This window comes from Musca autumnalis, unplaced genomic scaffold (assembly GCF_047663935.1).
Source record: "Musca autumnalis isolate F117 unplaced genomic scaffold, ASM4766393v1 scaffold_1, whole genome shotgun sequence".
Lineage (NCBI taxonomy): Eukaryota > Metazoa > Arthropoda > Insecta > Diptera > Muscidae > Musca > Musca autumnalis.
Genome location: NW_027411644.1, coordinates 189359290 through 189431378, shown reverse-complemented (window position 1 = coordinate 189431378; position 72089 = coordinate 189359290). Strand labels below are relative to the sequence as shown.

The window sequence follows — 72089 nt, the reverse complement described above, 5'->3', positions numbered from 1 at the left end:
GTACCATTATATGGGGACCCAATCAACACTAGGGATACGGATAGCCAAATTTCAGCCAATTTCATTGAAAGATGTGGTCAAGACCCCCAAAATGCCAGAAATCAGGGGGCACCGTTATATGGGGGCTATACATAAAGTTGGACCTATGTTGAATTTTTTTGCTCTTTTTTATTTGTGTTGCTAAACTAGCCTTTACTGAAAATTTCGTATTGATATCTGCACAGGAAGTATTTTTGGCCGCTCTTCCCATACAAGTTCGACCACAGTGCTACGCCAACCTCATTATAAACATCAGAATTTCTTCTTTAACAGCCAGGCTTTGCTTTTGGAAAGTCCCCAAGCAAAGCTGGGTTTTATTGGCGACTATTCTGATATCTTCGTTATTTGACCACCTACGACAACCTACTTTACATCATTAAAAAGATAATGTTTTTTACTTTCATTGTCAGTTTTTGCTTTTGGTATACATCTTATAGAAGCTGAGATATTCGCTTTGGAAAAACCAATAACTTTTTCTCACTGTTTAGTACGAGGGCGGTTCGGAAACTTCTTAGCCTATCAATGAAAGAGAATAGTTAGTTCTTCAAAAATATTTTTATTTTTCAATATAATCTCCTGAAACTTTAATGCACTTAGTCCAACGCTTTTCTAGCAATTCTATCCCTTGATTAAAATAGTTTTCGTCAAGGTCTTCAAAATAGTGGTTTACAACTGTAATTGCATCTTCATTTGAGGTAAAATGCTTGCCAGCAAGGCATTTTTTTAGATTTGGGAACAAGTAAAAGTCACTGGGAGCTAAATCAGGAGAATAAGGTGGGTGGTCAAGCACCTCGTACTTTAATTCGTTGATTTTAGCCATTGTTAAAACACTCTTGTGCGCTGGTGCGTTGTCTTGATGAAAAATTGTTTTTTTGTGTTGTAAGCCAGGACGTTTTTCTCGAATTTGTACATTTAATTGATCCAAAAGGTTGCAATAGTACTCTGAATTTATTGTTTTACCCTTTTGCAGATAGTCAATCAATAAAATACCTTTGAAGTCCCAAAAAACCGTTGCCATAACCTTACCAGCCGATTGAATTGTTTTTGCCTTCTTTTGGGGCACTTCCTCCAGCTTCAGTCCATTGTTTGGATTGTTCTTTTGTCTCTGGAGTATAGTGGTGGATCCATGTCTCATCAACAGTTATGAAACGACGCTTAAAATCCATTTTATTTCCCTTAAAACGATCCAAATAAGCTTGAGAAATGTTCATTCTTATGCGTTTTTGATCGACTGTTAACAAATGCGGCACCCATCTTGCAGAAAGCTTTTTCATCTGTAGTTCTTCATGCAAAATTAAATGGACTCGATCATTTGAGATGCCCATGATATTAGCAATTTCACGCACTTTTATTCGTCGATCATTTAATACCATATCATGCACTTTGGCTACAATTTCTGTTGTTGTTGCTGTTTTTGGACGTCCACTACGTGGTTCATCTTCAATGCTTGTACGACCACGTTTAAAATCAGCAACCCAATTTTTTACTGTTGCATATGAAGGAGCACTTTCACCTAACACATTCACCAAATCATTATGAATTTCTTGTCCCGACAAATTTTTTTTATGTAAATATTTAATGACAGCACGCATTTCTAATTTTTCCATTGTAATAAAAAAAATGGGGATGCGTCTGTTTTGACACCTGTTTCCATATGAAGGAGTTGCCAGATCGAAACAAAATTTAACATGTGTTCATAAAAGAGATGGAAGTTTCCAAAACAATTAACTTTTTTCTGTTTATACCGCGCTTTTTGTGCTAGGCTAAGAAGTTTCCGAACTGCCCTCGTATTATTTAATACTTCTAGTGTACTTATTGTACGACCACCTCTAACAGTGAAACTGACAAATAACACTGGTCAACAGGACTTTTGTTTCAACCGAAGTTGCAGTTGTTTCTAGATGAAATCGGCGAGTTATTTTCAAATCCGGCCCCGGTTTTTCTCCATCAGCTCTTGTTTTTGAGATATAGCTCAAAATCGGTTTTTACGAGTTTAACCCAGACTTTCGTTATTTTCGGATACAAACAAATTTTTTCCACATTATTATATTAAGGAGATGTTGTACGCTCGATACAAATCGTTTTTGACATAGTTATGGTGAGTATATATCAAATAAATATAGAATTTATACGAAGGACCTTGTAAAAATTGCATAATTTGAGTACTTTAAGCTGTAATTACGTCATCGGGGGAAGTCATAGGATTTTCATATGGTACCCCGGATATGCTTAGGGTGTCTACTATATAATCCAGTATTCAAATGTATAATATAAAGTTCATAGCCGCCATGATTCGGCCATAACCTAAAAATCGCCATGAAGACTGCTAAAGGGAAATCATTTGCCAGTGATATCATTACCGCATAAGCCATTTACTTTTCAATGGCAGTCTTCATGATGATTTTTAGGTTATGGCCGAATCAAGGGCGCTATGAACTTTATATTATATATTTGAATACTGGACTATATAGTAGACACCCTAAAAATATCCGCATTGCCATATGAAGATCCTATGACTTCCCCCGATGACGTAATTACAGCTTAAAGTACTCAAAATAAGCAATTTTTACAAGGTCCGTCGTATATTTTCTATATTTTTTTGATATATACTCACCATAACTATTTCAAAACCGATTTGTATCGAGCGTACAACATCTCCTTAATATATAAATGTCGAAAAGCCCACAAAAAATATTTGTTTGTATCCGAAAATAACGAAAGTCTGGGTTAAACTCGTAAAAACCGATTTTGAGCTATATCTCAAAACAAAAAACAAGAGCTGATGGAGAAAAACCGGGACCGGATTTGAAAATAACTCGCCGATTTCATCTAGAAACAACTGCAACATCGTCTGAAACATTCAACTTTTTCAATTTTGTTGAGCAGTGTAATTAATAAATCAGAATTCCACCTCTATTCATTACCCCAATACCAAATTTATTGCACTTTGGTACTTTTCGCACACTAATTATATATTTTCAGCTTCATTACTACACCCAACACCAAATTTAGACCCTAATAAAAAAATTCGAAATTCCAGCTATATCCTTTTATGCAATACCAAAACAGTACTAAATTAGGTAATTATAATAGGTATAATTTTTAAAAAATTATATCCCAATATCCACACTTTGTCGATACTCATTTACAGCTCTATATGTTCCCCCAAAACCACTCTAAATGCCAATTGCTATCCTAATATCGAATTTCACATCTCTACGACTTTACGCAGAAATAATTTGGACCAAATTCTGTGCCATTTAGTACTTTTCATTCATATAAGTATTCATTTCGTGAATGTTATTTTTGCCTCCATTCTACATATCAACTGTCAGCTTAATACCAACATTTATAATTCCAGTTTTAGGAAATACCAAAATGTAACAAATTTCTACGATTTAGCAATTTTGGTTCACATAAGTAAGAATTTCTAGAACTAGTTTGATATGTCAATTCCACATTGATTCTAATTTTCAGAAATGCATTTCTATGCGTTCACCCAAATCCAAATTGTGTCATTTATTACTTTTCGTAAACATAGCTAATGACTTGTAAAATAATTAAAAAAAAATTCCAAAAACTCAACTCCAACAGACATCTTAATAACAAATTTCAGGATTTCAGCTCAATCCGTTCACCCAAATCCAACTTGTAGCAAGTTTAGTGTCATTTAGCACTTTTCGTACACACAAATACGAATTTTCAAAAATACCTCGATCCTCCATTCTAACTGTAATCTTCATTCCAAATTTCAGGAGTCTAGCCCTATCCGTTCACCCAAATCGTACACATACATAAGTACGAATTTCCAAAACTACCTCCATATCGCAATGCTACACTCCAACAGTAATCATAATTTTAAATTTCAGGATTCCGAATTGATCAGCTCACAACTTGTACCAAATATAGTACTGTTCGTACACATAAGTACGAATTTCCAAAAATACCTCGAACTTCCACTTGGATTCCAGTTCTATTCGTTTACAAAGATCCAATTTTTACCAAATTATTTCCAGTTGGTACACATAAGTAGAATTTACAAAACTACCTTCGTATCGGAATCCTCCACACCAAACTTAATTCTGAATTTTAGGATTCCACCTTTATCCATTTACCCAAGTGCAAATTGTACCATATTTAGTACCATTTAGTAACTATCTCAATCCTACACTCCAACAGTAATCGAAATTCTAAATTTCAGGGTTCCAGCTTTATCCGTTCGCCGAAATCCACATTGTGCCAAATTTAGTACCATTTAGTACTTTTCGTGCACATAAGTACGAATTTCAAAAACTATCTCAATCCTTCACTCCAACAGTAACCTTAATTCAAGATTTTATGATTCCAGCTCTATCCGTTCACCCAAATCCAAATTGTATCAAATTTAGTACCATTAATACTTTTAGTACACATAAATACCAATTTCCAAAGCTATCTCAATCCTTCACGATAACAGTAACCTTAATTCAAGATTTTATGATTCCAGCTCTATCAATTCACCCAAATCCAAACTGTACCATTTAGTACTTTTTGTACACATAAGTACGAATTTCCAAAACTATCTCAATTATTCACTCCTTAATTCAAGATTTTATGATTTCAGCTCTATCCGTTCACCCACATCCAAATTGTACCAAATTTAGTACCATTTAATACTTTTCGTCCTAATGGGAACGAATCAAATACAATTTGTACCAAATTTAGTACTTTTTGAATACATAAGTACGAAGTTCTAAAAGTACCTCCATATCTGAATCCTTCACTCAAAGAGTAATCTTTATTCCAAATTTCAGGATTCCTGCTCTGTCCGATCACCCAATACCATTTAATACTTTTTGTGCCTTAACATGTCAATCCTGTTGGATAATCATAATTCCAAATTTTAGGATTCCAGCTCTATTCGTTCTCCAAGATCGAATTTGTACAAAATTTAGTACCATTTAGTACTTTTCATACACATAAGTACGAATTTCCAAAACAACCTCCATTCGTCTATCCTACACGCAAAAACAACGGCCTCTCTAACATATGTCCCAAACATATTTTGCAGCAAACATATATATGTTTGCAACAATCCCAAACATAATATATGTTTGGGTCTGCAAACAAATATATGTTTGGGTGCAAACATATATATGTTTGGGTGCAAAGATATATATGTTTGGGTGCAAAGATATATGTGTTTGGGTGCAAACAAAGATATGTTTGGGTGGAAACAATTTTATGTTTGAGTGCAAACATTTTATATGTTTGGGTGCAAAAAAATACAAACCCAAAAGGCACAAAAAAAAAAACAAACACATGCACCAGTGGGCGCTTACTGAGAGCAAGGGAGCGTAAAATTCAATGTAAAACACTTTGAAATGTGTGCTCACTTGCTCTCAGTAAGAACTCACTGGCTATCTCTATAGTATACACACAAATGTTGAGGTTGTTTATTAAAAGGCAAAAGAACAACAAACACATAGGTACATACAAAATTCCAAAGAAATACATAACACACTTTAATAAAAGAAAAACTGATTGAAATAATTTGTAAATAGTCACACTTTTAAAAAGGAAAAATATATAGAAACGTAGTTGAACGCTTCTCCTTAGTTGTAAAATAAAGCAAATTGTCCTCATAGTTGAAATCATCAGCGGGGAATCGGCATCTAGAAACAAATGATTATGTAATGTAATAAATAAATATGGATATGTCATATTTCAAATATACATAAGTATGTATGTAATTACCAATATTAAATGCGATTTCTTCCTTGTCCAATAAAATAATTCCATTCAACTTTCCGATTCAATTATAAAATGTATTGGGCATTTAATTTACTAAAAAGCACAATTTCTTTAAGAAAACACAAAACACTGATTTATTCACTCACTTTACCGTCTTGACTCTACAAAGGCATCTAAAACACTGAAGAAAGAAAAAAATATAATTCATATCATTTCTTCTTTTCTTCTTCGCTGCTAAGTTGGTTAACAACAACAAAGCAAGAAACACACGAGTTTGTCGCATACATGCCACCAAAGCCCCCTTCTTCGCTTCTACGTCTTCTATTATACAATACACACAACTCTTCATTATAAAACAGCATTCCACAGCCGCGAGAGCACTGTTATTAGTTTCGATGACAAACATCCTCTCTCCACGCATGAAAAAAATGTTGTAACATAAAAAAATATGTTTTACCCAAACATATCAAATTGTGATATGTTACAAAATGTTGCAAACATATATTTGTTTGCAACCAGTCCCAAACATATATTTGTTTGGATCCAAACATATTTCTAACATAAATTTTTCTGCGTGTACACTCCAACAGCAATCTTAATTCCAAACTTCAGGTTTCCAGCTCTATCCGTTCACCCAAATTATACCAAATTTAGTAGCATTTAGTACTTTTTTTTTTTTTTTTTTTTTTTACTTCATTTATTTATTTCAATTTGTTTTTGTGAAGCCTCAGCGCCAATATGGCATTTTTGAGGCAGTTGGCAATACTTAAACTATATTACAATACATTATATAAAATTTTTTTATTAAGTATTATGTAAAATAATAAAATTATGTGCAATAAAATGAATTTATTTACAATAGAAGTGTTTCCTTCATGCTACACAAGTATTTTTTACAAGCTCTTTTAAAGATTGAAACATTGGGTAGAGATTTTATATAATCTGGTAACTCATTATACATTTTTGTCCCAGTGTAATCAATTCTTTGCTTCGTTTTCTCCAACCTACATCTTGCTACTCTCAGGTTGTTGCGGTTTCGAGTATGAAAATTATTTTGATTTTGTTGTAATAAGAGCGTTTGATGACCAATCTTGTTAATATTTTTGAAAACATACACTAATGTTTGATAACAGTGCAAACCATGGATGGGTAAGACTTTTGGTTCAATATCTCTGAACAATGAAATAGTGGAATATGTTAATGGTAATTTATGAATCGTTTTTAATGCTTTATTTTGCATGCACTGTAGCGACTTTAGAGACGTATTACGTTTGTTTTGAGCATACACTATCGCCAGGTAGTTTAAATGCGATTGTATAAGCGACTCAAACATCATTAACTTAACTGCAATATTTAATTTATTTTGCATCTTGTATAGAATTCCGATGGCAGGAGATATTTTCTTTTTTATATTATTTGTATGAATGTCCCAGCAAAGGTTACTTTGAAGTGTAATTCCTAAGTACTTAATCGAATATACTTCACTCACAGTATTGCCATCCACAAATATACTGAAGTTTTCTGCTTCAGGTCTTGACGTTCGAGGTCTAAATCTAACAACCTTAGTTTTGTTAGGATTTAACAACAGTCGGTTTAACCTTGCAAATTCTACAACCAATGCAGCATCACGCTCCATGCGAACTTTCAACTCCAAGGTACTTTTATAGGGATAGATTAAGCAGATGTCATCTGCAAACATTATTAGTTTTCCAAAGAGGCAGAGGTTCTGTAAATCGTTCAAATATATTGAAAACAAAAGGGGACCTAATCCACTTCCCTGAGGCACCCAAATCTTACTGTCCCCATAGAGCTCTTTGCATCATTGATTTGCACAAATTGCTTTCTATCTTTTAAATAACTTTGAAATAACAATAGTTCCTTTCCCTGAATACCATAATATCCCATTTTCTGAATCAAAATGTCATGATCGACAAGATCAAAGGCCTTCGTGAGATCAAAGAAGATTGCAGCTACACTATTAAAGCCGGTATCAAGTCCACTACAGATCGTTTGCGTCACGTTTAACACAGCATCCACTACCCCACACCCCTTTCTGAACCCAAACTGACATTTATACAACAAATCAGTGCTTTCTAAGTACGCTTGCAACTTATCAAATATAATTTTTTCTATTATTTTGTCAATTGCCGATAAAACAGCAACTGGCCTATACTTGTCCAATGACGTTACGTTTTTCTCTTTTTGAATTGGTATAATTTTGTGTATTTTTAAATTATTTGGGTAAATAGACGACACATTTATTTTATTAAACAGGCAGGCTAATGCGGGAGCTAATTCCTGTGCACAACTTTTTACAAACTTAGGAGATATTTCATCATATCCTGAACTTTTACTGCTATCCATTTCTGAAATAATTGCTAAAACATCGTCGATTTTAAATCTAAAATTCACTCTTGACAGCGTACGTAAGTAAGAATTTAAAGATCTACCACAATCCTCTACTCCAACAGTAATCTTAATTCCAAAATCTAGGAGGATTCGTTCACCCAAATCCAATTTGCACCACATTTAGTACCATTTAGTATTTTTCGAACACATAAGTACGAACTTCTAAAAGTACGTCCATATCTGAATCTTTCACTCCAAGAGTAATCTTCAAAAACAACCTCCATACATCTATCCTACACTGAGGTTTCCACGTCTATCCCGTCACCCAAATCCAAATTGTACCAAATTTAATACAATTTAGTACTTTTCGTACTAATGAGTACGAATTTCCAGAACTACCTGAATCATCCACTCAAACAGTAATCTTAATTCCAAAATCCAGGAGGATTCGTTCACCCAATTCCAATTTGGTCCAAATTTAGTACCACTAAGTACTTTTCTAACACATACATAAGTACGAACTTCTAAATGTACATCAATATCTAAATCCTTCACTCCAAGAGTAATCTTTACTCCGAATTTCAGGATTCCAGCTCTATCCGATCACCTAATACCAAATGTTACCAAATTTAGTACCATTTAATATTTTTTGTACACATTAGTACGAATTTCCAAACCTGGCCTCACACGTCAATCCTGTTGGATCCCAGCTCTATTCGTACACAAATATCCAATTACTTCCAAAACGACCTCCATACGTCTATCCTACACTCCAACAGCAATCATAATTACAAATTTCAGGTTTCCAGCTCTATCCGTTCACCCAAATGCAAATTGCACCAAATTCCGTACCATTTAGTACATAAGTCGGAATTTCCAAAACTATTTCCTTATATCAAAGCCAATTCCCAACCTTGATTCCCATACCAAATTTCCAGATTCTAGCTATATCCGTTCAAAATATACAACTGGTACTAAATTTAAAACTTTTAATACTTTTCATACAATTTGAGGTCGAATTTCCAAAAATCCTGTGGTACATCTCCATCAGTGACCCTAATTCCAAATTTCAGAATTCTGGCTAGTTTGCCTAATACAAAGGGTACCCTATTTAGTACCTGTTAGTACCCCTCTAGTTCGAATTTCCAAAACACCAGCTTTATCTCATCCCAACACACCCGCACTCAAAATTTTAAGCTGCTAGCTTTAGCCGTTTCGCCTGGGCGTTGATGAATCAGTCCAGTCAGTCAGTGAGTCACTCACATCACTGCTCTTTTATATTTATAAATAAACGATATTAGAAGAACTATCCCATTGAATGATACCCCAATTCAAAACATCAAAAACGTTTTTTAAATTAAATTTCAACAATTTATTAACCTAAAACAAATCAACAATAAGAGATATCACTACACATATCAGTCGGAGGATATGTAACTATATGCGTTCCTTCTTAATGACGACGAAAGACTGAAGCTGGTAAGTAAGCAGCGCCAGGAGCAGAAGTAGCGGGGGCAACAGCAACGGGAGCTTGGGAAGCAAAGTTGATGACTGGAGCAACACCACCGTTGATGCTGTGAGATGGACCGCCCAAGGCATCGTATTGACCTTGGATAGCACGTTGAGCGTTGGCAGCATCTTCAGGAGTACGGTATTTGACAAAGTGAACTTCGGGTTTGTTGTTGTTGCCGGTGTTGATGTTGTTAAGTTTGTTGGCCAAACCAGCGAGATCGGCTTGTTTGTTGAGAACATAGATGGCGGTTTCTTGTTGAGCAGCTTGTTTAGCCAAAGCCAAAGCAGCATCTTCCAAACCACTGTTTTCGGGGCCCTTGATGAATATGACACGTAGACCTTGTTTCAAAGAGTTGGCATATTGGTCAGAGCTGGCGCCATCATTGAAATCAGCATCGTTGGCAGAGAAAGTGTAGAATTCCTTTTCGAGTTCAGCTTGTGGGGCAACCGAGCCAACACCGCTAGAACCTTGACCTTCGAAACCGCCATCATAGCTGGGAGCAACATTGCTGACACCACCAGTACCTGGTGTGAAAGACAATCCGGATGAAGAGTGACCAACTGGTTGATAATTGTAACCCAATTTATCGGCACAGGCAACAGCCACCAAACACAAAACGATGAAGGCACGCATTGTTGATTCTTTGTAGTTAATTGAAGATGTTTTCGTTTGAATATGACCTGTTATCGCCGACAGCGGCTTCTTTTATATGATCAAAGCTGTGGATGAACGGTAAACATTAAATTGTCCGGAATATGAATTTATTAATAAATATACAAAACGTATTTCGGAAGTTCACATTAAAATATATATTTATTACCTTCTGAATTTACTGATTAAAAATTATGCAAATTTCAAATCGTTGTTCAGCTTAGCCGCTTAGAATGGAATGTTGTTTATGTTTTATTTTGCAGTTGATATTGAAATTAATTTTGTAAGAAGTAGTTATATTTTTGGTTACCATGGCTACCATTCTGAAGTTTATTACATACAAACATACATGGTATCTGAAATTTGGCAGTCTGGTTGTGACTTCTCGACGTAATTGTTTTTTAACCAACAGAGGTTGAATTATTATTTTGGATTGTTGTGTCCATAGGTCCACCTATTATAAGCTTTGGAACATACTGAAGAAGTTCCAAACGTTGTGAAGAATGTGCTGAAGACTTTTTCTTTATTTCCTTGAAATCAAAATTTGGTTTAGAATTTTGTATTACACCTAGAACGTTTGGTATTGAAAATTAGTTATTGGTTTGCATAGCACCATAATATGTAGGGTATAATTAAACTTGCAATTACGTTTGTAACACATCAAAATATTCAACGGAGACCCTATAAATTGAAATCAAAATACAGGTCGCAATTTTTAAGATAGAGCTTTGTGATTTGGTATATATTGCTCCTAGGATGGTTCCTATTGCAAATGGGCAATGGGTCCACGTTTTGATACAGACTGACCCCACTGGAACGGTACCACACGATTTTCGGTATTTTGAAGGTTTTAATTTCATTATAACACCAACAAGGCTGAAATTTGGTACTTAGTCTTCACTGGGGGTATAAAACTTTCCCGCAGAATTTTGTCGGTATAGGTCCACGCCTTCATATTACCCCCATATAATGGTACCTCCCGATTTCCAGGTATTTTGAACGTTGTGTGCACAATAATCCACCAAAAGGGCTGAAATTTAGTATTTAGTCTTCACTTGATATAAAACTTTCCCCCAGAAACTTGTCGGTATAGGTCCACACCTCCATATAGCCCCCATAGAAAGGTACCTCTCGATTTTCGGTATTTTTAAGGTTTTGTCCACAATAATCCACCGAAATGGCTGATATTTGGTATTCAGTCTTCATTTAAAGTATAAAACTTTGCCCCAGAATTTTGTCGGTATAGGTCTAGACCATCATATTGCCCCATAGAACGGTACCTCCCGATTTTCGGTATTTTGAAGGTTTTGGCCTCAATATTCCTCCGAAATGGTTAAAATTTGGTACTTAGGCTTCATTGGGGAAATACAACTTTCTCCCAGAAATTTGTCGTACAGGTCCACGCCTTAATACAGCGCCCATAGAACGGTACCTCCCGATTTTTGGTATTTTGAAGGTTGTGGCCTCAATATCCCATCGAAATTGCTGAAAATTGTTTATTTCGTCTTCCATGTCGGTATAAAATAGTCCATATTTTCTTATATCCCCCATAGAATGGGAACCTGCCGAATTTCGTTTTCTGAAGGTTTTACCCACATTATCTTACTGAAATGTCTGAATTTTTGTAGTACTGGTTTTGACATTGAAAAGTTTTACGATACGATTAGTCTACTGTAGTGACTGTAACATAGTATTTCGGATTCTCTATGTGAAAAAAGCTTCACGAAGGAAATGATCATATATGTTCATGTTTTAGTATATTTTCTAGATGAAGATACCTCCAGATTTTAAGAACTTTGAAGGTTCAACACGCACTGGCACATTTGAATGACTGCAGCGTGGTGTTTCGGTATTAAACCTTTTTCCTCCCATAGTGTAGCGGAATAGCTTCTTAAAACTTTCATAAAAGAATGGAAACTAATTGCTCCATTTTATTTCAATGCATCTCATGGTGGAGGGTATAAAAAGTTCGGCCGTTGTAAAAGACATTACTGATAAACGGACCTCAGTATCCTGTTTCCTTATCCCACCGAAGTTACTACCCGCTTTAATGTAGGGTTCCGATGAGTTGGTATGAATATGCTTTAAAAAATATCTTCTTATGATCTGCCAATATGCGCGGACGTTGATCATCGACATGGTATGAATGACTTGTGGCACCGCTAATACAACGACAATGACATAGTAAAAATATCGAGTTAAACGTTTGCGTAGGCTAGAGCATATCATGAGAATAAAATAGCGTTTAAAACCCGGTGTTATCAACTAGTTAAATTATGTTATAATACATCAAATTCGAAGTTAAGAAGAAGCAAGATATCGGAATGAGCAAAAATATATCCTTTTGGGGATATACATATATGTAATCACTTTCTGAGTCGATTTTTGCTTATTTCTCCTATCAAGTACGGACAGTCAATTAAGCCGCGTAACAGTTTAATAAAAAATAGCGATCTTAGTGTAAATCTTCTTTTTTCAAGAGTAGGAAGATCAATTAACATTAAACGACTTTCATAAGGTGGAGGTGGCGCGGTCGTGTCCCAGTGCAGACTACGCAGGGCAAACAGTAGGAATTGGATTTGAACCGACTCAATCTTATCAGAGTATGATTTGTAATAAGGGCTCCATAGAATGCAACCATATTCCAGAACTGGGCGGACAAGGCTAACAAACAAACGTTTCGTAACGTATGGGTCATCAAATTCTATAGACCAACGTTTTATAAAACCCAATAACGATTTAGCTTTATTAACACAAGAATCAATGTGCAAATTGAAGCGCAATTTATGATCTAGTAAAACACCTAGATCTAGGAAAGAGTCAACACTTTCCAATTGATGTGAACCAATATAATAATTGGAGAAAAACGGAAGTGATCTAAATAAGGACAATTTTTTACACCTTTTAAGATTCAAAGTCATCCCATTTGCGTAACACCAATTAGTAAGAGAGTGCAGATAATATTGTAGATATATTGAATTACTTAATGAATTCTGTTGAAAGAATAGCTTTACATCATCAGCATACATTAAAATTTTTCAGTAACGTATAGCTGAAGGAAGATGTTAATATATAGTACAAATAAAAGTGGGCCCAAGTGGCTACCTTGCGGCACACCGGAACAAACGAACAAGTCCTTGGAAAATGACTCGTTAAATAAAACTTTTTGGGTGCGTCCACTTAAATAAGAGGAAATCCAATTGAATAAAGATTGTGGAAATCCCATGATATCAAGTTTATAAAGCAAATGTTTGTGCACTACGGTATCAAAGGCTTTACTAAAATCGGTATAAATAACGTCTGTCTGTTGTTTATAAGAAAACCCTTTATAGACATGAGTTACAAACTCCGTGAGATTAGTAATTGTAGATCTGCCTTTCATAAATCCATGTTGAAAAGGTAAAATTATAGATTTAACAAAGTGAGATAGTCTTCGAGAAACTAAAAGTTCAAAAAGTTTTGGGATAGCACTAAGTTTTGCTATACACCTATAATTTTCAACAAAGCATCTATTACCAGATTTGTGAAGTGGAATAATGAAGCTCGATCTCCAGAAAGTTGGAAAGTAATCATTATTTAAGGAATAATTAAAGATTTTTGTAAGAGGTTGATAAATTTCATTGGCGCAAGATTTAAGAATATAAGTAGGAACACCACCTGACCGGGTATGTTTGAAGAACGAAGCGACTTTAAGCCTACAAGGACTTCTTCTTCAGACAATACAATATGAGGTAGATGATTTAGCTTGTCAATACTATAGTTATATTGTTCATTTAGCATTTTAGAAGAGTAGGAAGACTGAAAGAAGTCAGCAAACATATTAGAGATTTCGGATTCATCCGAACATTCTCTGCTACCAAATTTCATACAGCTTGGGAAATTATTAGCCTTTCTTTTAGAATTAACAAATTTAAAGAAGCTTTTCGGGTTATTTTTGAAATTCCTACTTATTTTATCAAGATAATGCCGATAAAAATAAGAATTGGCAGAATTATATTTATTTCGGGCTACAATATAGCTAGAGTAATTCACTGTGGAGTTAATTTTTTTAAATTTTTTGAAGCATCTACTTTTTATGTTACATAAGCTCCTTAACGTCGATGTGAACCAAGGAGGGCCATGATCAGAAACTTTTGGAGTTGTTTTAGCGAAGGCAGAGTTAAGGTGGTTATAGAAATTAGGAACGCTTAAATCTATCGTATCATTAATAACAAATCTTGTATTTAATAAAATTGATTTTAGCCGATTAATATCTGTTTTTCCAAAATTAAATTTAGGATTAATATTTTTCTTAGACCTAGAGGTCAGTCTAGAAATTTGTAGTTGAAGGTTAACTGAACGTGTAGGATGGTAAACATCTTCTGGCATTACAATAGGTAGGCATCTATCCAATGCAACATTGAGTGTAGATGAAAAGACTAGATCTAAAGCCCGATCCTTTATGTTTAAAACATTGTTAACTTGGTAAAGACATTGACTAAAAATTAAATCCCAAAAATCGTCAATTCCAGTGATAGTTGCAGGTATAAAATCTATTATATTGTCCCCAGGGACCCATGAGATATGAGGAAGATTAAAATCACCCATACAAATTAATTCGGAGGTAGTAAGCATTAAAGAAGAAACACTTTGAATTAAATTGGCATGTCTTAGATAAATGTCATTGCCGAGTTTGGTGCAATATAAGAAACAGTTACAAAGATTATATTCCCAAGGTAATTCCGTTTTACACAAAGAAACTCATCAGAAGTTGCCACTGGTGTTACAACTAATTCAGATGAAATAGAATTGTGAACTGCAATTAAAACACCACCATCAACCTTGTTTAATCTATCTTTCCTATAAACTTGAAAATTTTCGCAAAAGATTTCAGTATCACTTATTTCAGGCTTTAACCATGTTTCAGTAAACACTACGAATTTATAATCAAAATAAAAACTTTTTAAATATAAGCTACTGAGTTTAGTTTTCAAACCTCTAACATTTTGATATAAAAATGGCAATGACTTTAGTTTTTTGGAAGAACAATCGGATTTATCGGAGTAGATCTTTCCTTGTAGATGAATTCTTTCACTGTAAGTCCCTCGGGCCATATATATATTTTCGCCCGATTTCACGTATTTGCTGCACCAAACACCAATTTTTATGAAACTTGGAATGTGTGACGGAATTTTGTCTAGTAATAAGTGTACCATATTATATAGAAAACAGCTCAAATTCATATATATATCACCTATATACATTTTACATATTCACAGTGGTGTAGGGTATCATATAGTCGGCCCCGCCCGACTATGATCCTTTCCTTACTGGTTTTTAGTTAAATAATAAAAAATCCTTTTTACTAAATAAGTGAATACGTATTTTTATACCCTCTACCATAGGATGGAGTTTGTAATATATCATAAGATCCTTATAGATATGTCTGGCCAGCAGTTCTTCGGTCCGTCCGTCTATTTATATCACTCTAGCATCCAAACGAATTGCAATAGGACGCTATGCCTCTTGTTTTGCAGACATATCACTTTTTGATATAGACACAGTGGTAAAATACTTCTTCGCATTTTAGACAGCCCAAATTTGTCAGAACCCCCTATTTTAGGTATTTTCAAGGATTTAGTTAAATTTCTGACCGAATTAGCTGCAATGTCAGAAATTTTGACCACAGGTTTTCAATGTGACATAACCCTGATATACCGATAAGACCCAATTAAATGTATTTTGTAAGGAAGAGAATAGTAAACATATTTACCATGAACTGTCAATATAGGCACATTTAAACGCCTTCACTCCTATGTAATTTCCTATACCACACAAAATGAATGAAATATGCACAACTTTTAGAATTGTTCCTATGTTGCTGTTGTCTGTTGGTTTTGCCCAATGGTGTTGCTTAGAAAGAACATTCGTTTTAGTATAATACTTAACCACAGAACTGCGATGATTTTACTGAAGGATGAGGATGCCAGCAAAAATTGGGGGCCAAATGAAACGAATAACGAACTAAAAACAATGTAAACAAGGTACCTCCTGCATTAGCAACAGAGTCAAAAATAATGGGTTATTTCATACTTACTTTACTCATTACTAAGTAATGGTTACGATGCCACAGAGGGTGGGTGTCTGTCTACAAAACCCGTGAGTTGTGTGCTAAATGAGTTTGTGAGTGTGGCACAGTATGTAGTGTGTTTGGCTACAAATCAGAAGATAACTTGTGCACTTCCTGCCGAGGGAAAAATAAAAATGTGGAATGTGCTGCAAATGAACATAAATTCAGTTAAATTGGGCTAACGAGGATTATAAACTTTGATATTAGCAGCATTTATGCTAACGTGGGTATATACACTTTCATACGGGCAAAATGTGCCTCATCGAAATAATGGTTTTTACACCCCAAGTATATTTGGACGAAATCTGTTTCAGACAATTTGGAGTTGATTTAGCCATGTCCGTCTGTCTGTCTGACTGGCTGGAGCACACGATAACTCTCAAGCGGATTAACCGATTCGGTCCAAAATTTGCCTTTCGTAATATTTTGTCCAAACTTAGTTTAAGTTCGTAGATGGGTTGTATCGGTCCACTTCTTCCGGTACCTCCCCACAAAAGTTCGAAAATGTTCGAAAATTTGTGCGTACGACTACTCTTGAAGGGAGTAACCGATTTGGTCCATACTTTGCACATCGTGAAATGTCTACCAGACTTAGATGAGGTTCCAATATGGACTCAACCGGTCCACTCCTTCGGGTATCTCCCACACAAAATTTCCGATATGTTCAGTTTAGGACCTACTCTCGAATCGCTTTGATTTTTGTTGTAACAACTTGTATTCACGGCCCCCATTCGGCGGTACAAGTTTCATCAGGAAAGATTAAAAAGACCCTATGACACCGTGTGTAGTGGTTCGAGCGCAAGATAACTCTGGAACGTATCTGCCGATTCGGTCCAAAATTTGGACTTGGTAATATTTTGTTCAAACTTAGTTTCAGTTCGAAGATATGCCCTATCTGCCTTGTGCGCAAAATTGGGCACACGATAACTCTTGAAGGGAGAGACCGATTTGGTCCATACTGTACACATCCTAATATATCTACCAGATATAGATCAGGTTCAAATATGGTCTATATTTGTCCACTTCTTCATGTACCTCCCACACAAAATTTCGGATAAGTTCCCTTTAAGACCTGCTCTCGTATCTCTGTGATTTATATTGAAGCAACTTGCGTTCGCCGCCTCAATTACGACGGTAAAAGTTTTTCCAGAAAACAGCCCGAAAGAGCACAATAACTCTGAAACTGCTCAATCGATTTGGTTCAAAATTTGCCTTCTTCATATTTTGTCCAAACTTAGTTCCAGTTCGAAGATTGCCAATACCGGCCCACAACTTCTGGTACTTCCCCCCCAATTATTAAAAAATTTCACTAAAATAGTATGCACGATATCTCTTGAACGGGACAACCAATTTTGTCCAAAGTTTGGATCTCCCAATATCTTGTCTAAATTTAGTTTATATCGGCCCGCATCGGTCCTCTCCTTAGGGTACCTCCCCTACAAAAGTTAAACATTTGTGTCTAAGTGCAGTTTAGGGTCTGTTCGACCCAAAAGTTATACGATGACCCACTGAAATGACTAGTGGTCCACTTCCAAAAAAGACAAAATTCAGAAAAGACTCCAAATACATTCGATCTGCCCGTAGATGAAAGTTTCAATTCACATAATCTGAGGGTATATCCCTGTCGGCAAAGCTGACTGATACCTTTTTACTTGTTATATGTATATTTAGGCGAAATCCGTTTCAGACAATAACGAGTCGATTTAGCTTTGTTCATCCAACTATCCATCTGTGGTTCTGTTTGTTTGGTTGATTCTTGCGCAGTATAATCCTGGAACGGATAACTTGATTTGGTTCAAACTTTGCATCTCGTAATATTTCATCGATTTATAGATCAGATCCACTACTCAAAAGTAAAATGCAAGTGCATGCCTCGGATAGCACATTCATCAGTTAGACCTTACGTCTCGAACAGAGTATACGATTTGCACATCGTGCAGTGATATGCAAACTAGCCTTGCATTCACAAAATCTGCGGTTCGATTCCCAGGTCAGGCAACATCAACTTTTCAACGATGGAAAAAACCCATATTTCAGACATGTAAAACGTCGGTGTCGTAAGACACACCCAAATCAAAACATCAAAAACTTTTTAAAAATTTAATTTCAACAATTTATTAACCTAAAACAAATCAACAATAATAGTTATCACTAAACATATCAGTCTGAGGATATGTAACTATATGCGTTCCTTCTTAATGACGACGGAAGACTGAAGCTGGCAAGTAAGCAGCGCCAGGAGCAGAAGTAGCGGGGGCAACAGCAACGGGAGCTTGGGAAGCAAAGTTGATGACTGGAGCAACACCACCGTTAATGCTGTGAGATGGACCGCCCAAGGCATCGTATTGACCTTGGATAGCACGTTGAGCGTTGGCAGCATCTTCAGGAGTACGGTATTTGACAAAGTGAACTTCGGGTTTGTTGTTGTTGCCGGTATTGATGTTGTTAAGTTTGTTGGCCAAACCAGCGAGATCGGCTTGTTTGTTGAGAACATAGATGGCGGTTTCTTGTTGAGCAGCTTGTTTAGCCAAAGCCAAAGCAGCATCTTCTAAACCACTGTTTTCGGGGCCCTTGATGAATATGACACGGAGACCTTGTTTCAAAGAGTTGGCATATTGGTCAGAGCTAGCGCCATCATTGAAATCAGCATCGTTGGCAGAGAACGTGTAGAATTCCTTTTCGAGTACAGCTTGTGGGGCAACCGAGCCAACTCCGCTAGAACCTTGACCTTCGAAACCGCCATCATAGCTGGGAGCAACATTGCTGGCACCACCAGTACCAGGTGTGAAAGACAATCCGGATGAAGAGTGACCAACTGGTTGATAATTGTAACCCAATTTATCGGCACAGGCAACAGCCACCAAACACAAAACGATGAAGGCACGCATTGTTGATTCTTTGTAGTTGATTGAAAATGTTTTCGTTTGAATATGACCTGTTATCGCCGACAGCGGCTTCTTTTATATGATTAACAGAACAAGCGTTGGAATGGAATGCATAAAATTATCACTTTATGAATATATCAAATCATAATCAATTTATTGTACTTACTCCGATCAGCCTATCAAAACCGGAAGCCTAGTTAATATGCTACTTTTTTATATGAATTAAATATTAATAAATGCTATATTTATAATGTTTATTACTTGTTTAGTACATTTTGGTTTGCTAAATCTATTTCGGTTGGTTAAATTTTACGATTCAACAAATAATACTAATCTGTATTTTATGGACGTAATTATTAACTGTTGTTTTAGCTTATTTGTGAGATGACATGTCTTCAGTCAAATCAAATGAGGATTGTTTTCGTAGAGCATTTCGACCTTCTAACTCGCTTACTTCAATGTCCTTTTCGTCGCTTATTTTAGGAACCACTATAAAAGTACCAGCTTCGAAATGATCTGCAGAAATGTCGCTCAGAAAATTTTAGGTACGGCTCTCATTTTTGTTCAGAAAAGACTATAGTTTGGTTTATGTACATTCGCACGGTGCGCCTTAACTAAATTTAAATAAAAGGTACTTACACCTCGGACGTTTTTGGGGTTTCTGAAACTTCAATGTTTATAGATGAGAAAAATCAAAAAAAATCGCTATAGGGATTTTCAAATAAATCGCGGTCAAAGTCCACATTTTTAGGGCTTTTTTAGGTTTTCACGATTTTCCTTGGAAAATTCTCTACAAGATTGACCTCAATGTAATTTTCGTAGGTTTTACCATTTTTGAGATATAGAATTTCAATTTGGGACAATGTACTAACTGTATGGCCCCCTATTAATCAATGTAATGCATGGTACACCCTAACTAACTTTGAATGAAAACAGCTTAGAACTGGGAAGTTTTCACGGATTTAAAAACAGCAATATTCATAGATGAGAAAAATCCAAAAACAAGAAAAAATCGCTAGAGTAATTTTTAAATAAATCGCGGTCAAAGATCACATTTTTAGTTTTATTTTAGGTTTTCGCAATTTTGCTTAGAAACCACAAGTCCTATCGAAATGGGGCTAAAAAATTTTGTAGCTGTGAAAATTCTCCAGATGATTGGCCGTTATGATTTGTTCCTAGATTTTACCATATTTGAGATATAGAAGTTCAGACCACATTTTTAGGTTTCTTTTGTTTTTAACGATTTTGCTTGGAAACCGCAAGCCCTATCGAAATGATATTTAAGAAAATGTAGTAGCAGTTAAAATTCTCTACAAGATTGAGATCAATGTTATTTTCGTTAGTTTTACCATTTTTGAGATTTAGAAGTTCAACCACCTTAACCACCCTACAACTAAACTAACTTTGAATGAAACCCTCTAACATCTGGGAAGTTTTCCCGGATTCTGAAACAGCAATGTTCATAGATGAGAAAATTCCAAAAACAAGAATACATCGCTGGAGGGATTTTTAAATAAATCGTGGTCAATGTTAACATTTTTAGGTTAATTTTAGGTTTTTTGCGATTTTGCTTGGAAACCGCAAGTCCTACCGAAATGGGACTAAAGAAAATGTTATAGCTGTGAAAATTCTCTAGGGGATTGACCTTCATTTGATTTGAGATATAGAAGTTCAGGTCACATTTTTAGGTTTTTTTGTTAGGTTTTCACGATTTGCAATGTGACTAGAGAAAATCTTATAGCTGTGAAAATTGTCTACAAGATTGGTTTTCAAAATTTTTTCCTACGTTGTACCATTTTTGAGATATATAAGTTTAAGTTGGGAAATTGCTGTCATAACCTTTTTTTATAAGGAGACGATACAGTCAGTAAATTGTCAAAATTTGAACTTCTATATCTCAAAAATGGTAATACCCACGAAAACAGCATAAAAACCATCTTGTAGAAAATTTTCACTGCTACAACCCTTTCTTTACTTTCATTTCGATAGGGCTTGCGGTTTCCAAGCAAAATCGTGAAAACCTAAAAAACCCCTAAAAATTTGAACTTTGATCGCAATTTATTTGAAATTCCCTGCGGCGATTTTTTTGTTTTTTTATTTTTCTCATCTATGAACATTGTAGTTTGAGAAACCACAAAAACTTCACAGGTGTTAGCACCTTTCATTTAAATTTAGTTAAGGCGCACCGTGTTCGTAATTTATTGGTTGTTCGAATATACAGAATATACAAAAACACAGAACATAGTTTTTTGTGAGCCAAAAACAGGGTAAGTTTAAACAAGTAAGAACGGCGTTAAGTTTGGCCGGGCCGAACTTGTTATACCCTCCACCACAAGTTGTATTGAAGTAAAATGGAATAATTAGTTTCCTTTCGTGTATGAAGAAGACTTAATACTAAATTTCAGCAATTTCGGTAAAACATTGTGAGGCACCATTCTATGGTGGCTATTTCAAAACGTCGATCTATACCGACAAATTTCTGACGGAAAGTTTTTAGGCTCAAAGAAGACTAAATACCAAATTTCCTATATTTCGGTAAGAGAATGTGGCTAAAACTTAAAAAATACCGAAAATCAAGAAGTACGCTTCTATGGGGATATAGGAAGACGTGGACCTATATTGATAATACTCTTCTGGAATATTTTATAACTCTTGGAAGACGAAATAACGAATTTCAGCCATTTCGGTTGGATATTGACGTCACAATCTTCAGTATTACGAAAATCGGGAGGTGCCGTTCTATGGGGGCTATATCGAAACGTGGACCTATACCTATAAATTTTAGTTAGAGATGGGGCAATATGAAAGCGTGGACCTGTGCAGACAAATTTAAAGGGAATATTTGAATACCCCAACGAAGTCTAAATACCAAATTTCAGCCATTTCGGTGGAATATTGAGGGCACAACGTTCAAAATACCGAAAATCGGGAGGTACCGTTCTATGGGGGCTATATGAAGGCATGGACCAATACCGACAAAGTTCTGGGGGAAAGTTTTATACCACCAACGTAGACTAAGTTCCAAGTTTCAACCATTTTGGTAGGATAATGAAGCTAAAACCTTCAAAATACCGAAAATCGGGAGGTACCGTTCTATGGGGGCTATATGAAGTTGTGGACCGATACCGACAAAATTCTGGGGCAAAGTTTTATACCCCTAAAGAAGACTACGTACCAAATTTCAGCCATTTTGGTAGGATAATGAAGCTAAAACCTTAAAAATACCGAAAATCGGAAGGTACCGTTCTATGGGGGCTATATGAAGGTGTGAACCGATACCGACCAAATTCTGGGGGAAAGTTTTATACCACGAAGGAAGACTTTGTACCAAATTTCAGCCATTTTGGTAGTATAATGAAGCTAAAACCTTAAAAATACCGAAAATCGGAAGGTACCGTTCTATGGGGGCTATATGAACATGTGGACCGATACCGACCAAATTCTGGGGGAAAGTTTTATACCCCGAAGGAAGACCTTGTACCAAATTTCAGCCATTTTGGATAATGAAGCTAAAACCTTAAAAATACCGAAAATCGGGAGGTACCGTTCTATGGGGGCTATATAAAAACGTGGACCGATATATCCCATTTTCAATACCAACCATCCTGCAAGTAATAAAAACTTCTGTACCAATTTTTGACTCTCTATCTTTAAAATTGCGAGCTGTATCTTGATTTCAACAGACAGACGGACGGACTGACGGACGGACGGACGGACGGACGGACAGACGGACATGGTCAAATCGACATAGAATTTTATGCTAATCAATAATATATATACTTTATAGGGTCTCCGACGAATATTTCGATGTGTTACAAACGGAATGACAAATTTAATTATACCCTCCATATGGTGGAGGGTATAAAAATGACCATAAAAACGCTACAAAATCGATTAGTTGTCAATCAGAGTTATGCCTACAATTTTCTGAGCGACATTTTTGCAGAACATTTCGAAGCTGAAAAACGTCACCTTGTGGTACTTTTGTAGCGGTTCTTAAAATAAGAACGAAAAGGACATTGAAGGAAGCGAGTTAGAAGGTCGAAATGTTCCACGAAAATAATCCTCATTCGATTTGACTGAAGACATGTCATCTGAAAAATAAATAAATAATAAAAAATAAAATAATAAAACAACAGTTAACAATGTTGGGAGTAGTAGATCACTTTTAGGATCAGGGATGATAAAACAACTTGGACTTCCTGTAGTACATAGTAGCTGATGATAACTGTAGTTTTTAGTGGCGATATATGGGGGTGCTAATGGTGGTGCAATGGTATGCATACCCGCCTTGCACGCTGAAGGTCGTGGGTTCGATTCCCAGGACAGGCAACATCAACAATTTCAACAGTGGCAAAATACCCCTCAGTAACGTTGGCGACATTTCCTGAGTATTTCAGCCATGTACAACTTCTCTACAAGTGGTGTCTTAAGACTCGCCGTTCGGGTTCGGCAATAAACAGTAGGTCCCATATAAGTGAGCTAATATGAATCGGGGTGCACTCATTGATATGAGAGAAGTCTCCCTTGTCCGGTATGGGATGTTTGTGGAACAATTATATATGTGGGTAGTGTCCACCTTGGTTTGGAGACATCACTCTCAGAAATTAAATTTAAAATTTAAATATTTTTTTAATTGAATTTGTATTCAAATTTTATAACAACATTAAAAAATGATTTTAATTTCATATCCAGTTCTCATTTTGAAATACAATTTGTATATAATTGAAAAATCTTTATGAAAAATAAGTAAATCGTAGACAGTACAAATTCAATTATATTCAACATTTGCCTTCAAACACATTCGCGCGATATTTTAGAATGAATGAAAATTAAAATTTGTAGTAAAAATATGCAGTTACGATTTTAAAAAAGCATAAAACGTTAAAAACTTGATTGGCGTTGGGCTAGTAGCCCACACTGTCAAAAGACCGCCTACTATGAAAAAAAAAACAAAGAAAAAGAAGAAGAACAATCCCCTCTGAAGTTGACGACCCCCGCAAGAGTTTTAAGGATAAAGACCTGCGAATTTGCGCCTGGAATGTCAGGACTCTCTACAGAGAAAAGGCAGTTTGCTCACTGGCGGATTTACTTGGTAAGTACAGAGCTGATATTATCACCTTGGAGGAAGTGCGATTGAATCGGGCAGATGTAAAGATCACAAACGATTACGCACTGTATTATAGCTGCCATGAAACGAAACATAAGTTAGGTGTTCGATTTACGGTAAATCGGAGGCTAAAAATCTCGTCTCCAGCTTCACTCCGGTTGATGAGAGATTTGCCACAATGCCTATATAGAAACGTTTTTTACCATCTGTCTCATCTGACCAAGGGTATATTCTACAAACGCCTAGAGAGAGAATATTCACGCTGCCCTGACCATGACATTAAGTTGTTCTAGGAGATTTTAATGCTAAAATTGGAAGAGAACATATTTTTGGTCCCATGAACGACAAGTTGAGACTTCATGAGGTAACATTCGACAACGGAATGAGCCTGATGGATTTTGCAGCGGCGAAAACATGGTAGTTAGCAGTAACGAGTTTCTAACACCTCGACATACACAAGGTACGTGGATCTCCCCAGATGGAAAAACAAGAAACCAGATGTGATAGACGGAAGACACTCGTCCTGTGTGTTATATGTCCGATGGATTCGTGCAAACAGATATCATAACAGAGCCACATAGTGGAAGATAGCACTCCTTGTCCCGATAATGAAACGCAGTGGCCACTCACTTCAAACTGCCACAAAATCTGTACTTGAGTACCAAAAATCACCACTACTACGATGAGGAGTGTCGTAAGGCTGCTGAAGAAAATAACGCGGCATATAGAACAACGAAGCGCAAAAGAGAAATATCGGGAGAAGAGGAGCAATGAGAAGCATATTTTCAGGAAAAAAAAGAAGGAACAAGATAAACGCGATCGTGAGAAACTCGAGATGTTCAGGAGTCAGAATGAAGTCCGAAAATTTTACCAGAGTATAAAACACCAGACTGAAAGGTATGGTGCAGGCACATTTCTGCAAAGATAATGAAGGGAATCTGGTAACTGACACAGAAAACGTACTGAAGATCTGGAAGGAACATTTCATGAAGCTCTTAATAACGAATATGTACGGCGATGAAGATACCCGACGTTGAATGTCTACCATCTAGCCAAAGCGAGGTCATGACAGTAATTAATTGTCTGAAAAACAATAAAGTAGCAGGAGCTGATAGGCTGGCAAGCGTACTGTGTGAACGTCTAAAACTTATGGTCAATGAAATGTGGTTTTAGACCTGGTAAATCAACGTTTGACCAAATCTTCACACTGTGCCAAATACTGAAGAAGACCCACGAAAGACATATCGACACCTCCCACCTGTTCGTCGAATATTAGGCCGCTTTGGACAGCCCATTTAGGTCGAATGTGTTCCAAGCCATGTCTGAGTTTGGCATCCCTGCAAAATTATTAGACTGTCCAGTAGACTGGGACCAACTGTGGACTTTCAGAACTACATTTTTGAGGTAGTTAATGACTTCATTTACCTCGGCACCGCCATAAAGAAAACTAAAAACGTCAGTTTTGAAATAAAAAGAACAATAGTATTGGCCAACAGATGTTATGTACTTTGTTACCGAATAGGAGACACTTGACGATAGGTTAAAACACCGATGAAAATGAAATAAAGCAGGAGATCGGTGCGTTTGGGAATCTATTATTAATTCGGCTCATGGAACCAGACGTTCTGTTTAGTATAAAAGCCATCTAAGTAAGTATGTCTGCAAAGCAAAGTGGACATAACGGCCAAAATCATTTTAGGAATTATGTCCGGGTTCCATAAGTACATATACATATATGAGAATCATTCTTTAAGTGGTATAAGGAAAAGTGCGAATTTTAGATTCGGTGTGATGGGGTAAATAGAGTAGGTTTCATTACTCGAGAGCTAATGTACCTACCGCGATGACACTTCAGCCAGTCATATTCAAGAGATTTTAAACAGAATGGTCGGAGATTGACTTATCAATGTTCGATGCAGGCTTGAATGTAGAGAATATCAAAAGTAGAATTAGAGAATATCAAAGAAGAACTGCAAAGAAATCTAAGAAAAGAAAATACTACAAAAAGTTGTTACATTATATCTTGGCCATCTTGACCAGTATACCATGCCAAATTTAGGCTGACAACCCGAGGACAAGAGACCGTAAAAGCTATTTTTGTTGTCATCGTAAACCTTTTTAAACTTAAACAGAAATTTTGAACTTTGTGAGGGAGGTATCCTAAGAGTGGACCGAATAGGGCCAAAATTTAAAATTAAACTAAGTTTGGGCAAAATATTATTAATTCCAAAGTGGGGGAGGTAACCGAAAGGGTGGACACTTATAGCCCATCTTCGAACTTAAATTAAATTTGGACAAAATATTAAGAAGGATAAATTTTGGAACGAATCGCTTGATCCGTTCGAATGTTATCGTGGGCACCAGCCAGATATAAAGAAGGACGGACATACCTAAATCGACTCCAAATTATCTGAAACAGATTTCGTCCAAACGTACTTTTTTTAATTTTTTTCAAATGGAATTGTAAAGGAAATTTGGTTTTTACCATATATGGTAAAATCCAAATTTCGTGGGTAAAAAAATTTGCGAGCACATCTCCGATTTCTGGTACAGAGGTTAAGGGAAAATGCCGGTTTCAAATCTGTCCGCGTTCACAATATTTGTCGATGCGTGCAAAAGTTATAGCTGTTTTTAAGCTCTTTCAAGAACAAATATTTTAAAATATCAGTAACAGCATTTGATATCATCCGTAGGTGCAAGACAATTTCTAAAATTTGTTTTTCGCGGAAAATAAAAAAATATCGGAAAATCTAAATTATAGAACCCCAGAGCCTGTATAAACCTCTAGACAGCGCGTACAAGAATATGAAAAGTTATGTATAATGATTGGGTTTATAATATGCTTATTACAGCAACAATGAAAGGGGACCACTTATTGATACAAATATATTTTTTTGGTTTGATTAGAAAAATTAGAAAAAAATATTTGAGAGTTCTCCAACTATTTCGCTAAAATCTCATACAATAATTAATGTATTCTGTTAAAATTTCTTCAAGAAATAAGGTTTACCATTAGTTACTTACGGCGATAACTTGGACACAAAGAATCAATCTTTTTCAATATCTATGTAATGTTCATCCGATTTCAGTAGCACCCATCAAAATACGTGAAATAGATTCGTCAAGAACAGCGGATGTGCCTCCACATTTTGGGTAAAACACCCATATTTCTCGCGTATCTCTGTTTTCGCAAATACTATAATCGAGTTTATAGAATTCCATTTATGTACAAAGGTTGATAGAAATTCGCGATTTAGTCCGCGGATTTGTCAAAATATGCTTTTGCACATTCTCCTATATTCAAGATATCCATATCCACCGTTTTAGTGGATGGATTCGAACGCAGAAGGGCTCATTAGATCAGTCGCATAAAAGAACTAAAGTGATGCGGGGTTCAAGGGTACCTGCATGACAGCTGTAAATTTTTAACCAAAAAATAGTTTTCTTGAAAATTTAACGTACCAAATGTTTGACTTTGGACTCCTATTACCAGGATGCTGTACAGAGCACTCTCATAAGATATACGTCAAACAACGTTGAATCACGAGTTCTACAATCTTTAAATTATCTAATCTATAACAAGTGAACAAAGCTTATTGTCGGGACGGGGCCGACTATGCAGAATGGCAGGCCAAGGAATAGATGGCCCAAACAAGTGGATGAAGAGATGTAAAGGAGACGTCTTCCAGAAAGCGTGCAATAAACAGAGAGAAATGGAGATCTATTCTTAGTTCGGCCTATGGAACAAATGTTCTGTAATGGGCCAGCTAAGGAAGGAAGGAATTTGACTACTGTCGTCATCTACTTAGTACTGATTGAAAGCTTTGCTGGTCTTTTTGTTTAGCATTTAACATGTCTTTTATACCCTAGACAGACGGCAGCGTTAATTTACATTAACTGACTTAATTCAAATTAATTCGAGCATTATCCACATTCTTAATGCACAAAATCAAAGGGAATTTAAACTGAATTTAGGTATTTCAATATGGCAATGCTGTAAAAGAGAGCCCATATTCATGTAGGAGAGAGAGCATATTCATGCTCTGAGACATAATTTACATTGCAAACAACAACAAAACAGTTGTTTACCAGCATACAGCTGTTTCGTAAATGCAGAAACTGTCGTCTGTCAGGTTAAAATTAAATGTCCATCTTAATGCAAATTAACGTTGCCGTCTGTCTAGGGTATAATACACCAAATAGAAGCAGAGGTATTTGTCATTAAAGTAAAAACGTCAAAATATTGAAATTGTGATAGCTTAGCGCCTTTTGCAATAACTCTGATATTTTATCGTAAATGCCACATTTTGTATTAATTTAAATCTCAGGTGGTTTAGTTTCATTATCAAGCACCCTCCTTGAAATATGTCCACCAGAAACAGAAATATTTGGGATATCCCAGACGTTTTTACTTTAATGACAAATACCTCTGCTTCTATTTGGTGTATTAAAGACATGTTAAATGCTTATCAAATAGACCAACAAAGCCTTCAATCAGTACTACCATTGACCACTACCCCTGTGCATAAGCTTTTAAATGGTAAAGTTTAAGGAATATTATCCGACTATCACAAAATTCAGTATGCTTCTTCCTCTCTGGGACCACTTTAGGCCACCAAAGTAGCGCAATTACAAAAAAATGTGATATCTCCCTTGTTTGACCACCTCCATTGATAAGTTGTGCCGTTGGAATACCCCAGTAGAAGCGGAGATATTCGCAAAAGAATAATACTTTGATTATTTCTCCACATGAAATTTTGCCCTTTCCGACCCCTGAATATTATCCGACCATCACCAATAGGTTTCTTTTTCTGTGACACTTGCATCAACTCCAAAAATTTCCTGACCATTGACAAATGCGATGTATTACCGACTATTGTGATATCTGCGTTATTTGGCCACCTACGGCAACCTACTTTGCATCATTGTAAAGATGGGATTTTCTAATTTTATAGTCAGTCTTTGTGTTTGGAAAGTTCCCACCAAAGCTGTGATATTCGTCATTATAATTAAAATCGCAAAAATGAAAAGTTGGGTTTTATTTGCGACTATTGAAATACATATGTTCGTTGTTTGATCGCATACGACCTACTTTTCATCGTTAAAAAGGTGATACTTTTTACTTTCATAGTCAGGTTTTATTTTTGGTATACCCATTATAGAAGCTGAGATATTTGCTTTGGAAGAAAACGTTGACTTTTTCTCCAAATAAGTTTTTTGTCCATTCCGACCCCTAAATATTATCCGACCATCACCAAAATCTATAGGCTTTTTCCCTTCCGGGACCCCCATCAACACACAAAATTTCGTGACGATCCGATCAAAATTGCGGCCTGTAGCGTGATTACAAGATTTAGATGGACAGGCATACGGATGGAGGGACGGACACACATAGCCTTAACGACTCAACTGATAGATACAATCTTTTTGGTATATATAAGTATGGGTCTACGACCATTATTTCGATGCGTTACAAACTTTTTGGCCAAAACCAACTTATAATACCCGGCCCACATAGTGGTGTAGGGTATAATTAAACGGACAAATCGGGGCGGTTACAAAAGTTTATGTGGGCTGTAAGGGGACACTGTCCACTAAAGTTGGAATTTCCGTCAAATTTCGTACCTATTGAAAAATAAAATATCTCGCTTCGTATAAACGCTAAGGTAAACACTTAAACAAAAATGCTGAACTTTTGTGAGGGAGGTACCTTAAGAGTGGAGCCTCCATCATAATATGAAGGGTATAATTATATTTGTCATTCCGTTTTTAACACATCGAAACATTCGTCGGGAGACCCTGTAAAGTGTTTTTATTCTCGATCCTTATTATTATCACATCGAAATGGCTGAAATTTAGTAGTCTTCGTTGGGGGTTTAAAGCTTTCAACCTGAAATTCGTCAGTATAGGATCACGTCTTCATGAAGACCCCATTGAGCGGTACCTGCCAATTTGTCGGTATGGGTCCACGCCTTCGTTTATCCCCTATAAAACGGTACCTCCTGATTTTCGGAATTTTGAAGGGTTAAGCCTCATTATTCCATCGAAATGACTGAAATTTGACATTTAGTCATTGGGGGTATAAAAGTTTACACTTGAAGTTTGTCGCTATAGGCCCACGCCTTCATATAGCCCCCAAGACCCGTAACCCCGATTTTCGTTATATTGAAAGTTCTAGCCACATTATTCAACCGGAATAACTAAAATTTAGTATTAAGTCGTCGCTAAAGACACCTTCCAATATTTCGGGCTAATTTTTTGGTTTCCTTAGTTTAAATATTAGTAATAATATCGAATTCCATATACACGCAGAGAAACAATATTTTTTTAACTGGTGCACAGTGTGGCCAAATTCAATATTTTGTGCCAAAAATGCCAAAAAATTTTTTTTTTTTAAATTTACAAAAATTTTACATGGAGGGATAGAAAACATTCTAGCTATGAGAGAAAATTAAAAATTTCGTTGGTTGTACCGCTATTTTTGATGTAACGGTATCTATAACATGGACTTTTTTTACGGCAAACGAATACTCAAAAACACAGTGAAATTTGTCGATTTTGTGTGGACCATAATGTCGCGAGTTATTGAAAAATTTTAATGGTTCTTTTTTCTAAACTATAGTACGAAATCTGACGTATTAAAATATGTTTAAAAGTAATTGCATTTGAGTAACACTTCTGTAGAAAACCCGGATTTGTTTTGGAACCTTTTCTACGTGTATATCTTATATTGGTCTTTTTAAATGGGATATAACTAAAAAGCCCCGCGGTTATCCGCAGTTCTAATAGTACACAAATTTAGAGGAGCTGTTGAGCTATCAATTTCTCAATAAATTAGCTGCGACCACGTGCGACGCCGGGATATAGACCCCCTATAACTGTACCTCCCGATTTTATATATTTTCAGGATTTTACTTACAACAATTATCCGATTTAGTTAAAAATTGAAATATAAGGTTATTTACGAGTACACTATCTCCCTACCAAAAATTGTCAAAGTGGGTCCATTTTTTAATATAGACCCCATACAACGGTACCGCCCATTTGAAGAGTTTTTGGTGTTTCTGGCCACATTTGCCAACCAAATTGGCTGAAATTTTATATTTTGGGTTCTCTGCAAGTGAGAATCATTTATTATAAAAGCTGTCAGTGTATGTCCACGTTTTAATATAGTCCCCATATAACGGTTCTGCCCCATATTAAGGGTTTTAAACGTTGTGAACACAGTTCCTAACCGAAAGTTGAAATTTCGATTGTTTAGCTGCCCGCTACTTTAAAACTTCAAGTTATCATTTGCTATTTATTATCCATTTCCACTTTTTGTATTACCATGTCTCTTAAAGTTCCACACAATATTTTATTTGATATATGGCTAAAAACGCCTCGACATAATAAAGTGAGAAGCATTCAGGAGTACATTACTAACAATATTCCAACTTCATCAAATGCAGTTATCGATGAAACCTTGATAAAAAAACATGTCATCACGTTTTTGCGCCAAGTTAATATCATCTGATCCATTTATTTGTAGTTTAAGAAAGAATTCAAAAACTAAAAAACATTACTTAAACAGTGAAATATTACCATTTTTACGTTAATTAAATAGTATTATATGAGTTTATTTGTAGTATTTTTGTTACAGTATACTTTTTACTTGAACTATTTTAAGTTGTTTTTATTAGAGAAAATTCTGTTTTATGTTTTTATTTCTTTAAATCTTTATTTTAAATAACACTTAAAAATTATAAATTCTGATTTAAATACACAAACTTAAAAATTATGAAAAAAAAATTTTATTCAATAAAATTCTGTAGAAGGCGTTGACCGAATATCACGTAACTACATGGAATATAAGTCCACTGTCTGATAAACATCTCCTCCAAATTTCATAGCTCTATCTTTTACCGTTTAGAAAATACAGATTTTTGGCACAAAAATCCCATTTTGGCCACACTGTGTGGTGGTGGGCAAAATTTTATTTTGTCTGGCACCAAATAATTTTTGTGGCGTACATATTATTTTAAAGGAGATAATGCATGTTGCAAATTTTGATTCTGTTCACCATATAAAACAACAACAAATAACAAAATTTCGACATATGGTAATATTTTCATAATTATCTGATGTTCAATCCAACCACATTCTGCTTAACTTGACATATGAAGTGTCAAAAACTAGGAAATTGTCCGATGTACCGCAACAGCTGTTCACTGCCAAAAGCAAATGTTCTCTCATTAGTTGTTCTGTCGCTGAGCAAAAGGTTGTACATTTTGTTTACTTTCCATTTAAATGAATGGTATAAAGTTAGTAAAAACAGCATTCCAAAAAAGAATAAAAGAGTTCGAGTGTTTTTTGACGGTATTAATGACTACAATTTATTTGTGAATGAAGATATGAAAATGTTTAGAAAGAAAAATCAAAAAGTGACAAAAAGATATCAGTGCCTGAGTTGTGTTTAATTTTTTAAGTAACAGACACTTCTTAAATAAAAAGAATCTCCGAATATTTCTTGCAAATTTTGCGCATTATTTCGTTTTAATAATTAATAGAAATCGTATCCAAGTGATCGAAATAACAAACAAAAGAATGAATGTACATATGTATATATAACCTAAACATCTGTTGCTGTTTCATAGTGTTCTCCAACATAGACATCCCGCTTGGGCGATGGGTTAGTTCGGCATCGGAAACTCGTCGATTCTCAGCGCTACAGTAACTAGTTCCACTTCTGACCCCTCACAGTGCAATCAACTGTAAACTTTAACATGGGGATGTCATAGGAGGTAACCAATTGGCACTCTATGCATTACCTGTAGGTGGTATTGTACCAGTTCCAGGTTTACAGTCATATACCAGTTTATTTATAAAAAAAATGAAAATGGTGGGAAATAGTCACAACTGATGCTTCGTCGTTTACTTGGGGATATATAGGTGTCAATTGGTTCCCTTCGCATTACTTATGGGTCAATTGTGAATTAGTACCACTTACCTCTACTTTAGGACTATTTAAATTGCGACAATTGGAATTGCTAACGGGTAGAGAGAAGAAGAGGGCGATTTGCATATTTCCTTCGTATTCCTTTTTTATACCAGAACAATATGAATAATTCCAATTCCAATTCCAGTATAATTCCAATAAAAATACTCCTTATTAGAGGCAACCACAGCATGTTTCTCCTGTTACCGCAACATTTTAAAGTATTTCAAAAATTGTATTATTAGAATATGATAGAGGTTACCATATATTTATAATATATATTTTTCTTTCAAATATGGTTGCATGAACCATATTTTTTTCTGCGTGTAAAAATTAACAACCGTTGATGACAAAAATTGGGCTTTTGGCCACGAAAATCGATTTCTGAACCATTGTACCTCGTTAGCCTAAAGGTTCTGCACCGCTTTTATAGCTTTGGGAACAAAGGAGGATCTAATCTTTATCTGAACACTGTATTGTACGGAAATGATTTTTGAAGTATCCAGGGAAAATAAAAACATTAAAACTACAAAAAACACTTCTTTCCGATTAAAATTACACGAAAACAATAAGCGTTTTTGCGCATATTTTAAATAGTAAAATACATAAAATATCGAAAATCGATTTCGTAAAAAATCATCTGCAACAAAAGTGCAACTTTTAAATGATCTTTTAAGTCATTTCGTGGAGTAAATTGCCAAACCTAGTATGGACAATGGATATGGATAAAGCATTCGTCAAGTAATCGCACTATATAATCAGGTTTTAGCTATCGATAACATTCTTAATTCCGCTGCAATGTTTTATACAGTCAGTAGTGTGATTATCTTGGTAATATGAGATGGATTGCGTACATCATGAACGATTTGTGAGTTATCACATGGTCGACAAAGTCCCATTCACCATTCTCCTTTGTTTTTAAAAAGGTTGACGTTATGAAGGTTATTTAAATCGGATGAACTATTAAGCTAAGAATACAGCTTTTATTTTGTCGACTGTAAGTCTTAACCCCCTCTTCCAGAAACATCTGTTAACAATCTTTATCTGATAACAATCTTCAGATTAATCTGCTATTGATGTTTTGGAAAGTTGTACAATAAATCTAAGAACTAAGAACAAACTAATTTGTCGTATGATAAATCTGAAATTTACGTCAGATAAATTGTACAACTAACTAAATTGTCGCATGATAAATTGGAAACTGACGTCAGATTTGTTGCACATAAATCTGAAACACTACTTCACGTAAATTATACAACAAGCTAGTTCGTCGTACGATAAATCTGAAACATTACTTCAGATAAGTAGTTTGTAACAAAAAATAACTATAAACTGTGCCTTTTAGAAATAAGGCTTAAACTCCACATAGGCTTTGACTATATCCGTTTCAGCATTTGTCTGTTTGGGTGGAGCTAATTTTGGATCTTGTAATATTTTGTCCTAACTTTGTTCATGTCACATCAGTCCATATCTTCAGAAAAATCCCCACAAAACTGTTTCGCTTAAATGCGCATAATAACTCTCGAAGGACTCGGCCAAAATCGAATTTTTCCAGACATAGATTACGTTCAAATACGGTTTATATCGGTTCACACCTTCAGCTACCTGCTACGCAAAATTTCAAATATCCGATTTGACCGAAACTTTGCACATCGTAAAATTACTTGCAGGGAAGCGCCTGCGGAGACGACACGGTGCGCCTTAACTAACTTTAAACGAAAGGTGCTTACACCTGGGAAGTTTTTGCGGATACCGAAACTACAATGTTCACAGATGAGAAAAATAAAAAAAAAAAACAATAAAACGCCGTAGGGATTCTGATTAAATCGAGGTCTAAGTTCACTTTTTTAAAAAAATTAGGGATTTTCACTTGCCGCTTCCAAGCTAAGTCCCGAAAACCTAAAGTAAAACAAAAATTGTGAATTTTGACCGCGATTTTTTTTAAATCCGTCCCTTATCTATGAACATTGCTGTTTCAGAATCCGAAAAAATTTCCCAGGTGTAAGCGGTTTTCATTTAAAGTTAGTTAAGGCGTCCATGCATGGCAATGTTTTATAAGGAGGCTATACAGTCAATGCATTGTCCCAATTTGAACTCCTATTTCTCAAAAATGGTAAAACCTAGGAAAAGGTCATAGAGGTCAACCTCATAGAAAATTTTCACTGCTACAACATTTGTTTTAATCTCAATACGATAGGACTGGCGGTTTCCATGAAAAATCGTGAAAACCTAGAAAACCCCCAAAGATGTTAACTTTGTCCGCGAATAGTTTGAAAATCCCTCCGGCGATTTTTTGTCTTTGATTTTTCTCATCTATGAAAATTGTAGTTTCAGAATCCACAAAAACTTCCTATGTGTAATCACCTTCAAAAAAACAACCACACATTTAAAATACAAATTAAAAATCAACAATTTATTAACCTAAAAATATATCAACAATAAAAGTTATAAAGATACATATCTGTCTATTGATATGCAACTATAACATCCTCTTCTTAATGACGGAAGATGGAAGCAGGCAAGTAGCTAGCACCAGGAGCAGAAGCAGCGGGGGCAGCAGCAACAGGAGCTTGAGAAGCAAAGTTGATGACTGGAGCAACACCACCATTGATACTGTGAGATGGACCACCCAAAGCATCGTATTGACCTTGGATAGCACGTTGAGCGTTGGCAGCATCTTCAGGAGTACGATATTTGACAAAGTGAACTTCGGGTTTGTTGTTGTTGCCGGTGTTAATGTTGCTAAGTTTGTTGGCCAAATCACCGAGATCAGCTTGTTTGTTGAGGACATAGATGGCGGTTTCTTGTTGACCAGCTTGTTTAGCCAAAGCCAAAGCAGCATCTTCCAAACCACTGTTTTCGGGGCCCTTAATGAAGATAACACGGAGACCCTTCTTCAAAGCGCTGGCGTATTGGTCGGAGCTGGCGGGTTCATTGAAATCAGCATCATTGGCAGAGAAAGTGTAGAATTCCTTTTCGAGTTCAGCTTGTGGGGCAACCGAGCCAACACCACTGGAACCTTGACCTTCGTAACCTCCATCATAGGTTGGAGCTACATTGCTGGCTGCAGAACCAGGTGTGAAAGATAATCCGGAGGAGGAGTGTCCAACTGGTTGATAGTTATAACCCAACTTATCGGCACAGGCAACAGCCACTAAACACAGTACAATAAAGGCACGCATTTTTTTCTAACTTTGCTCTTTGGTGGTAGCTTGATGGAATGTTCGTTTGTTTATGATACAAATTCGTGAAATGTATAACTTTTATAATAAGCTAGCCGAGTCAAAAAATCTAAAAAAAAAACAGAAAACCAAGATTTGCATATTTGTTATTGTATGCCGTATAAAAACTATGCGATAGAAACAGATTACGAATTTTATTTTCTGCAATAGATTTTTTCTGTTTGCAAACAGATGTACGAATTTGAATATTAAGTAGTGCAGTAATGCAAAATTGTTACTTTGTTTGAAATATTATTTAAATTTATGCTATAACAAAGTTATTCGCAATATTTTTGGTATTAAATTAATTTATGTTTTCGTAATAGATTTATTGGGGCCTCAATGTGATTATTTGTAATGACTTCAGATATTTGCGACACATCCAAACTTTGGCTAGTATGAACAAAGAAATGTTTTACAATTACCCAGTACAAAAAAATTGAACTTTTTTTTTTAATTACAAGAAACCCCGCGCAGATTATGAAAGTGGACCGAAAAAAAGAAGGCACATGTATCGGCGTTTTGTAAGTTTACGTCGGGAAGTAACCTAAATAGGCGTGACAAGTTCCGCCCATTTCTACAGGTCTTGAAATATTCGAAATCAGATTCCTTGGAATCCTTGCACAAAGTGTCTTTGGCAATATTACTGACAACAATGCGGGGTATCTTTTTATGAAAAAAAATTAACCCTCATGCGAGTCACTAAACGGGTTACTTTTGTCCCCTTTTTTAAAAAACGTTTAAAAACTTTACTGTAGGTTCCCAAATACACCAAAACTCTAAATCTTACCTAAACGCCAGGAATCTGCCAAAATTAAAATCATGTTTTAGGGTTAATGTTGTACTTTATCTGAGTTTATTAAATTTTGTTTTATTAAACTTCATTCTAGATATAAGACGTCAAAGACAAAAATATCCTCCATCAAATTTCAATATAAGTCGACGAATAAATGAAATATGTATTTACAATATACAGTATCGGCCAAAACTAAAGCACCCCCTCAGTAAATTTTTTTGAAATGATAATTTTTTTATGAAAACTAAATTATAAATTTATATTTTATTTTTCTTTTTATTTATTTATATCTTTATAATTGGAAAATACAAAAATAAGGAATTCAGAATTTAATAAACAAAAGTTAAAATTCAAAAAATGTTTTAGGTCGAAAATATAGGCGGACAAAACTAAAGCACCCCCCAATTTGAGGTACAACAAAAACTATTGTAATCAATATTTCGTTGCGTATCCTCTATTTTGGATGACACAATCACATCTTTTAGGCATAAAGGATACTAAATTATTTATTACTGCAGCCGAAATAATTGATTTTTGGAAAATTTAGCTTAAATCCTCAAAATACTGAAAATCGGAAGGTACCGTTATATGGAGGCTATACCCAAACGTGGACCCAGGTCCACGAGTTTTGGTGGATATGTTTTGTGACCACTAAGAACCCTAAGTACCAAATTACAGCTAATTTAGTAGGAAAATGTGGCTTAAATATCCGAAATACCGAAGATCGGAAGGTACCGCTATAAGGGGGCTATACCAAAACATTAGCCAATATTGTTCAAATTCATCCAAAAATAATGATACAGCATCCACTAGTCAAATACAATACGCTAACGTTTAAAAATTAGCAAATTGCAGAAGAACGATAGACGCCGGCTTATTCAGTCGACGACCAGCAAAAAAAACCTTTCATATCGACTAAAAATGAAGGAGCCAGATTGGCATTCGCCAAGATCCATTTGAAATGTTTTCCGATGAATCTATGTTTAATTTAAAGCATTCAGATGGTAAAAGGCTTGGACCAAATGGGCAACCGTTAAATCCTAAATATTGCAAAGACGCTGTAAAACATGATAGCGGAAGGTTTTTTGCTGGTCGTCGACTGAATAAGCCGGCGTCTACCGTTCTTTTACAATTCGTTCTTTTGCTAATTTTTAAACGTTAGCGTATTGTATTTGACTAGTGGATGCTGTAGCATCATTTTTGGATGAATTTGAACAATATTGGCTAATGTTTTGGTATAGCCCCCTTATAGCGGTACCTTCCGATCTTCGGTATTTCGGATATTTAAGCCACATTTTCCTACTAAATTAGCTGTAATTTGGTACTTAGGGTTCTTAGTGGTCACAAAACATATCCACCAAAACTCGTGGACCTGGGTCCACATTTGGGTATATCCTCCATATAACGGTACCTTCCGATTTTCAGTATTTTGAGGATTTAAGCTAAATTTTCCGAAAATCAATTATTTCGCCTGCAGTAATTAATAATTTAGTATCCTTTATGCCTAAAAGATGTGATTGTGTCATCCAGAATAGAGGATAAGCAACGAAATATTGATTTCAATAGTTTTTGCTGTACCTCAAATGGGGGGGTGCTTTAGTTTTGTCCGCTTATATTTGCGACCTAAAATGTTTTTTGAATTTTAACTTTTGTTTATTAAATTATGATCTCCTTATTTTTGTATTTTTCAATTATAAAGATATAAATAAATAAAAAGAAAAATAAAAAATAAATTTATTATTTAGTTTTCATAAAAAAAATATCATTTCAAACAATTTACTAAGGGGTGCTTTAGTTTTGGCCGATACTGTACATCAAGAAAATACATACATCAATTTGCCAACAAAACACCCAAATATTTTTTGAATAAATTTGTTTTGTTCTCTTTTCGAGTTGATGCATGAAAGTAACATGAAATTTAGTTTTAGACGAAAGATGTGGTAAGAAGAAATTTTCTACACAAAATTTCACTATAAGTCTCAGAACAATCTATATATCTAAATAAAATACTTTCTTAAGAAAATTACGTTACAAAATTAGATATTATAGGTAGAAATTATTTGTTAAACTTTTAGACTCTTAATTAAAATTTATTCCATACTGAGTCAAAATCTCCTAAAATGCTCCACTTTTTGGGGATTGTGTCAAAAGAAGGAATGTTCCAAATATAATTTCATTACGAGTCTCTGAACAAAAGAAATTTGTAGCTATCATATTTAACATCTCCAGAAGTTTTCGCCTTTTATATATGATTTAGGAACATATTCTACCGTTTTTATTCACATTTTCGTTATCTGCGGTCATAAAATATATTTTATTGATGTTTTTCATAATAAATTCTTTCAGAAGATTATGTGTGCTCGATCCAAACTGTTTTTGAAAAATCTATGGTGAATATGTATAGGGAAAATATTGATAACCCAGATCGGACTCTGAAATCGGAAGGTACCGAAATCGGAAGGTACGAGGACCTATAGTGAAATTTTCGTAGTCCTAAGAAGACTTAGTACTAAATTTCACCCATTTCAGTTAGATAATGTGAAGAAAACCTTCAAAATATCGGAAACGGGAGGTGCCGTTATATGTGAGCTGTTGTAGAGTGGTTTTGTCGTCGGCTGGGGTAAGCTCAAGCGCAGTGGATCCATAAGGACCTATCAAACCTTACAAAATTAGAGGACAAGTATTCTCCCTTTCCTGGGGGCACAATCGTATTCTTTATTGATTAAATACTAGTTTACAATCTACTTGTGTTTAAATGCGATAAAAATATATTCAAGTGGTATAGTTTAGGATTGAATCTTGGTGTGAAGATATTGAAGACAGACTTGATGGTGTAATCGGTGTAGACGGTTTGCGGGTGTGTTTAGTTGGTAGCACGATGTGCTCGGCGTTCATGTGTGAGTGATCGGTAACACGGTGGACTCGACGTTCACTTGTTGATGCTTGGGAACACGATGTGCTTGTCGTTCGGCTGTTGAGGCTCTGGAACACGATGTATTCGGAGTTCGGTTGTAGATGATCGGGAATATGATGGGTTCCGAGTTGGGCTGTTGATGCTCGGGAACACGATAGGTTCGGCGTTCGGCTGTTGATGCTCGGGAACACTGTGAATTCGGCTGTTGATGCTCGGGAACACGATGGCTTCAGTCTAGTGTTATGGTCTAACACGTGTTTTACGCATACACATCTCAAAACGTCTGCGTCTCCTATTACACCATGCACACAGCCCTTTATTATAAACCAGCATTCCGCAGCTGCGAGAGCCCTGTTGTTACTCTCTTTGACAAAAACCCTCTCCACCAAAAAAAAATATGTTCTAACATAAAAAATATTTTGGTACCCAAACATATAAAATCGAGATATGTTACATTTGTTAGTACACAAACAAATTATGTTTGGATCCAAACATACATATATCAACCAAATATTTGTTTGGATTCAAACATATTTTTAACATATATTTTTCTGCGTGTACCATACGCAACTGCTTTCTAACTACGATTGGAAAATAAACGTGGTCTGTAGAGCGATTTCGTGAAAATTTGCTTTGGCCCCATAAAAATTTCTATGGAAACTTCGAAGCCCCAGTGGGACGTGTTAACATATTTCGATTGTGCTCAAACTTTAGCAGTCTTCAAACCTAACAAAATCAAAAATTTTAGCGGTTGCCGCCTAAAAAAGATCCGACATAGATTTTTTCCTTTCGAGTTAAAACCACCTTAATGTGGGCTATATGTAATGGTGGACCTGTACAGGTAATTTTTGGGAGAAAGGTTTGTAGCCCCAAAGGTAAATATCAATATTAGTCATTTCAGATTTAATTTTTCTTCACGGTGCTCTTGAAACAATCTTAAATGGAAGGTGCTTACACCTCGGAAGTTTTTGCAGATTCTAAAAGTACAATGTTTATAGATGAAAAAAAATCAAAAAAACAAAAAAATCGCCGGAGCGCCTTTAAAATAAATCGCGATTTAAGTTGAAATTTTTATTTGTTGTTTAGGTTTTTACGATTTTGCTTAGAAACCGCAAGATCTTTCAAAATGGGACTAAAGAAAATGTTGTAGCTATGAAAATTGACATATATGGTATTCTCGTCGGTTTTACCGTTTTTGAGGCATAGACGTTCAAATTGGGACAATTCAAATTCAATTCTGTATCACTCCCTTATAAAACTATGTCATGACTGCAAATTCCCAACTTAAGTTCGGTCGGGCCGAACTTTTTATACCCTCCACCACAAATTTCAGCCATTTCGGTGGATTAATATGGCCACAACCTTCTAAATATCGAAATTCGGAAGGTACCGTGCTATGGGGGCTATATGATGGCGTGGACCTATACCTACAAATTTCTGGGGGAAAGTTTTATACGCCTAAAGAAGACTAAATACCAAATTTCAGCCATCTCGGTGTGATAATGAGGCTAAAACGTTCAACATATCGAAAATCGGGAGATATTGTATTATAGGGGGCTATATCAACACGTGGACCTATATACACATTTTATGGTAGCAATGTTTCTTAGCCTCTGGAAACACAAAATACAAAGTTACAACCGATTCTTTGGTCAAATGGGTCTAATACATTCAAAATATATTAAAATGACGCGTACTATATAAGGGCCCTATGTGGGGGCTATACCAAAACGTAGACCTATATAACCCAACTTTGGTAGGAACGTTTTCTGGCCTCTGAAGACACAAAATACCAAATTAAAACCAATTCTGTGGTCAAATGGGTCTAATACATTCAAAATATATTAATATGACGCGCACTTTATATGGGGCCTTATATGGGGGCTATACCAAAACGTGGACCTATATAACCCAACTTTGGTAGGAATGTTTTTTGGCCTCTGGAGACACAAAGTACCAAATTACAACCAATTCGGTGGTAAAATGGGCCAAATATTTTAAAAATTCCTTAAAACGACGACGCGTCACGCGTCATTTTGTATGGGGGCTATACGAAAGCGTGGACCTACATAGCCCGCTTTCAATACCAGAAGTCCTACGTAAATATAACATATTTTCCCAAAATTTCATCAACCTACGTCAATCCGTTCGGGCGCTAGAGTGATTTCCACAGACGGACATGTCTATATCGATGTAGAATTGCACGCTGATCAAGAATATATATACTTTGTGGGGTCTACAATGATTATTTCGGGTAGTTACAAACGTAGTGACAAACTTAATATACCCCCATCCTATGGTGAAGGGTATAAAAAATGATACAACTTAGGATGAGTTAGTTAAGCCAGTCTTGTAGAGAATTTTCACAGCTTTAAGATTTTCTCAGGTCCCATATCGATAAGAGTTACCATATTCAAGCAAAATCGCGAAATCCTAACAAAAAACCTAAAAATGTAAACTGAGCTTCTTTATCTCAAAATGGTACAGGCTGGCAACAAATGATAAACGCCAATCCTCTAGAGAATTTTCACAGCTAAAACATTTTCTTTAGCTCCATTTCGATTGGACTTGCGGTTTCCAAGCAATATCGTGAAAACCTAAAAAACACCTAAAAATGTGAATTTTGACCGCGATTTATTTAAAAATCCCTACAACGATTTTTTCTTGTTTTTGGATTTTTCTCAACTATGAACACTGCTATTTCAGAATTCTTAAAAACTTTCCTTGTGTTAGCGGTTTTCATCAAAACTTAGTTAAGGCGCACCCTTCATGACATTGTTTTATAAGGGAGCGATACAGTCAGTGCATAGTCCCAATTTGAACTTCTATATCTCAAAAATGGTAAAACTACGAAAATACCATAAAGGTCCGTCTTGTAGAGAATTTTCATAGCTACAACATTTTCTTTAGTACCATTTTGATAGGACTTGCGGTTTCGATGCAAAATTGTGAAAACCTAAAAAACCCTTAAAAATGTCAACTTAAATCGCGATTTATTTAAAAAGCGCTCCGACAATTATACGCTCTATGAACTATGTCTCATTTTGTTCATATGTTATGTGGCTTTTCGTGTTCTTTTTTCGTTTTGGAGTTGGGCATATGATTAAAATAAGAAAAAAAATTACGTTAATTTTTTTCAAATATTATTTAGTGTGACCTTTTGAAATATTTAAATTTAATAAGTGTTATCTAAGTTATTAATAAGCAAAGTTCATTCATTCACATTTTTGAGAAAAAAAAAATCGAAAAATTATCGCCCTAGTGAACACAGCAAATGTGTAAAATTATTTTAAGTATTCGGTCGGAATCATAATTGCGATCTATGGATTCATTTAATTTTTTAGGTTCAAACGATATATAATATTCACACCACTCTTCAATGCACTCCATTGAACATTCAATTACAAAAAATTAATCTTTCAAAATATGACCAGATCCGTGAAAATACGCATAATTTAAATGAGTCGTTGTATGTCAAAACTAGAGGTTGGGATTTTTGTTCTATATAAAAAATTGAAACTTAAGCTTTTTTCTTTACAAATTTTTAAATTTTCTAGTTTCCTTTGGATTTCTACCTCCTCCATATTCAATTAAAAATTATATTAAAAACATTAATGTTATCAAAACTGCACTGCATTTGAATAAACATTTCTAAAAGGTTTCATATCTCCAAGGAAACTAAATACCAAAATCCAAATTTCAGCCATTTCTGTTAGATAATGTGGCTACAACCTTCAAAATACCAAAAATCGAGAGGTACCATTCTATTGGGACCAATATCAACACTTGGACCGATCTAGCTCATTTTCAATAGCAAACATCCTGTATCAAAGCATAAAGCTCTGTCTTTAATATTGCGAGCTGTATATTGGTTTCAACAGACGGATATGGTTATATGGATTTAGAATTTTATTCAGATTTCGGCCAATATTTCAATGTGTTACAAACGGAATGACAATTTTAATTATACGCTCTATGAACTATGTCTCATTTTGTTCATATGTTATTTGGCTCTTCGTGTTCTTTTTTCGTTTTGGAGTTGGGCATATGATTAAAATAAGAAAAAAAATTACGTAAATTTTTTTCAAATATTATTTAGTGTGACCTTTTGAAATATTTAATTTTAATAAGTGTTATCTAAGTTATTAATAAGCAAAGTTCATTCATTCACATTTTTGAGAAAAAAAATCGAAAAATGATCGCCCTAGTGAACACAGAAAATGTGTAAAATTATTTTAAGTATTCTGTCGGAATCATAATTGCGATCTATGGATTCATTTAATTTTTTAGGTTCAAACGATATATAATATTCACACCACTCTTCAATGCACTCCATTGAACATTCAATTACAAAAAATTAATCTTTCAAAATATGACCAGATCCGTGAAAATACGCATAATTTAAATGAGTCGTTGTATGTCAAAACTAGAGGTTGGGATTTTTGTTCTATAAAAAATTGAAACTTAAGCTTTTTTCTTTACAAATTTTTAAATTTTCTAGTTTCCTTTGGATTTCTACCTCCTCCATATTCAATTAAAAATTATATTAAAAACATTAATTTTATCAACACTGCACTGCATTTGAATAAACATTTCTGAAACCGCCAACAACAATTTGAAGTAATAAACATATGACCAGATCCGTGAAAATACGCATAATTTAAATGAGTCTAGAGGTTGGGATTTTTATTCTATGCAAAATTGAAACTTAAGCTATTTTCTTTCGAATTTTTACATTTGCTAGTTTCCTTTGGATTTCTGTCTATTCAATAAAAATTTAAATTAAAAGCATTAATTTTATCAACATTACACTCCATTTAAATAAACATTTCTAAAACCGCCAACAACAATTTGAAGTAATAAACATAAACTATGAGATTACCTCCACTGCACCACTTAATATTCAAATTCGCATTCATTTATGTATCTTTTGCAGAAAACACACTTCCGATTTGGTTTTTAGTGAGTGAATTCTTTTTTCAAATATTGCAAACTCGTTTCTTGATTTCTTGAGCCATGGTCTTATAAAAGTTATACTTTTCACGAATTTGTATCATAAACAAACCAACGTTTAATCGAGCAACTACCAAAGAGCAAATTTCGAAGAAGAAAATATGCGTGCCTTTATTGTATTGTGTTTAGTGGCTGTTGCCTGTGCCGATAAGTTGGGTTACAACTATCAACAAGTTGGACACTCTTCCTCCGGATTATCTTTCACACCTGGTTCTGCCGCCAGCAATGTTGCTCCTACCTATGATGGAGGTTACGAAGGTCAAGGTTCCATTGGTGTTGGCTCAGTGGCCCCACAAGCTGAACTCGAAAAGGAATTCTACACTTTTTCTGCCAATGATGCTGATTTCAATGAACCCGCCAGCTCTGATCAATATGCCAACTCTTTGAAACAAGGTCTCCGTGTTATCTTCATCAAGGGCCCCGAAAACAACGGTTTGGAAGATGCTGCTTTGGCTTTGGCTAAACAAGCTGGTCAACAAGAAACCGCCATCTATGTCCTCAACAAACAAGCTGATCTCGGTGATTTGGCCAACAAACTTAGCAACATTAACACCGGCAACAACAACAAACCCGAAGTTCACTTTGTCAAATACCGTACTCCTGAAGATGCTGCCAACGCTCAACGTGCTATCCAAGGTCAATACGATGCCTTGGGTGGTCCATCTCACAGCATTAACGGTGGTGTTGCTCCAGTTATCAACTTTGCTTCTCAAGCTCCTGTTGCTGCTGCTCCCGCTGCTTCTGCTCCTGGTGCTAGCTACTTGCCTGCTTCCATCTTCCGTCATTAAGAAGAGGCTGTTATAGTTGCATATCCAAAGACTGATATGTATAGTTATAACTTTTGTTGTTGATTAATTTTTAGGTTAATAGATTTTTGAAATTTAATATAACGTTTGTTGTTGTTTTATTCGTAATTAATATCTGTAGAAGATCGGAACTGGGTCAATGTTGTGGGTTACTCTATGTGTAAATTAAAATTTAACAGACTGTTCATTTATGCCGATAAGAAAACGAAAGCGAACGAAAACATACAAAACTTGTTTGTGTGCTAATGATCCAAAACATTATTATAAATTAAGAAGTTCCTGATTGATTAGGAATTATAAGGATCTTTGGCATAAATAACTTTTTAAAGCAGGTTTAAAAGTAATTAAAAGGCAAAATGTATACAAAGTTTACACTGTACAGCACAAAAATAATTACAAGATAATTCGGCCAGATTATGAAAGAGGACCGAAAAAAGAAGACATGTGTATCGGCGATTTGAAAGTTTACGTCGGGAAGTGACCTATATAGGCGTGGCAAGTTCCGCCCATGTCTACAGGTTTTGAAATATTCGACAGATTCCTTCGAATCCTTGCATTTTACTTATAAAGTGTCTTTAGCAATATTACTGGCAACAAAGCGGGCTATCTTTCTATGAAAAAATTAACCCTCATGAGAGTCACTAAAGGGCTCTTTTTGGCCCCTTTTTTCAAAACCGTTTAAAAACTCCTTTAAAATGTGATCGTATCAGATCGAAATATTCTATAAAATTATTTGTCATAAAATTTTACTATAGGTCCCTGAATACACCAAAACCTAAATGGTACCTAAACGCCAGGAATCTGCCAAAAAAATCACATTTTAGGGTTAATGTTGTTCTTTATCTGAGTTTATTAAGTTTTGTCCCACAAAACTTCATTCTAGATAGAAGACGTCAAAGACAAAAATAATCTCCATCAAATTTCAATATAAGTCGCCGAATAAATGAAATATGTATTTGCAATATACATCAAGAAATTATATACATCAAGTTTGCCAACAAAACACCCAAATATTATTTTTTTGAATAAATTTGTTTTGTTCTTTTTTCGAGTTGATGCATGAAAGTAACATGAAATTTAGTTCCAGACGAAAGGTGTTAAAAGAAGAAATATTCAACACCAAATTTTATTGTAAGTCCCAGAACAAACTAGATATCTGAGTGAAATAATTTGGTAAGAAAATTACGTTACAAAATTAGATATTATAGGTAGAAATTATTTGTTAAACTTTTAGACTCTTAATTAAAATTTATTCCATACTGAGTATAAATCTCCTAAAATACCTCACTTTTTGGGGGTTGTGTCAAAAGAAGAAATGTTCCAAATCAAATTTCACTATGAGTCTCTAAAAAATTTGTAGCTATAATATTTAACATCTTCAGAAGTTTGCGCTTTCTATATATGTTTTAGGACCATATTCTACCGTTTTTATTCACATTTTCGTTATCTGCGGTCACAAAATATATTTTATTGAAGTTTTTTGATAATAAATTCTTTCAGAAGATTATATGTGCTCGATCCAAACTGTTTTTGAAATATCTATGAACTTTGAAAAATTACGTATTTTAGTACTATAAACTAAAATAACGCCATCGGGATAATTCATAGGTTCCTGATATTGTATGTGAAAATGTGGGGATACTCTACGGCTATTGTCCAGTGAATATATATCTGACATTCGAGTCCCAACACCCATGGTTTTGGCATGGTGGCATGGTCCTAAATACTCTAATGATGGCAGCTACTCCTGCTCTGATAAAATTTACTGAAGTAAACCTAAGATCTGACATATATGTGTGTATCATGAATGATCATAACAAATTTAGTTAGGATATGGCTAGTTACTACGATTTCAAGGATAAATTCAGTAAATTTTCTCAGAGTAGCTGCCATCATTAAAGTATTTAGGACTATGTCAAAACCGTGGATGTTAGGACTCGTATGTTTTAAAAAAGTTCGATTTTGTTGTACAGTGTTATACCCTAGACAGACGGCAACGTTAATTTGCATTAAGATGTGCATTTAATTTTAACCTGACAGACGACAGTTTCTGTATATACGAAACAGCTGTTTGCTGGTGAACAAATGTTTTGTTGTTGTTTGCAATGCAAATGTGTCTCAGAGTTTGAATATACTCCCTCTCCAGCATGAATATGGGCTCTCTTTTACAGCATTGCCATATTGAAATACTTAAATTCAATTTAAATTCCCTTCGATTTTGTGCATTAAGAACGTGGATAATGCACGATTTAATTTGAATTAAGGCAGTTAATGCAAATTAACGCTGCCGTCTGTCTAGGGTATTATAGTCGGAATAGTAATTGAATATTAACTTACCGCGGATAACTTTAATTTTACTCTAAAATCGTTATCCTCTAAAGCCATAAGTGTGGCCTGGCCGAACTTTTTATACCCCAAACCATAAAATATATTGAACTTATATGGAATAATTAGGTTTCTTTCCATTACAAAAGTACCAAGGCCAAACATTTTAGGTGGAACATTTTTTTGACCACTGGGAAACCCAAATACCTAATTTAAGTTAGTTCGGTCAGCTAAAACATTGAAAATACCTGATGTCGGGTGGTACCGTTATATGGAGGCCATTCCAAAACGTGGACCTATGTCCACAAGTTTTTATGGACAGTAGCTTTATATGGTGACTATTCTAAACACTGAACCTATGTCCACAATTTTTGGTAGAGACGTTTTTTGACCCAAAATGCCAAATTATAGCTACTTCGATCTGAAAATATATCTAAAAAATTCAAAATACCAGAAATCCCGTTGTCCCATTATATGGGGGCTATTCCAAAACATTGACTTATATCCACAATTTTTGGTAGTTCGGAAGGTATGGGCGTAGAGTGATTAAATTATCGTCTTAAATTTTTCCCAATTTTGGAAAATACGCCATTTTCTGGAGAAAGAAATAGCTATTTTTGGGAAACTATGTGGTAGGATAATTGTCTTTAAGAATAGTTTTAATAAATTACTTTAGCGTTTACATTTATCTTTCCTCAGATACTAAATTTTAGTGGAATTCCAAATTTAGTGGACACGAACTTTCAGGAAACAGCATGGAACAACCTTTCTTTCAACCCATATATACTTTTATACCCATCCCGTTACGTCCATTTAACACTTTTTACACCCTACACCAAATTGTGGAAAGGGTATTATAATTTGTTTCCGAAAATTCATGTAACTCCGCTAAATATTCCTCGTAGACCCTACATGCAGTATACAAAAATTCATATCCCGACAAGATAAAGCGATTTTTATACCCTACACCACTATGCACAGTGGATGCATTTCAATGAGGGGGTGTGACAAAAATAGAAAATATTGACCTATTGGAGTGAAACTTTAGGGATTGTGTGTATATCACTACAGAAGTTGTATTCCAAATTTTGAGCAAGATCGAACATGTCTTATGCAAAATTTCGATATAAAAACATTCTTATACGTACCAATTAAAAATACCAAATAATTGTTAAATAAAAAAATCAATATAAAAACAAAATCTAAAAAAATAAAAATGTATTTGTTTATTTAACAACATAAAAAACATAAAAAAAACAAACAAAAAAATAATTCAATTTTATGTAAGCAGATGTTGTACACAATTTTCTAAGTATCTTCTAATAAAGAATAAACTTGTGCTGGTAGTTGTGATTTATTTTTATTAGTCAATTTTCTTTGTCCAGTCACAAACGGGTCAGAACTTAGAAGCAATCTATTTAACAAGTCCGTGTTTGTTGCTACACGGGAACATTTTCTGGTGTGACGGTACCTAAACAGTTTAATGTCCTTATTTTTGGCTTCTGCAGCCTCTTCCGACAATTCTCCTATTGACAGTAAAGCATTCGCAATTATTTCTGGCGAATGTACTAGGATTTTATGAACTGTTGGAGGGAGATAATACCAGCTATACGTAGACGTTAAAAGTTCTGCCGTTTCCAGAGTATTCCTTAAACTTGTTCATATTTATTTTCTGACCAGACGATAATGCTTGGAGTATTATGAAACATCTGTACAGTAAATTCTCATCTAGACCTGTTATTTTCGCACTTAAAGAAAAATTTTTAAAAAATCTTCTCGCTGTGTTTCCATCATTTGATGTTCCACAGCCACTGCCTTTCGGTTTGTCGACCACTAAACCCATTTTAAGTCTAAATTGGTTTTGGATTTGCTTTTTTCTTTTTTGTAGATTGATTTTATCATCATCTGATTTAATTTTCCATGTTTTTATTTCTAGACGGTACGAAATATGTAAAAAGTACTCGAAAAAACGTATATAGGCATGTAAAGGCGAGAGTCCAAACTGATAATTTTCAATTTTGCATGGCTTTTGTAAGCACGTCTGTATGTTATTCATCTCGGTTGGCTTAGCACCGCATATGTAGCAATTTGAAGCTGGCGTCTGGCTTAGAGCATTACAAATTTTTCCGTCAACCATTGTCAATTGTAGTTTATGTTCAACATTTATGTTTCGCCCCGATAAATTATATTCCGTGGGCTTAAGCTTGTTTATTTTTCTGTTGTAATAATCCTGCTCAGAGATCGCAAGTTCTGATGTTTCCTTTTTAAATTGAAACCTTATTGGCCTGCAGTAACGAGTGGAAGCTGGTCTTGGATTTTTCCATAATATTACAGATTCGCCCAGTACACAGGAATTTGTAATTAATTGCAGCGGTACATAAGATGTTACGAATAGACTGTTTTCATTCAAATTAATATTTTTAACTTTTTGCTTGTACTCGCTGTGTCCAGTGGATCCATCGAATCCCCATTTTCCTATTAAGATTAAATCTTTTATCTCAGCCATATCTCTCAAGTCATCAGCTTGTAGGTCTAAAATTCGGGACACTGTGTGGTCAAGCAAAGTTTGAAGCTCCACTTCGGCTTTTGTTTCAGTTACTGTAATAGAGGACTTATCTGGATAACTTTTTTTCTTTTCTTTTGCAACTTTTTCATAACTTGGCAATACTTCCAAATCCAGTTTAGAGTTTATGAAATTACGTATTATTAGATACTGGTGTTTCGTTAGGTTTGTCTCCATTATTAAAGAAATTACTTCCTCAATTCTTATGTTAAAATTATATTCAGAATTTTTCTGATGATATGCATTTCTTATAGCTAAAGCTGCTGATTGGTCTTTTTCGCTCAAAGCAGCCAACCTTCGTAGTTTAGTGCGTTTGGACGAAAGATGAAAATCGGAATTAGGTCTACCTCTTTTCTTTTGGCTAACAGGGTCTTCAGATGGCGAATTAGGACTTAAAGTACTCAACTCTACTGCTTCTTTCACTGATAGCCAGTCTTTATTTTTTTCTAAAAATCTATGTTTGCAAAAGTGACTTTTCTGCCATCTTTGATTAATTTTTAAAGAAAGGGGTTTTATTATTGTTTTAAAATTGTCCACTACTTTTTCATCTCCTTGTATTCCAAGTTCAACAGCAATATCTTTTGTAATCTGCAGAGCTCTATCAGTATTATTTCCTTTCTTTTCCCTCCAACTCTCGAAGATAAAAAACCGAGTAAATACAGCATGTTTTACACCACCTAACACAAAATTTAAAATGTTTTAATAATATGTGATACTTACATTTAGAAATAACAACAACACATGAATACAAACATTAAACACAGAACAGAAACAAGTACCAACATTTAAAAACAATTATTCACATTTTGAGGTTAGGTCACAAAATTGATTATAACACGTGGCGATGGAAACCGATGGAACTAACTAATATAGTTTATAAATGTAGACACCGAAAGCTAAAAATAAAAATAAATATGACCGCGGATACAGGTGGTAATAGTAGTTAAAAGTTTATTGACTTTCAATCGAGAGACAAAAATAAAATTTAATTTGACAATATTTTGGTTAAAATTATTATGAACACTAGGACCACTATACACAAATTTATTTAAACAAAAAATATGCTAATACCTTCAGTAACAACTTCCATTTTATAAGTCGTGGTTTATATTTATATTAATTATGATATTGATTTTTTCGTTAAAGCACTTTATTTGGTTGATTCGCTCAGCACTATTTTTAACAAAGTAAATATGTTTTTTCGATGCTTCCAGCAAAAGATACCGTTATAATTTGACAAAATATTATTAGTACAGTAAAATTTGACATGTTTAAGAAATATTGACATTCATATAACTGTTATACACGGACATCATATTTTTGATTTTTGTCATATGGGCGCATCCACTGTGCTATGTGGGGAGGGTATTATAAGTTTGTTTTGGCCAAAAAGTTTGTAACGCATCGAAATAATGGTCGTAGACCCATACTTATATATACCAAACTGAATGTCTCGACGAGCTGAGTCGATCTGGCTATGTGTGTCCGTCCGTCAGTCCTTCCGTCCGTCCGTCTGTCCATCTAAACCTTGTAATCACGCTACAGGTCGCAATTTTGATCGGATCGTCACGAAATTTTGGATGTTGATGGGGGTCTCGGAGGGGAAGAAGCCTATTGATTTTGGTGATGGTCGGATAATATTTAGGGGTCGGAATGGGCAAAAAACTTAGGTGGATAAAAAGACAACGTTTTTTTCCAAAGCCAATATCTCAGCTTCTATATGGGTTATACCAAAAGCAAAACCTGACAATGAAAGCAGAAAATATCACCTTTCTAATGATGTAAAGTAGGTGCTCGTAGGTGATCAAACAACGAATATATCGCAATAGTAGCAAATAAAACCCCAATTTTCATTTTTGCGATTTTAGTTATATTGACAAATATCACAGCTTTGGTTGAAAATTTTCCAAAAGCAAAGCCTGACTATGGAAGTAGAAGGTCCCGTCTTTACAATGATGCAAACTAGGTCGGCGTAGGTAACCAAATAACGGAGATATCGCAATAGTCAGTAATACATCCCATTTTTCTATTTTTTTGGAAATCACGCTACAGGTCGCAATTTTGATCGGATCGTCACGAAAATTTGAGGGTTAATGGGGGTCTCACAGATGAAGAAGCATATTGATTTTCGTGATGGTCGGATAATATTTAGGGGTCGGAATGGGCAAACACTTATTTGGAGAAAAGTCAACATTTTATTTCAAAGCCAATATCTCTGTTTCTTTAAGAGGTATATCAAAAGCAACCAGGAAAGGAAAGTAGAAAATATCACCTTTACAACGATGTAAAGTAGGTTGTCATAGGTGGTCAAATAGCAGAGATATGGCAATAGTCGATAATGCATCCCATTTTCCGATTTTTTTGTAATCACGCTAGAGGTCGCAATTTTGATCGGATGGTCACGCAATTTTGGGGGTTAATGTGGGTCCCAAAAAGAAAGAAGCCTATTGATTTTGATGATGGTCGGATAATATTCAGGGGTCGGAATGGGCAAACACTTATTTCGAGAAAGGTCAACGTTTTATTTCAATGCCAATATCTCTTTAAGAGGCATATCTTTAAGAGGCATATCAAAAGCAAAATCTGGCAAGGAAAGTAGAAAATATCACCTTTACAACGATGTAGTCGGATAATATTTAGGGGTCGGAATGGGGAAAAACTCATTTGGAGACAAATTCAAAGTTTTATTCTTTGTGAATATATTGGCTTCTAGTAGGGGTATTCCAACGGCAAAGCCTGTCAATGGAAGAAGAAAATATTACCTTTACATTGGTGTAAAGCAGGTTGGCGAAGGTGGTCAAACAAGGGAGATACCACAATAGTCGGTAATGCATCCAATTCTTCCATTTTTGGCAATCAAGCTACAGGTCGTAATTTTGATTGGATGGTCACGAAATTTTGGTTGCTTATGGGGATCCCAGAGACAAAGATTATATTCCCTAAAAGAAATGTTTACAGTGAAAAGCTTATGCACAGGGGTAGTGGTGTAGGGTATCACATGGTCGGCCCCGTCCCGACTATAGCCTTTGCTCACTTGTTAGATGTGTGTCCGTCCGTCCATTAAAAATTGTAATCACCAGAGCACAATTATACACCAATCGTCATGAAATTTTGTATGGTGGTCGGGTTCCCGCCAGAACAGGAACGATTAATTTTTGGTGGTGATCGTGAAATATTTAGGAAAAACGGACCAAAAACAAAATGTTTCTCCGATTTTGTAGTAGATCTGTAGATCGCAATGATAATCCGAACGGCGCAAAATTTTAGGTAAGGTTTGGGTTGACCACAAAGAAGAAGCTTGCAATTTAACATGATGATAAAAAAATATTTAGCGAAATTGTTGTGTGAAAATTTTTAAAATTTTAAATATAAAGACTGTATCTTTTTGCAGGAAGGTACGTTCCACCCACGTAAGCTATATTTGGAAGAGGAACTCTTGATTTTTCCATTTACATATATCAAATATATTGATGTACGTTATCAGATAACAAAGTTACAGCCTAGTATATTCAGGGATTCCACAGTTTTAATTGTGTGTAGTATAACCATAATCAGACTAGAATTATAGTTCAATACTTTGCTGACCCATAAAGATCTCCAATTTTTTTTTTACATTTTAGAGTAGAAGTTAGGATTTAAGCGGACTTATACATTTGAGAAGGCCTAATTTAAAAACGAAATCATGCCCGAAATTAGCAGTTAGGAGAAGTTTTAAATTGTGAAAATATTTGTTAAGAAAATCGCGCGATTTTTTTATACCTCCCCCGATAATATGGAGGGTATAATAAAATTTTTCATTCCGTTTGTAACACATCAAAATAATCATCGGAGACCCTATAAAGTGTATATATTCTTGATCAGGGTAAAATTCGAAGTCGATATAACCATGTCCGTCTGTCCGTCTGTTGAAATCAAGATACAGCACGCAATTTTTAAGATAGAGCTTCAAAATTTGGTATAGAAGCCTCTATTACTCCTACGATGTTTAGTATTACAAATGATCTACATCAGTCCACGTTTTGATATAGCTCCCATAGAACGGTACCATCCGATTTTCGGTAGTTTGAAGGTTTTAGCTTCATTATCATACCGAAATGGCTGAAATTTGGTATTAACTGTTCGTCGGTGGTATAAAACTTTCCCACAGAAATTTATTGGTACAGGCTCACGCCTTAATACAGCCCCCATAGAACGGTACAACCCGATTTTCGGAATTTTGAAGGTTTTAGCTTCGTTATCACACCGAAATGGCTGAAATTTGGTAATTAGCCTTCGTTGGGAATATAAAATTTCCCCCAGAATTTTGTTGGCATGGGTCCACGCCTTCATATAGAGCCAAAGAACGGTACCTCTCGATTTCCCGTATTTTTAAGATTATAGCCCAAATATTTTCCGATATTGCTGAAATTTGGTATTTAGTCCTCATTTGAGTTATAAAACTTTCAATATGGAATTTGTAGGTATAGGTCCACAAACAGAGATGGCTGAGATTTGGTATGTACTCTACGTTGGTAGTAAAACCCTTTCCGACTGAATTTCGTCAGTATATGTCCACGTTTCGATATAGCCCCCATAGAACGGTACCTCCCGATTTTCATAATTGCGAAGGAGGTGACGTTAATATCCAACCGGAATGACTGAAATTTGTTATTTTTAGCAATAAAAACACTCAAAGATATGAAAGCAACAGGATCTGACGATATTCCAGCTGAAGTATTAAAACTTATATAGGATGAAAATGAGGAACAACTCGTCATACTCTTTAACCACGTATATGAAACGGGGAAATATCCACCAGACTGGGTCATTTCAAAATTCATACCGATACCAAAGAAGAACAACGCAAAAAAATGTGAAGAATATAAACTGATTAGTATCATGAGTCAGGCATTAAAACTTTTTCTAAGAGTAATCCATAGCTGAACATATCCCCAATGTGAAAAATATATGAGCACATCAAAGTTCGGATTAAAACAAGGAATGGGGACTCGAGAAGCACAGCTTAGCTTACAGGTACTAGTTGAGAAATGCCGAGAAGTACAAAAGGATATATTTATATGTTTCATTGACTACGAAAAAACTTTCGACACAGTTGGTCACGATAAACTAATAGAAATTTTGAAAACGATTAACATAAGCGATAAGGAAATACGATGTATACGAAATGGAAACAGGTGGCATACATCGATATTAACGGAGAAATGACGGAAGAGGGTACGACAAGGATTTATCCATTCGCCGTTGTTATTTAATATATACTCCCAACGAATATTTATTGAGGCTATAGAGCACCAAAGAATAGGAGCACAAATACATGGGATGATCATCAACAATATCAGATACACGGACGATACAACAATATTCGCTAGCACCATATCCGGTCTACAAAGACTTAAATTAAAGCCTAGCGCCTGTAGACTTCAAAACTGTATAGACTTTTTGCGGAAATTTGCGGTTTTAGCAGATACGACCAAAAATTTAACACCCTTTTTTAGTTGCTGCATTTATTTTTTTTGGAATTTATATTTTTAAGTAATTTTATTATTATTTCTTAAATTTAGTTTCAATATAATGTTTTTTGTACTATTAGCGATTTCTATGGTCATGGTAACTTAGAGCTGTAATGTGTTTTTGTGGATTTTGGGTTTGTATTTATATTTCATCTAAATAAATATTTGTTTTGCACCCAAACATATATTTTCTTGCAGCACCCAAACATATGTTATGTTTGGGACTGGTTACAAACAAATATATGTTTGCTGCAAAATATGTTTGGGACATATGTTAGAGAGGCCTTATTTTCCTCCATGTAGTGGTGTAGGGTATCACATGGTCAGCCCCGTCCAACTTTAACCTTACTTGTTTATCTCTCAGAATGCTTTCTACTTGTCTTTCAGTTCTTTCGTATATTATGACTGCTTGTATCTTGTATATGGTGTTGAGATGGGTTATTCCTCTCCAGTTGTTACAGTCTTTCAAGTCGCCATTCTTGGGTAACTCTACAATGATCCCTTTCTTCCCTGTTGGAGACAGTCTTTCTTCTTCCCAAGGCCGAAGTGACTCATGCACGGTTCTGGCGTCGACCTGTAGAGCTTCTGTCGGTAAACCATCATCTCATGCTGATTTAGTACTTTTTAATTCGTTCAAGCTGGAAGGGTTACAGGGTATATTCAACGTATTTTCTCTTGGACTGTTATTGTACATTTCGTCATTTTCAGTGGTGTTTCTTGCGTTACTAACTTCTTCTTCTTATTAATCATTTCTTCTTTGTTCTCTCCATCTTTGAATATGTTCATCATTGTTTGTTAGACTTCTAACACTACGATCTTTTACCGCTTTTACCTTCGATTTGTGAGACTATCTATTGTCAGGTGTAGTTTTCACATGTTGTTTCTGCTTCGTCTTCTATTTTTGACAGATCTTCTAGGTTTTTTGTCTCTTTTTGCAGCTTTTTTCACTTCTTTTGCTAGTTGTTGATACTGCTCTCTTGTGATATTCTTGTTATTCAACAGTATCTTAAGTTCTTCTCTTTGACAAAATATGTTCTAAGTATCGTCTGATATCCAAATTTTTCTCTGTTTTTGGACTATTCCCAATGTATCTTCCGCAACTTCCTCATCGATTTTATACATGCTTCGAATATTTTAAACTTGGTTTCAGTGGATATATGTATGTGTGTAATAGGATAAATAAAGCGAGAGCAGCATTTGAACGAATGCAAGTTATGTGGTTTGTTTGTAAAGAATTACATTTACCTTCCACGCTACAAAATGTCGCAATCATGATAAAAAATTCAAATCATGATAGGGAAATATCCCGCTTTTTAATTGCTGCATATTACAATGCTTTTCATTGATAAATTCGCTAATAAATCGGCGAAAGCTATTTCTAAATGTTTTGGTATGATTCTTTTTTAATACCAATTGTAATTTTTGAAAGAAATGTGTATGTACATATGTTTAGCCAAAGTCTATATATTATAAAATAAAGAAAACACATAACGAGTCGCAATTACCAAAAATAAATTCTAGGGCCCAGATGATGTGGTGTAGGGTATCACATGGTCGGCCCGGTCAGTCTATAACCCTCTCTTACTTGTTTAAATTTATTGAAATGTAAAATGTTTTTTTTACATACTGTTTCCCATATAAATTATAGCTTTTTTACACAAATGTACATTTGTTTAAATATGTACATTTATGAGTTTTTAGATGAGTTTCATGACAACCCAAGGAGTATTTTTTAAATTTTGAACGTATTTTAAATTTTTTGAAAAACAATTGTTGACACAATTTTTTTTTTTTTTGAAATTTTGCCTGTTAGGGCGAAGATCATGTTTTTTTTTTAATGATTTTATTAATTTTCTCGTTTAGAGTTAAGCTTAATGATCTGAAATTATTTGCAAGTGAAAAAGGAAAGCCATGGACTCGAACCCACATAGTCACCAAATTACGTTACCTGGTTTCATTGGTGGTAAAGCAAATCTTCGGACGTATCGACTATGTAATGGCTTCTCTGTCCTAGAACTTATCGTTTTTCAAATGCAAATGTGTTTTTAATTTTTGTAATTTTAAGGTTTGTTTAATGAATGGAGTTTCATCTTTTTTAATAGATTGAAACATATGACAAACTCAAAAATACTCATATTTTGATGCAAAAAAACTCAATATTTTACAGGGTTTGGCCAGGAAACACGACTATGAACCAAAAATTAAAAATTCTAGATTAAATTTGTGCACGCAGAGAAATATATACACTTACAATCTACAAACCCGATTGGTACATAAAGTTTTATGTTCTCAATGTGGAATCTTATCTTATGAGCTCTCTTTACTGCGCAAAAGAAAGACGGAACTAAAACACCCATCCGCTTTATCCAATATTTATAAAATAGCAACGAATCTCAACTTGGGACCATACAAAGTCGCAAATCAATCAAATGCCCCATGGAACTTAAACAAAATTCAATTCGAAGGCTCCTTAACATGCTATCCTAAAAACACGTCAAATGCACAGATCTATAAGACGTTATCAATGCAAATTTTCGATGAACATAAAAAAGCTGGTTGGAAAATCCTCTTTACAGACGGCTCCAAAACTGATCACAACACATCATTTGCAGTAGTAGCTGAAGATGGTTCTCTACAATCTTCTGGAATTCTTCCCCAAAATGGAACAATTTTTGATGCAGAAGCGATTGCTGTATTAAAAGCTGTAGAGTTATGTAGAAAACAACGCAATAAAACCCTAATTTGTACAGACAGTCGTTCAGTGTACACTTCTTGTTCAAATTGCTGGAATAAGAACCAAATTATAACATCGATCCAACAAGAATTGATAACTATGAAATCCAAAACAAAACTGATGTGGATTCCCAGCCATGCAGGCATCTACGGTAATGAACTTGCAGACTCGACTGTCAAAGAGGTTTCTACCTCAAAGCCAACTTTTACATTTATACCTTCTACGAAGAAATACGCAATAAATGTTGCAGTTCAGTGTTGCAATAAAAAAAACGAAAACCTTTGGGGTGAATACAATCACATATACAAAGCCTTTAACCCCCACAATAAACCGTTGCTACTACCTCAACTACATCTATGCATCAAAATAAATGCTTCACTTGTCTAAGGCTTACTCACAGCTTTCTTACCCATACATATTTATTTAAAAAAGAACCCCCGCCGATATGCGAATTCTGCAATAGAACAACTTTAAGTACCTACCATCTCATCATTGACTGTCCGTCACTTCAACGCACAAGGGAAACATGTTTCTCGCAAACCAACCCTCTGGATGCACTAAAAATCCCTACTCACAACAATGTCTCCAGCGTTTACAATTTTCTGAAGTCCCTAAATCTACATCATAAAATATAAATTGTACTTTTGTATATAAATATGTAAGTATATCACCTTATTTCATACTCATATATTTAAGTAATTTTACATGTTAGCCGATAGCTTTTATTGCTAGTGCTTTTTGTAATTTTTCTTTATTATAATTTATAATTATAATAAATATATTCAAATAAATAAATATGTTTGCATCCAAACAAATATATGTTTGGGATTGATTACAAAAATGTTTGCAACATTTTGTCACATATCTCAATTTTACTTGTTTTTTTCTTATGAGTGGAGAAGGGCTCTCGCTTATTTCATAAAAAAGAGCTGTGCGTATGGTGCAATAGAGAAGGTAGAAGCGACGACGGGAAGGTGAAAAAGTTTGTTTTTGCTTTGGTGGGTGTACGCGATATGCGGCCAAACACGTGTGTTCCTTTTTTGTTGTTGTTGGTGCGATTTATTCATCCATCCACAAGCAATATTTTTATACCCTTAGCATTTATGCTAACGAGGGTATACCTATACACTTTCATACGGGCAAAATGTGCCTCATCAAAATAATGATTTTAGACCCCATGTATGTTTAGACGAAATGTGTTTCAGAAAATCTGGAATCAATTTAGCCACATCTCTTAGTCCGTCTGTATGTTTGTTTATGTTCGAATATGAGCCATATCGGTCCCTCCTTCTGATACCTCCCCAATAAAAGTTCGAATAAAATTGCGCACACGATAGCTCTTTAAGAGAGTAAAAGATTTGGTCCATACTTTATACGACATTGAGTTGAGATTTTAATTTGGACTCTATCGGCGCACTCATTCGGGTACCTCAAAAAAAAAAAAAACTTCGGAAAAGTTCAGATTAGGACCTGCCCTCGAATTGCTTTGATTTTTGTTGTAACAACTTGTGTTCGCTGCCTCCATTACGACGGTACAAGTTTTATCAGGGGCAAGTCCATACTTCCTTAAAAAATAGTCCGAAAGTTGTAAAAGTGTAGTGGTTGGTGCGCACTATAACTCTCGAACGGATCAGCCGATTCGTTCTAAAATTTGGCGTTCATAATACTTTGTTCAAGCTTAATTTAAGTTTTTTTCTTTTCTTTTGTTTTTTCATAGTAGGCTATTTTTTCTAGGGGAAAAGTAGGCTGCTTTTTTATGGGCAAATGCGCGGCACATTTCAGCTCACAACCTTTAACGGGTGTTAAAGGCAGCAACCCCAGGTGACACCACGGGGAGGTCAGTGTCCACTTGAGATGAAAGTGGGACCAAGATAAATCCTGGACTTTGCCATGTTAAAGCCGGTCAGGACCGTTCCTTGGTATCTTTAATCCCCTACGTCAGCCATAAGAACGATCGATGATGAACCCGCTAAAGAGTTGTACAAATACTGAACAGAGAGAAATGGAGGTCTTTCCGGTCTATGGAACAAAAGTTTTGTAATGGGCCAGCTAAGTTAGTAATTAAGTTAGTTTAAGTTCGAAAACAGACCATATCGTTCCCCTACTTCTGCTACCTCCCCTACAAAAGTTTGAAAATGGTCGGAAAAATTGTGCGCACGTACTTGCACGTGTACTTTTCATATAGTAATATCTCTACGGGGCATGGATCAAGTTCGAATATGGACTATATAGGCCCACTCCTTCGAGTAATTCCCACACAAAATTTGTGAAGAGTGCAGTTTAAGGCCTTTTCTCACATCATAAACTTTTACTTCCTGAGAAAATAGTCCGAAAGGTTAAAATACCCCTATGGCACGATTTGCAGTGAGTGGAGCGCACGATAATTCTCGAATGGTTCAGCCGAATCGGTCCAAAATTTGGATTTGGAATCCCTTTGGTTTTTGTTGTAAGAACTTGTATTAGTTTTCCCCATTACGACGGTACATGTTTTTTGAGGGACAAGTCAATACTTCTTGAGATAATGGCCTAAAAGCTCCAACAAATCTTGGTAGTATGTAATATAACCCTCGAAGGGAGAAACCAATTTGGTCCAAACGTTACACATCGTATTATATAGACCTCAGAAATATTGTGTGTTACTTCTTTCCTTTAGTTCCGAGGCTGAGGGTATATCCCTGTCGGCCAAGCCGACTGATACTTTTCTAGCTGTTTCTGTAACATTACTTCAGTTTCCGCAAGGCAGTCGTTGAGTAAAGGCGGTAAAGTGAGTGAATAAATCAGTGTTTTGTATTTTCTTAAAGAAATTGTGCTTTTTATTAAATTAAATGCCCAATATATTTTATAATTGAAAATTTTATAACACTGTGTGTAATTTTTTAAGTCATGTTTTATTAACCATATTCTGACACCACAGTGTGATAGAACACCAAAAATGAGAAGACACGTGTCTCGCCGTTTTTCCCTATCTCATCAACTTTCGCGGTTATAGGCTTCCAAAGGTTTGATGCTTTGATGTACAAAGGGTCATTTAGTCAGGAATATAACTTCCAAACCGTTAGGAAATTTGAATTTATCTCGGAGGCAAAGTTGTAGCTCTTGTCTTAAAGAACAAAAATTGTGAACACATATAATCCATCAAGCTTCATCTGTGAGGTCAAAATCGCCAGGGTCAAATTTCTTTTAAAAATTTTCCCAAGTTTTGTTATACAGCTTTCAAACCGATCAAAATTGGAGCAAACAACCAATAGAAAAATGTACCTTAGATCTTAGTAAACAACTTTTTAGAACATACGAACTCTGTAGAAACGGATCTTAATGGTCAAAATAGCAAAACAATTGCGATTTTTATCCTCTTTTCTTTGCTTCTGCTCCATAGATATTAAACCGTTCAAAATTCAAGAAAACAATGAACCACAATAGTGTAGCAAAGGCTTCAATAAACAACTTTCGGGAATATGCGACATGCCTATGAACGGTTCTTAATGGTAAAAATAGCAAAAATCTTTTGAAAATATCTAATTTTTATACTTTTTTCTGGTCCAAAGATACGCAACCGCCCAAAACGACTACGTCAACTACAAAAATGTACCTCAGATTTCAACAAACAAGTTTCTAGAACAAATGAAGATTCTAGGAACGATTCTTCAAGTTCAAAATTAAATTATTTTAGAACATTCTTTCCTGTTCAGGTCTGTAAATAACAAACCTTTAAAATTTCCTTGAGTTTTTAACAGTTTGTTATTTCCAAACCTGAGCAGGGGGAATGTTAAAAAAATTTAATTGTTCGTGAATTTCAGCCCTAAGAATCCTTCCTAGAATCTTCATATGTTCTAAAAAGTTGTTTATTGAAATCTTATGTACATTTTTGTGGTTGACGGTATCCTTATTTTTTGGGCGGTTGCGTATCTTTGGACCAGAGTCCGAGAAAAAATTATAAAAAATTGATATTTTCAAAAGATTTTTGCTATTTATACCATTAAGAACCGTTCATAGACATTTCGCATGTTCCAGAAAGTTGTTTATTGATGCCTTTGCTACACTATTGTGGTTGGTTGTTTTCTTGAATTTTAAACGGTTTTATATCTATGAAGCGGAATCCTAGAAAAGAGGATAAAAATCGCAATTGTTTTGCTATTTTGACCATTAAGATCCGTTTCTACAGAGTTCGTATGTTCTAGAAAGTTGTTTACTAAGATCTAAGGTACATTTTTCTAATTGGTTGTTTGCTCCAATTTTGATTGGTTTGAAAGCTGTATAACAAAACTTGAGAAAATTTTTGAAAGAAATTTGACCATGGCGATTTTGACCTTGAAGATGAAGGTTGATGGATTATATGTGTTCACAATTTTTGTTCTTTAAGACAAGAGCTACAACTTTGGCTCCGAGATAAATTCAAATTTCCTAACGGTTGGGAAGATATAGTCCTGACTAAATGAGCCTTTCTACATCAAAGCCACAAACCTTTGGAGGCCTATAACCGCGAAAGTTGATGAGATAGGGAAAAACGGCGAGACACGTGTCTTCTAATTTTTGGTAATCTATCACACTGCGGTGTCAGAATAGGGTTAATAATTTTCGTGTTGCACAGTGTAATTTAATCAAAAAGGTGAATGGAATTTTTTCTTAGACAAGGAAGAAATCGCATTTATAATTGGTAATAATATTCATACATTGTTCATATACATGCATATATTTGAAATATGGATTACCTATAGCTATTTTTAGGAAGAACACGTACCCGACGATTGGGACCTGAGCATCAAGTGTCTCGTCCATAAAAAAGGAGATAAGACTTTATGCTCCAACTATAGGGGCAGAAGTCTTCTCCCTATCGCCTACTAGATATCGCCAAGGATATTGTGCGAACGACTAAACCCCATGGTCAACGAAATAATTGGACCATACCAATGCGGGTTTAGACCTGGCAAGTCCACCGTTGACCAGATATTTTCCCTACGGCAAATCCTGGAGAGACCCAAGAGATGCAGATCGACACCTACCACCTTTTTGTCGATTATAAAGCAGCCTTCGACAGCCCGCTACGTTCAAAGGTATTCCAAGCCATGTGTGAATTTGGTGTCCCCACAAAGCTCATTCGGCTTTGTAAAATGACTCTATCTGACACAAGATCTTCAGTTAAAATAGGAAAGAACCTCTCCGAAGAGTTTTGTACCAAAATAGGTTACAGGCAAGGAGACATCCTTTCGTGTGATCTTTTCAACATCCTGCTAGAAAAGGTTATACGAGAGGCAAACGTCAAAAGAAGTGGCATAATCTACACCAATAGCCACATGTTACTTGCTTATGCTGATGATATAGACATCATGGGACGATCAGAAAAAGAAGTAACCGATACCTTTATGAAGGTTGAATGCGGTAAACGGCGAGAAGACAAGTTGATGGTGTCGATGCGTCTATTGAGATCGGACCAACTGTTGAAGTTGGTTCCTATAATTTTGAGGTAGTAAAAGACTTCGTATTCTCAACAAACGACATCAGTCAAAAGAAGAATTGTATTGGCCAACAGATGCTACTTTGGCTTAAATAAACACTTCAAAAACAAAGCCACAACTCGACAAACAAAAATAACGCTTTACAAAACACTGATACTACCCGTGCTGATGTATGGTTCCGAAGCCTAGGCACTTGCGCAAGCAGATAAGGCAGTGCTTGGCGTGATGGGGAGAAAAATTCTTCGAATGATCTACGGACCAATCTGCGTTGACGGTGAATATCGACGTCGCATGAATCACGAGCTGTATCTTCTATACAACGACATCAATATAGTTAAACGTATCGAGATGCAGCGATTGCGTTGTCTAGGCCATATAATAATAATGAGCGATGACGAACCCGCTAAAAAAGCGTATAAATTCGAGATGGCGCAAACAAGTGGATGAAGAGGTGACAAGGCGCGGTATTCCAGAAAGCAAAGCACTAAACAGAGAGAATTGGAGATCTTTTCTTAGTTCGGTCTATGGAACAAATGTTCTGTAATGGGCCAGCTAAGTAAGTAAGTAGGTATTATTACTTTATGTAATCATTTGACTTCAGAAGTCGATTTCCCGTTGATGATTTCAATTTTGAGGAGAATGTGTTTTATTTTCAAGCGTTCAACGATGTTTCTATATTTTATAATTATAGTTAAATTTGTTTTTCGTTCTAAAAGTGTGACGCTATTTCTTGTATTTGGAATTTTGTATGTATCAACGCGTCTGTTGTTGTTTTGTGTTTGTTATTTCTTTGCATTTTACTAAAAGAAAAAACTTGTCGCTTCCTTCACAACTGGAAGTTTTAAAAGCGATAAAATTGGCATTGACGGAAAAAAAGAATTTTTATTTATTTTTTATTGTTTTATTATTATAATTGTAATTTTTCGTATTTTTACTTTTTTACCTTTTTAATTATATTTTATTTCTACTTTACATACTTAGCTGAATTACTCAGGAATTGTCATCAACATTAATTTTAACATTTTCAAAATCCGATGTCGTCTGGCCCGGGAATTGTCATCAACATAAATTTTACCATTTTTAAAATCCGATGTCGTCTGGCCCGGGATTAGAACCCGGGTATGCAGAATGCCTGCAGAGCATTGTATCCATTACACGACCGTTCCATATAATACTCACATAGACTAATGGCCTTTATATGTTCAACGTTGTACAAAATAAATAAATGTAAAAATCGCTTTTTTGATCTAAAGTAAGGTACGCAAGGTATTCTACACAGGGGTTAAAAGCAGCTAGAATGAATTATCCCCGAATTTCAGTGCATTCGGACAGTAGAATAAATGATTTTCACAGAGACTTTGAAATATTGGTTTTAGACATTAGGTATTTCTTTGAGATAAGCGATTGAGTTCAGACGATTCATCTGTCTATTATAAAATATAGAAAATAACCAATGACCTTCCTGTAACGACAAAATATCGCCATCATTCAAACGAAGTTCCGTAGGTAGGTAGTGTAGGGTATCAAATGTTCGCCCCCGTCCGAATATTGTCCTTTGTTATTTGCTTCTAATTTCAACGTTCCTCTGTGACGTAAGTGGTCCATTTCACCCATAAGTATTTACGATAGATGTCTATTTTTTTGGAACCCGACAAACGTTAAAAATTGTGTGATTATTGATTCATAGTTGCGATCGGGAGTTTGAATACAATTTTTAATATACGGGCGGGCACACATCACTTAATCGATTTATTTTGTCGAGATTTGAATATATAAGGAGTCGCAGTTTCAAACCAGAATTGCTTTGCTTATATTTTAATGTTTTGGGGTTTAAATATTTTTTAGGGTACTACACTTCTTTTGAGGTAGTAACTTTTACCTCAATATATTCTGTTATCCGACGGAAGTGCCAAAAGTCGTGGTGTAAGATACACAGGGTCATCTCTTCTCAACGTTCTTGCTTTCTTACTTAGTATACCCTATATCAAAATGTGGAAAGGATATTTATTATATTTTGCCAAAATTCATGAACACTGCCAAATATTCGTAATATATTCCATTTACTTTGCACCACGGTGACAATCACAAAATCGTAGAAATGTTAAAAATATTTGAGTTTTGAACGTTTTTTTGAAAGAAGCGTAAAATTTCAAATATTTAAAATATTTGTTATTTCAATAAATAAATCGTTCGAGTGTTTTACATATTTGCATTGATTTAAAAACGCACAAACAAAAGAGATAGATAAAACTCGATCTACACCCCCACAGACTAACAAATAAAATTAACAAAATTTTACGGTAGGTCAGTTTTATACATGACATTGCAGTTTTTCAATGTTTTTGTTTAAATTCAAATTTGGACATTCAAAAACAAAAAAGTAATAAAAATAAAAAAATGTTTTAAAACTGCATCGCTTTATATTCAAATTCAATAAAAAAAACATTTCCTTTCTAAATATTTCCGATTTCCGAATTCAAATTTGTTTTGATATGTATAGAATGTTTTATAAAGTTTTTTAACAAATATAAAAGCGAGCACTTTTGCAGAGCTTATCATTAACATTCGTTCGATAGTTCGATAGATAACAGAAAAACAAAGAAAATGCGTGCCTTTATTGTATTGTGTTTGGTGGCTGTGGCCTGTGCCGATAAGTTGGGCTATAACTATCAACCAGTTGGCCATTCGTCTTCCGGATTATCTTTCGCACCTGGTGCTGCTGCCAGCAATGTTGCCCCAAGCTATGAAGGTGGTGTTGGTTCTTTTGAAGCCCAAGGTTCCAGTGGAGCCCCCTCTTTCGCCCCACAAGCTGAATTGGAAAAGGAATTCTACACTTTCACTGCCAATGATGCTGACTTCAACGAAGGCGCCAGCTCTGACCAATATGCCAACTCCTTGAAACAAGGTCTCCGTGTCATCTTCATCAAGGGCCCCGAAAACAGTGGTTTGGAAGATGCTGCTTTGGCTTTGGCTAAACAAGCTGCTCAACAAGAAACCGCCATCTATGTTCTCAACAAACAAGCCGATCTCGCTGGTTTGGCCAACAAACTTAACAACATCGGCAACAACAACAACCAAAGACCCGAAGTTCACTTTGTCAAATACCGTACTCCTGAAGATGCTGCCAATGCTCAACGTGCTATCCAAAGCCAATACGATGCCTTGGGTGGTCCTTCTCATAACTTCAATGGTGGTGTTGCTCCAGTTATCAACTTTGCTTCCCAAGCTCCAGTTGCTGCTGCCCCAGCTGCTTCTGCACCCGGCGCTAGCTATTTGCCCGCCTCCGTTTTGAAACGCAGATTGTAAGGCATTAAATAAGATTTGTTATGTCTGTTTTAGTTATCGACTTAGTAATTTAGGTAAATAAATATAATTCGTTAATTGTTGAAAAAAAACGCTTTTTGAATATTTATTTGGGTAAATTAAGTTTAAGAAGAAAATATTCATTCCAAAAACGACACATCCAAAACGGGTTTTAATATGCGATATTGTAAGATGAAGTTTTCTACTTTCATTATCAGTCTTTGTTTTTGGAATTCTCTTAATAGAAGTGGAGATGTTCGCATAAGAATAAATATTTTACGAAGTTTTTAATTAATTAATTGGATTAATCGAGCTAACATGGCCTAAGGAGTTTTGTATTGAAAAATGAACCACACACTCAACCATTACGCTACGATCGTTTCGCCTGGTGGTTTAAGCCAGGCTCATCAGGCGTATTTGAATGCTAATGGCTAGAAGACAAAGGCTGATTTTGATAACTTCTATTTATACAAACATTTTTACAAATTTGTAATTATGAAGTATTTATTGAAGTATTTTTTCTTTATCAAGTCACCCTAGTGTCTTGTCTAGGAATCATTTTCTCAATACATACACATATCACGGTGTGCCTTAACAAATTTAAATGGAAGGTGCTTACACCTCGGAAGTTTTTGCTGATTCTGAAACTACAATGCTTACAGATGAGAAATATCAAGAAACAAAAAAAATTGCCGGAGGCATTTTTAAATAAATCGCGATTTAAGTTCGCATTTTTAGGGGTTCATTAGGTTTTCACGATTTAGCTTAGAAACCGCGAGCCCTATGTAAATGGGTCTAAAGAAAATGTTGTAGCAGAGAAAATTCTCCACAAGATTGGCCTTCATGATATTTTCGTAGGTTTTACCGTTTTTGAGATATAGAATTTCAAATTGAGACAATGCACTGACTGTATCGCCTCCTTATAAAACAATGTCATTACTGCAATTTCCCAGATTAAACTTATATATCTGGAAAATGGTACAACCTAGAAAAAAATAAATAATCCAATTTTGTAGAGAATTTTGACAGCTTCACTATTTTCTTTAGTCCCATTTTGATATGACTTGCAGTTTCCAAGCAAACTCTTGAAGACTTAAGATAAAAACCTAAAAAATTTGAACTGAACCTCTATATCTCAAAAATGGTAAAACCTACGAAAAAACCTAAAGGTCAGTCTTATAGAGAATTTTCACAGCTACAACATTTTCTTCAGACTCATTTCGATACGACTTGCGGTTTCCAAGCAAAATCGTGAAACCCTAAAAAATCCCTAAAATTGTGAATTTTGATCGCGATTTATTTAAAATCCCTCCGGCGATTTTTTCATTTTTTTTTTATTTTTCTTATCTATGAACATTGCTGTTTCAGAATCCGCAAATACATCCCATGTGTAAGCGGTTTCCATTAAAAGTTAGTTAAGGGGTACTGTGCATAATATTGTTTTATAAGGGGACGATATAGTCAGTGCATTGTCCCTATTTGAACTTCCATATCTCAAAAACGGTAAAACCTATGAAAATATCATAAAGGACAATCTTGTGGAGAATTTTCTCTGCTCCAACATTTTCTTTAGACCCATTTACATAGAACTCGCGGTTTCCAAGCAAAATCGTGAAACCCTAAAAAATCCCTAAAATTGTGAATTTTGATCGCGATTTATTTAAAATCCCTCCGGCGATTTTTTCATTTTTTTTATTTTTCTTATCTATGAACATTGCTGTTTCAGAATCCGCAAAAACATCGCATGTGTAAGCGGTTTCCATTAAAAGTTAGTTAAGGTGTACTGTGCATAATATTGTTTTATAAGGGGACGATATAGTCAGTGCATTGTCCCAATTTGAACTTCCATATCTCAAAAACGGTAAAACCTATGAAAATATCATAAAGGCTAATCTTGTGGAGAATTTTCTCTGCTACAACATTTTCTTTAGACCCATTTACATAGATCTCGCGGTTTCCAAGCAAAATCGTGAAAACCTAAAGAACCCCTAAAAATGTGAACTTAAATCGCGATTTATTTGAAAATCCCTCCGGCGATTTTTTTTGTTTCTTGATATTTCTCATCTATCAGCATTGTAATTTCAGAATCAGCAAAAAATTTCGAGGTGTAAGCACCTTCCATTTAAATTTGTTAACGCACACCGTGATATACAATCGAAGGGGAGTTTCCTTCATGAATTGTAATGCCTTCAGTTTTTGAAGTTTTGGATATCATGTCGACTAGTTTGTTGATATGATACATTGGCATCATGTCGACTAGTTTGTCGACATGATATCCAAAACTTCAAAAACTGAAGGCATTACAATTCATGAAGGAAACCCCCCTTCGATTGTATATGTGTATGTATTGAGAAAATGATTCCTAGATTAGCTCGATTAATCCAATTAATTAATTAAAAACTTCATAAACAATGGCCTTCGTCCTAAAAAGACAATAATAAATAAATATTTTACTTTTTCTCCACAAAAGATTTTTGTCCATTTCGACCACTAAATATGATCAGACCATTAGCAAAATTAATAGGCTCTCTGGCACCTCCATTAACACCTAACATTTATTGACGATCCGATCAAAATTGTAGCTTGATCACAAGGTACAGATGGACAGACGTACGGACGGACACATATAGACAGATCGACTCAACTCGTCGAGGCATTCATTTGGTATATATAAGTATACCAACTTATAGTACCATTCCACATTGTGGCATAGTGAAGTGACCCAAATAAACCAAAGGTATGTTGGGGTCAATGGCCAAAAAGAGAGAAATTTTACATGAGAATCGTAGAATATTTATACCCTCCACCACAATATTCAGTTTGTAACACATCGAAATATTCATCGGAGATCCTATAAAGTATATATATGATGATATGATCAGGGTAAAATTCTAAGTCGTTATAACCATGTCCCTTCGTCGGTATGTTGAAATCAAGATACAACTCGCAATTTTTAAGATAGAAATTTGTACTTTGGTACAGACGTTTCTATTACTCATATGATGTTTGATATTGCGAATGGGCTATATCGGTCCACGTTTTCACATATCCCCCAAAGATTTTCAGTATTTTGAAGGATGTGCCCACAGCAACCCACCGAAATTGCTGAAAATCTTCGTTGGGGGTATAAAACTTTCCACCATAAAGCCCCCATAGATCGGTATCACCTGATTTTCGGTATTTTGAAGGTTTTAGCCTCATTATCACATCGAAATTGCTGAAATTTGGTACTCAGTTTTCGTTGGGGGTATAAAACTTTCTCCACGAAATTTGTCGGCATAGGTCCACGCCTTCATGTAGCCCCCATAGAACGGTACCTGCTGATTTTCGGTGTTTTGAAGGTTGTGGTCACAGCAAATGGCTGCAATTTGGTATTTAGTCTTTGTAGTCTGATTGTTTCGATATGGCCCCATGGAACGGTACCCTCCGATTTTCGGTATTTTGAAGGTTCTGACGTCAATATCCCACCGAAAGACTGAAATTCCAGAAGAGAATTATCAGTATAAGTCCGCGGGTTCCTATATCCCCCATAGAAGCGTAACTCTTGATTTTCGGTATTTCGAAGATCGAAATATTGGAAATTTGTTATTTAGTCTTCTTTGAGTTTAAAAACTTTTCGCCTGAAATTTGTAGGGATAGACCGACGTTTTGATATATCCACCATGAAACGGTACCTCCCGAATTTCGGTTAGCCACATTGTTTACCGAACTTGCTGAAATTTGGTATTTAGTCTTCTTCATAAACAAAAGGAAACTAATTGTCACATTGTACTTCAATACAACTCGTGGTAGAGGGTATAATAAGTTCGGCCTGGCCGAACTTAACTCCGTTCTTACTTGTTTTTGTAAACTCTTGTAGCACAGCGTTACCTCCACGTCCAACGAAACCGCTTTAAAAGATTCACAGTCAAGAAATTTTTCTCGGGAAGAAGCTAATGCTTACTTGGTTCTGGTTAAAACTGTCTAACACTTCTGATGTTCGGACACGGCAGGACAAATGAGAACTGAATGCGTCTGCTGAATTCAAGGTAACGCTTCAAATATTAAAAATAGAGCTTTATAATTTGGCACAGCAGTTTATATGA

General features: G+C 35.3%; 5 protein-coding genes across 6 annotated transcripts; 2 read left to right on the top strand and 3 right to left on the bottom strand.

Moving 5' to 3' along the window:
- Positions 1-9574: 9574 nt before the first annotated feature.
- LOC141389968 (uncharacterized) lies at positions 9575-10532 on the bottom strand. The gene is made up of 2 exons (XM_073962316.1): positions 10455-10532; positions 9575-10353 (listed from the first exon to the last, which is right to left on the bottom strand). The coding sequence occupies exon 2, from the start codon at positions 10265-10267 to the stop codon at positions 9575-9577; it is 693 nt and encodes a 230-aa protein (XP_073818417.1). The 5' UTR covers positions 10268-10353; positions 10455-10532.
- An 8057-nt stretch (positions 10533-18589) lies between these two features.
- LOC141389960 (uncharacterized) lies at positions 18590-19297 on the bottom strand. The gene has a single exon (XM_073962280.1). It carries the CDS (start codon positions 19280-19282, stop codon positions 18590-18592), a length of 693 nt encoding a protein of 230 aa, XP_073818381.1. The 5' UTR covers positions 19283-19297.
- A 16564-nt stretch (positions 19298-35861) lies between these two features.
- LOC141389959 (uncharacterized) lies at positions 35862-36548 on the bottom strand. The gene has a single exon (XM_073962264.1). The coding sequence runs from the start codon at positions 36546-36548 to the stop codon at positions 35862-35864; it is 687 nt and encodes a 228-aa protein (XP_073818365.1).
- Positions 36549-45411: 8863 nt separating this feature from the next.
- LOC141389956 (uncharacterized) lies at positions 45412-46098 on the top strand. Its single transcript, XM_073962249.1, has one exon. It carries the CDS (start codon positions 45412-45414, stop codon positions 46096-46098), a length of 687 nt encoding a protein of 228 aa, XP_073818350.1.
- Positions 46099-67305: 21207 nt separating this feature from the next.
- LOC141391003 (uncharacterized) lies at positions 67306-68007 on the top strand. 2 transcript variants are annotated; one of them, XM_073963921.1, is made up of 2 exons: positions 67306-67459; positions 67490-68007. In XM_073963921.1, the coding sequence occupies exons 1-2, from the start codon at positions 67306-67308 to the stop codon at positions 68005-68007; spliced, it is 672 nt and encodes a 223-aa protein (XP_073820022.1). The 2 variants fall into 2 exon arrangements, with proteins under 2 accessions (XP_073820022.1, XP_073820020.1); XM_073963919.1 differs by having other exon boundaries at positions 67306-68007.
- Positions 68008-72089: the final 4082 nt, after the last annotated feature.

Bases quoted from the DNA above. Each gene is read 5' to 3' on its own strand.
- LOC141391003 (XM_073963919.1), top strand. From the start codon at position 67,306: ATGCGTGCCTTTATTGTATTGTGTTTGGTGGCTGTGGCCTGTGCCGAT.
- LOC141389960 (XM_073962280.1), bottom strand. From the start codon at position 19,282: ATGCGTGCCTTCATCGTTTTGTGTTTGGTGGCTGTTGCCTGTGCCGAT.
- LOC141389956 (XM_073962249.1), top strand. From the start codon at position 45,412: ATGCGTGCCTTTATTGTATTGTGTTTAGTGGCTGTTGCCTGTGCCGAT.
- LOC141389968 (XM_073962316.1), bottom strand. From the start codon at position 10,267: ATGCGTGCCTTCATCGTTTTGTGTTTGGTGGCTGTTGCCTGTGCCGAT.
- LOC141389959 (XM_073962264.1), bottom strand. From the start codon at position 36,548: ATGCGTGCCTTTATTGTACTGTGTTTAGTGGCTGTTGCCTGTGCCGAT.